Source organism: Suncus etruscus, chromosome 8 (assembly GCF_024139225.1).
Source record: "Suncus etruscus isolate mSunEtr1 chromosome 8, mSunEtr1.pri.cur, whole genome shotgun sequence".
Lineage (NCBI taxonomy): Eukaryota > Metazoa > Chordata > Mammalia > Eulipotyphla > Soricidae > Suncus > Suncus etruscus.
In genome coordinates this window covers 95781-167869 of record NC_064855.1, presented here as the reverse complement: position 1 = coordinate 167869, position 72089 = coordinate 95781, and the positions used below count along the sequence as shown (strand labels likewise).

At 40.3% G+C, this 72089-nt stretch overlaps 1 protein-coding gene across 1 annotated transcript; it reads right to left on the bottom strand.

Moving 5' to 3' along the window:
• Nucleotides 1-17244: 17244 nt before the first annotated feature.
• On the bottom strand, nucleotides 17245-48860 carry LOC126016393 (uncharacterized). Its single transcript, XM_049778967.1, is given in 14 exon segments — nucleotides 17245-17282; nucleotides 18094-18199; nucleotides 30729-30831; nucleotides 32182-32261; nucleotides 32344-32445; nucleotides 32534-32711; nucleotides 42619-42818; nucleotides 46957-46992; nucleotides 47430-47493; nucleotides 47495-48164; nucleotides 48167-48282; nucleotides 48284-48370; nucleotides 48372-48478; nucleotides 48588-48860. Coding segments are annotated over 14 exon segments (2160 nt in total).
• Between the last annotated feature and the right edge of the window lie 23229 nt (nucleotides 48861-72089).

Sequence of the window (72089 nt, the reverse complement as noted above, 5' to 3'; positions counted from 1 at the left end):
TAGGGTGGGGAGGGCGATAAGGGAGGGAAGGAGGTAGGTAGTGGGTGGGTTTGAGCACTGCTGTGTGAGAAGCCAAAAAAGACATAGTCTGATACCAAGATCTCTGGATACAGATGTCTGACTTTATCACCCATGACAGAGCTGAAGCCTTCCATACACAGGCACTGAGGGAAGAGTAAAAGAACATGCAAGGAGTCTACAGTTATTCCCATGAGAGTATACTTCAAAAGTGGAGAAACCCTGTAGCTTTTAGGCCAAGGGAATTCCCTCTCTAATGTTCCCAATATTTACTGTGCCTATGCAGAAAAAAAGCACAAAATAATCTTTATTTATTTATCTATTTATATTTTATTTCTGTTTTGGTTTGGATATTGAAGTTTTGATCTCTAAATTTTTAATTATTTCTTCTCTCTTTTCCTTTTTGTGCTGTTATGTTTTTATTTCAGGACCATGGTTATCATGTGGTGCTTGTCTTTATTGCTGTAGTGCTCACTGGATTTTTATTTTCCCTTCCCTCTCTCAAACTGAGGTTGAGGGCCTCTAGAAGGACTCCACCCATTTTTGGCTTATTTGATTTTTACCCAATTTAATTGCTTTTCTTTTCTTCAAACAATACCACATAATTTGTACATTTATGATGGGAACTCAATCATGAGCAATATTATGACCATAGTTTATATATATATTTATATTATATTATATAATGATACTTATAAATATTTATATTATATATTATTATTTTGCTTTTAGTGCTAACTTTTTAAAATAATATCATTATTTAACCACCATGACTACAATCATGTTTGTACTTGGGTTTCCATCATAAAAAAACCCTCCCTCACCAGTACAACCTTCCAGTCATCAAAGCTCCCCTTCTCCCTCCTACTGCACTCCTGCCTTTATTCAGGAAAAGCATTCTACTTCTTTCACTTATTAACATGGTTTTTATAATTTTACATGAAAATATACAATATGTATATGTAATGTGTATTAAATTATATATTTTTAAAATATAAAATATGAAATCAAATAGAAAGTATTTATTTTTATTAATATCTTTATTTAAACACCTTAATTACAAATATGATTGCACTTGGGTTTCAGTCATGTAAAGAATACCTCCTTCACTGGTGCAACATTCCCACCACCAATGCCCTAAATTTCCCTCCTCCCCACCCCACCCCACCTATACTCTAGACAGGCTTTCAACTTCCCTCATTCATTCACATTGTTATGATAGTTCTCAGTGTAGTTATTTCTCAAACTGCACTCACCACTCTGTGTGGTGATCTTCATGTCATGAGCTGTACCTTCCATCCCTCCTCTCTCTGTCTCTGAGGGTTATTGCAAAAATGTCTTTAATTTTTCTTAAAACTCATAAATGATTGAGACTATTCTGTTTCTATGTCTCTCCCTCTAACTTATTTCACTCAGCTTAACAAATTCCATGTACACCCATGTATAGGAAATTTTCATGACTTCATCTCTCTGACGGCTGCATAAGATTCCATTGTGTACCACAGTTACTTCAGCCATTCATCTGTTGAAGGTCATCTTGGTTGTTTCCAGTGTCTGGATATTGTAAATAGTGCAACAATGAATATATGTGTGAGGAAGGGATTTTTGCATTGTATTTTTGTGTCCCTAACGTATACCCCTAGGAGTAGTATAACTGGATCATATGGGAGCTCAATTTCCAGATTTTGGAGGAATCTCCGTATCGCTTTCCATAAAGGTTGGACTAGATGGCATTCCCACTAGCAGTGAATAAGAGTTCCTTTCTCTCCACATTCCTGCCAGCACTGCTTGTTCTTGTTCTTTGTGGTGTGCGCCAATCTCTGTGGTGTGAGATGGTACCTCATTGTTGTTTTGATTTGCATCTCCCTAATGATTAGTGATGTGGAACATTTTTTCATGTGCCTTTTGGCCATTTGTATTTCTTCTTTATCAAAGTATCTGTTCATTTCTTCTCCCCATTTTTTTATGGGCTTAGATGTTTTTATCTTAAAGCGTTCTGTCAGTGACTTGTATATTTTGGATATTTGCCCCTTATCTGATGGGTATTGGGTGAATAGTTTCTCCCACTCACAAGGGTGGCTCTTGTATCCTGGGCACTATTTCCTTTGAGATGCAGAAGTTTCTCATCTTAATACATTCCCATCTATTTATCTCTTCTCTGTTTGGAGAGTGGTCTTTCCTCCTTAAGATGCCTTTAGTCTCAGTGTCATAGAGTGTTTTACCTACATGTTGTTCTATATACCTTACATTTCAGGTCTGTTATCAAGGTCTTTAATCCATCTGGATTTTTCCTTCGTACATGGTGTCAGCTGGGGGTCTGAGTTCGCTTTCTTGCAAGTGGCTAACCAGTTGTGCCAACACCACACGTTGAAGAGGCTTTCCTTGCTCCATTTAGGATTTCTTGCTTCTTTATCAAAATTAGGTGATTGTATATCTGGAAAACATTCTCTGAGTACTCAAGCCTATTCCACTGATCTGAGGGTCTGTCTTTATTCCAATACCATGCTGTCTTGATAACTATTGCTTTTTTAAAAGGCCAAGGGACTTAAACAATAGCACATTGGGTAGGACCTTGTTTTTCATGTGGCCAACTTAGGTTTAATATTTGTCATCCCATAGTATCCCTGATTGCAGCAGTGTGTGGCTCTAAAACAAAGAAAATATTGACCCGGAAAATGGTTCTGCCTAGTTCTGATGAAGAGCAATATCAAAAGCTAAGAAAAATTTTAGAGCTGTCAGAAAGTATGCTAAGTGTGTAATATGCATTTTCTTCACGGGAGAGGGATGGTTGTACTTAAACAAACCTATTGGTAGGCTACTATACCCTGATAGCTAGCCTATCATAGTTATAGGTGAGAGCCTACTATGAGAGATAGAGAGATGAATAGGTAGGTAGGTAACTACATAGCTGAGAGAGATAGATGGATTTGTAGATAGATGATAGATAGATGGATAGATATATGTAGTGATAGATAGATATTAGATAGATTATAGACAATAGATATATATATATGATAGGAAAATAGATGATAGTTAGATGATACTTAGATAAATAGATGCTAGATATACAGATAGATAAGTAGATAGATATATAGATGATAGATATATACACAGATAGATAGAAAGATAAATTATAGATAGATGAGAATATGATTTGTAGATAGATGATAGATAGATGGATAGATATATGTAGTGATAGATAGATATTAGATAGAGTATAGACAATAGATAACATATATGATAGGAAAATAGATGATAGATAGATGATACTTAGATAAATAGATGCTAGATATACAGATAGATAAGTATATAGATATATAGATGACAGATATATAGACAGACAGAGAGAAAGATAAATTATAGATAGATGAGAGTATGTGTTTGGATTTAGAAACTGAGAGATCCTATTAAGACCAGGTTGTTGTTCTATGGTATGTTCGATTGGGCTACTCTTTTTCTGTGTGAGACTCTCTAAAATAGGTCACTCCAGAAATTCCCAGATGGCACTCCCACCACTGTTTCCAATGATTTCAGTAGAGATCACTACTTAAGTAGAGATTGAGTTTCACTGAACCACATTGGATTCAGTGCTCATATTTAGAGTCGTCATTGCAACCTGAGATGGAATGTACAATTGGATCAGCCTTTCATATGGCTCTTATGGGGAAGGAATGATGGTCTACATTTGAGATAGTTTCTGACACTCCTTCTAAACATAAAGGTCCTGTTAACAGAGAGAGAGAGGATGGACACATAGGCAAAAACAAGTGAAAATGACCTCATCCACCAGGAAGGCAGGTTTCTGCACACGTCTTGGTCCCTACATGGCCCGTGGTCCTTCCCAAGACAGAAGCATCCCTACCACTCTCTGGAAGACCTACTCAATCTTTGGGAATTGAGAGGTCTTAAACATTAACTGTTGAGTTTTGGTGGGATAAAATATTACTATTTTGAGTTTTCAGCTTTAGACCCCTCTCTCTTTGGCTCTTACAATGCACTCTATCTGCTTAAATTGGATAGTTTTGTATCTAACCCCCTTCCTGATAATTATGTATATTCTCCATATGCCACATGAAGCAAGGAAGAAGAACTGAATGGGTGGGAATCTGTTTCTGATGGGGTGCAGAATGGTAAACCAATTGTAAGTGTTTTAGTTGAAAGCATCAAGGTTCAGAAAGTTATCACAGCATGTTAATTGCCTTGCCATATGGCTGATCTGGTTTAAATCCTGGCACCACTTGGGATCCTCCAAATAGATCCAGAGTGATTCCTGAGCACAGCCAAAAATAAGCCTAAATCACAGTCAACCGTGGCCCCCAAATAAATAAACAAACCAGATAAAACTAGAGCTTGGAGCTAGCACAGTGTTTATGGTGAATGTCAAGCATGGCAAGTGGTTGGGGCCATTTTTTTATATTTACATAGGCGTTTCCAATCTGCTTCTAGCATTTGACCCTCTGATGCTCATTCCTCTGAATCTCTGGGGAATCTCTGCCTCCTCAATTGGCTCCTCTAGGTTCAAAAAATTTGCTGCCAGATATTTCAGTTGGTAACTGCTTCTTTTATTCCAACTACCACTTCTTCCAACTTCTGCCCCACAGATAAAATGAATTTATTTGCTATTGAGTTCTTTCATATTTTGTAGTGTTATGCCTATTTGTAAACTGCAGAACAGCTTTCAATTGCTTTTTAAATATGCACAGTAAGGATATTGTTATTGATCTATGTGTGATAGACACTATATTTGTCAATATTGTGATACAAACCAAGAGTAACAATATAAAAAGAAAAAATCAGAGGTTTATTGCACTCCAGCCGCATGTAGATGGGGTAAGGGAGTATCTACTCCCCTTGCCCCGTGCATGTCCCTGAGGTTCCCCGTGCTTCAGCTGCATGTAGACAGGGTAAGGGAGCATCTACTCTACACCCCCCTACGCACATCCCTGGCTCCAGCCGCTGGAAGACTGGGACAGTGTGCAGCTACCCCCCCGCCCCACCCCCGCATGCGTGCTCGAGGTCTCCTGTGTCGCTGGGACTGGGTAGGACTATAAACTGGAGGGGTTTCCGGCTGAAGCCTGCAGGGGGCGGAGCTCACTGACTTCCAAGTAGGGGAGGGAGGTGAGGGAGCCAGGCTCAGCAGAGTCTTTCACCATTGTGGCCAGGAGTGGAACTGCACTAGCTGGCAGGAAGAAGGGATAGCAACTAACCAGGCTCCACAGAGGGCGCGCCAGGGGGGCCAAATCTCAGCGAGATCACCCAACAGCCCTACCCAGAGCTGCAATCCAGAGAAGGGACCTAGCCCCATACCACAGGGGGAAAAAGCAGGCTGAAATCGGACGGCACTGCACTCCAAGTCACACCAATAAATTCAAAGAAATATGGGTAAACTAAAGAAGACCCTAAAATCTGGAGATACAGAGAGAAAGCCTAGCAAGTTTCCAAGTCCACCAAAACGCACAGATCCAATAGAAGAAGATCTAAAACAGAGGTCTCAAACTAAATTTACCTGGGGGCCGCAGGAGGCAAAGTTGGGGTGATCCTTGAGTGCAAAGTCAGTAGTAAGCTTTGAACATGGGGGGGCGTGTGACTCAAACAACTAAAACAAAACAAAAAAAGATTCCTCTAAGACAGGGCCACAAAATGTTGTACGGAGGGCCGCAGATGACCCAGGGCCTGCGAGTTTGAGACCCTGATCTAAAAGCAGCCATGAGAAAGGAAATGCAAGCCATGGTAAAAGATATGAAAAAAATCGCTAACCACCGAGTACAAGAAATCCAGGGGTGAACAAATCAGCCAAGTTAAAGAAGACCTACTATAGAACATGAGATTCCATACAAATGGAATTAAAGGGAACGAATGACACCATAAAAGCCATATGAGCCGAATCACACAATTGGAGAAGCACATAGAAGAACTTGAAGAAAAACTGCAAACAAAAATGACCAAGAAACCAACAAGGAAATAAAAGGCAAATCACTGGAAGAAAAAGTCTTATTTAGTGAACAAAGACAAAAGAAATAATCTAAGAATTGTAGGTATACCAGAAGGGGAAGAAATAGGAAAAGGGGATAAACAAGTAGTCAGGGAAATAATAGCAAAAAACTTCCCCACCCTTTGGGAAGAGGCTTCGGTGCAAACCCAGGAAGTGAAAAGAGTCCCTAATAAAATAGACCCTAATATACCAACACTAAGGCGTATAGTAATACAAATGGCAAAAAAAAAAAAAAGAATAGAAAAAGATGAACTCTTTAAAGCAATAAGGGAGAAAAAAACCTCAAGTACAAAGGAAAGAACATGAGAATCAAACCAGATCTCCCATTTGAAACAAGCAAGAAGACAATGGAATGACATATTTAAATGATTGACTGAAATAAATTTACAACCGAGGGTTAAATACCCAGCAAAACTCTTGTTCATATGGGAGGGTAGACTAAAAACATTCTTAAACAAAAGCGAACTTGCATTATGTGTGCAAACAAAATCGATTCTAAATGACCTACTCAAAGATGAATTACACAATCCGAACCCCCTATTGCAACAACAACCACCCTATACAACACAACTTCACAACAGCCCTCTCTGTCAATAATCTCCCTAAATGTTAAACTTTCCCATTAAAAGACACATAATAGAGAACTGGATTAGAAAACATAAACCAGACTTCTGCTGCCTCCAAGAAACTCACCTATAAGTACAGGACAGGCACGTGCTTAGAATAAAAGGATGGAAATAAATTATTCAGGCCAATGGAAAACAAAAAAGAGCAGGGACTGCCATTCTTATATCAGACCAAGTTGCATTCAACCTCAAGAAAGTGATCAGATACAAAGAGGGTCACTACTTACTGATAAGGAGGACACTAGATAAAGAAGTACTAACCCTGGTCAATATTTATGCACCTAATGTAGAGTCAACAAAATATGTGAGACAATTGTTCACAAACCTGGAGAAACACATGAAGGGAAATGTGATAATAGTAGAAGATATCAATACTCCACTATCACCACTGGACAGATCCAGCAGAAGAAAAATACTAAAGAAATACAAGCCCTAAATGAAAATTAGAAGATCTAGGGCTAATAAACTTATATAGGGCCCTCCACCCCAGAAAACAGAATACACATTCTTTTCAAGCCCTCATGGAACCTTCTCCAGAATAGAACATGTCTTGGGATATAAATCTAACTTGTATAAAACCACAAATGTAAGGATCATTAGAAGCACCCTATTAGATCACTATGCAACAGAGGTCAAAATTGACTGTAAGAAGAAGTAATGGAGAAAATGCAAACCTCGAGATTAACAATATACTGCTCAACAATAGCTGGATCAAAGAGAAACTCAAGGAAGAAATAAAGATTCCTTCAGACAAACGATAATGAAGAGACAACATGTCAAAATTTGTGGGACACAGCAAAAGCAGTAATTAGGGGTAAACTCAGAGCAATACAGTCCTATGTCAGTAAAGAGAAAAATGACAAAATCAACAATTTAAAGGATCACCTTAAGGATCTTGAACAACAGCAACAAAGAAATCTAACCACAATCAGAAGGCAAGAAATAATAAAAACCAGAGCAGAAATAAACAACACAGAAACTAAGAAAACAATACAAAAATCAATGAGACCAGTTGTTTTTCTTTTTTCTTTCTTTCTTTCTTTCTTTCTTTCTTTCTTTCTTTTTTCTTTCTTTCTTTCTTTCTTTCTTTCTTTCTTTCTTTCTTTCTTTCTTTCTTTCTTTCTTTCTTTCTTTCTTTCCTTCCTTCCTTCCTTCCTTCCTTCCTTCCTTTTCCTTCCTTCCTTCCTTCTTTCTTTCTTTCTTTCTTTCTTTCTTTCTTTCTTTCTTTCTTTCTTTCTTTCTTTCTTTCTTTCTTTCTTTCTTTCTTTCTTTCTTTCTTTCTTTTTCTTCCTTCTTTCTTTCTTTCTTTCTTTCTTTCTTTCTTTCTTTCTTTCTTTCTTTCTTTCTTTCTTTCTTTCTTTCTTTTCTTTTCTTTTTTTTTTTTTGGCCACACCTGTTTGATGCTCAGGGGTTACTCCTGGCTAAGTGCTCAGAAATTGCCCCTGGCTTGGGGGGACCATATGAGACACCGGAGGATCAAACCGTGGTCCTTCCTTGGCTAGCACTTGCAAGGCAAGCACCTTACCTCTAGCGCCACCCCAGGAGTTGTTTTTCAAAAAAATAAACAAGATAGACAAACCTACATGGGCAAGACTCACCAAAAAAGAGGGGAAAACACCCAATTAGTAGGATCACAAAGAAAGGGGAGAAATTACGAACAGAACCCCAAGAGTTACAGCATATCATGAGGTCATATTATGAACAACTATAGTCAGGCTAGAGAACCTAGTAGAAATCAACAGATTCCTCAAAAAATACCATCTTCCGAGACTGGAAAGGGAAGATCTAGAAAGCCTAAACAGGCTAATCACTTTGGAGGAAACTGAAGCTGTAATTAAGAAATTCCCTAAGAACAAAAGTCCAGGTCCAGATGGCTGTACAGGTGAATTCTATCAAACATTCCGAGAAATACTTACTACCACTGATCCACAGGTTCTTCCAAAGCATTGAAAAGACAGGAATCCTCCCCAACTCTTTATGAGGCTAATTATCACACTCATTCCCAAAGAGGGCATAGACACCACCAGAAAGAAAAACTACAGACCACTCTCACTAATGAACATAGTTGCAAAAAATTCCTCAACAAAATCTTAGCAAACTGAATCCAGCACTACACAAAAAAGATTATACACCGATGACCAAGTGGGTTTCATCCCTGCATGCAAGGATGGTTCAACATATGCAAATCAATCAACATTATACACCACATCAACAAAGCAAAAAAGACAAAAACCACGTGATCTTATCATTCGATGCAGAGAAGGCATTTGACAAAATCCAACAACCATCATGTTCAAACAACACTCAGCAAAATAGGGCTGGAATGAACTTTCCTTAAGATAGTTACAGCTATCTATGAAAAACTCACAACCAACATTTATCCTTAATGGTGAAAAAACTGAAAGCATTTTCATTAAGTCAGGAACTAGGCGAAGGCTGTCCACTCTCTCCACATTCAATATAATCTTAGAAGTCCTAGTAAATGCAATATGACCAGAGAAGGGAATCAAAGGATTCTAAATTAGGAAAGAGGAAGTCAAACTATCTCTTTTTGCAGATGATATAATGATATACATCGAAAATCCTAAGAAGTCACAGTAAAACTCCTAGAAACAATTAAACCAAGTACAGAAAGAGTGGCTGGCTACCAAGTCATTACACAAATGACAGTAGTGTTTCTCTATACAAATAATGAAATTAGAGGGTGAGATTAAGAATACAATTCCATTTAAAATAGTATCAAAAATATTAAGTACCTAGGAATCAACCTTACAAGGTAAGTGAAAGACCTACCCATATTTTCAGGCGTATAAGACAATTGGCATGTAAGACGACCCCTTAATTTTGCAGTTGAAACATAGGTTTAGGCCTATATTCGTCTGTATCAGACAGAACGTTCCTGTGCTGCAACTGTAAGTACCACAGTGAGCCAATCACAACAAGCAAAGTGTTCAAAGGTTATACTGTAATAGACTTTCTCTCTGACTCAGGCCAATCTGAGCAGCTTTTTTACAGTGTAGATTCGGGGTACAGAACATTGTATAATTGCATGCATAAAAAGCCTGCTTGGATTGGCTGAGTTAGACAGGCGGTCCGAGCAGCCTGGCAGTGAGTGGTGCAGGATCAAGTTGGAAAATTTGTTTTGTGGCAATATTCAGACAATTTTTGTTTAGCGGCATATTGAAAACATTTTTCGGGATATACTCAGCATATAAGATGACCCCGATTTTTGGTTGACATTTTTTGGTTCAAAGGTCGTCTAATATGCCAGAAAATACGGTATACCAGGGAAACTTCAAAACACTTCAGAAAGAAATTGAAGAGGATCTAAGGAAATGGAAAAACATTCCATGCTCATGGGTAGGTAGAATTAATATAGTAAAAATGACTATCCTACCCAATTTCTATACAGATTTAATGCAATCCCTATCCAAATTCAGACATCATTCTTTAAAGACTTAGAACAATCAATCATAAAATTAATCTGGAATCACAAAAGACCCAGGATAGCCAAACACATACTGAAAAACAAGAAGCTGGGTGGCATCTCTTTACCTAACCTGAAGCTATACTATAAAGCCATAGTGATCAAAACAGCATGGTACTGGAACAAAGACAGAGCCCAGACCAGTGGGTTAGAACAGATTTCCAGACATAAATCCCCAGCCTTTTAGTACAAAGGCCCACAATAATTTCTTAGGGGTCTTTTACAGGGTTTTAGGTAAATATTACAATAAAAAATTACTGACTCCAACAGAAGCATCTCAAAACAATATGTTTTAATGCCTTAACCTTATTACTATATTCAAAATAACCTCTTAGTTTTTCTGTACATACAGATTCTTGGATAGAAAAGGTGGACAATCTAAGGTGGCACCTCGGTGCTCAGTCACACGAGATATCATACTCAGCTTATAAAATTATGAAAATGTCTTGATAAAACTTTTTAACATACCCTTTATCTCTTGGTTATGCTCTCTTTTAGGACCTGAAGCACGTGACCAGCCAGACCACCAAACCAGCAACTGTGACCTACAGACTTATACTACAGGGCCTACTCATTGAACATGTTCAAGCAACCTAACTTTCCCTTGCTATTTTATCCTCTCTTCTCACTACTTCTTTTCTTTCTTTTCCTTTTTCTCTCTTTTTTTCTCCCTCGTCTTCTACTTTTTTTCTCATTATCATCAATTCAATCCATGTCAAATAAAAACCACATGGTTACCTCCTCTATAGGAAAGGGAAGCTGATATATAAGGTACTGCAGAAAATAGTCAAAGGGTAAACACCTATATAAATAGACCTCACTAACACAATGTTTAGTGCTGGAGATGCGAAACCTATAAGTATCCAAAAGTTGATTTATTAGTTTCTTTACCTTACATGTACTATATTTACCTATCTTTCTGTACTCAGCTTATCTCTTGCTCTCATTACCTCTTTTCATTAATATATACCTAATCTAACTTCTATATGTTTATATGTGGTCAGGAGCACACAGAGATAGGAATCCCCCTTGAGAGCCAAACTATATTATAAACAACCCATACCTATAGCCCATATAGCCCCTTGCATATACGATTCCCTCTCCCCCCTTCAAAAATTCAACTATCCCTTCACCCCCCAATTCCATCCCTGATTTCCCACCTTATTAAAACTCTTCACCCTTAGTTATTAATCCATTAGGCATCAAAACTGACCTCCTACCCCAACGAACCAGTACCCAGCACCCAAGCGAAGAGACACCCACTCAAACCAACACTCCTACTGACTAATGCTGTGTGGCCCTCCATATCACCTCTCTCTAACGTAGACTGTAGCTTGATACTGGACTTAGTTCCAAAAGGATCCCCACTGCAAGAACTCTACCCAAGACCTCCCTGCCGCAAATCTTTTCTTAATCTCAAGAAGGCCAGAGTGTGGGATGAAAAGGCACCCTGGAGCCCACACCCCACAAGAAAATCTAAAAAGACAATGGTCAAGCCTATACTTTCATCACAAGTATAAGACCTATATAACACCACCTCTTAACCTGTTTTACCCAAATGTAAGGTAATCTCCTGCATCACTTTGTTCCTTTAATTGCTTTTTATTTAATTTTAAAAAATATTTTTCTTTATATATATATGTGAGCATATATATTTTTATTTTCTGTCTTGTTTCTGTTTTCCTCTCTTTATACTCCCAAATGCACCAGCAATACAATGTAGCACCATTTCTTCCTGCAAAGACATACTAAAAATGGGGAAATCTTATCTACTAGGGATAAGAACTCATACTTTTTTTTTTTTTTTTTTTGTGGTTTTTTTTGGGTCACACCCGGCAGCGCTCAGGGGTTACTCCTGGCTTCATGCTCAGAAATCGCTCCTGGCAGGCACGGGGGACCACATGGGACGCCGGGATTTGAACCGATGACCTTCTGCATGAAAGGCAAACGCCTTACCTCCATGCTATCACTCCGGCCCCTTGAACTCATACTTTTTTACAACACAGGGGCATCTACCACCTTGACATATGTCATGTGGATCCAACTTAGACCCCAGATGATTAGACACTGACCGTCCAGCCTTGAACTCCTGGATCCCAGACATAGAAATGACACAGTTCTCCACAACAGCTCCAGGAACCAAACCCCCTCTGGGGCATCTTTAATACTGCTCTGACACCAACTTGTGCCAGTTCTAAAATGATATCCTGACAACAAGGAAGTTGGAACAACTTGATCTAAGAGCAGATTGCCCCACCTCACTAGCCAACGATAAGACAAAATCAGAAGACTTATCACCCTTTGATTTGTGCAAAACCAAGATCGCTATCTACAGATGACTGGTCATTACAACAAGGACTGGACAGTACACATCCTGGAACCAAAATAAAAGCTCTAGCCTGGGTTTTGGTCTACTATTTATCTGTATGACAAATAAGATCTCTAATTCCAAAGGTCTGGCTGAGACAATCGCAACTAAACGAATCTTCTGGAATCATAATGAAAGACTTTATCCCAGCCTCCATCCTAGGAGCAGTGCAATGACCAAGACCACCAACTACAGAAGATGGAGTAAAACGACACTAAAGGAACAGAACTGCTAGAACCACAAAGAAAGACTTCATCATAAGCTCCATTCCTTGACCTGTGCAGACATCAAGATCTCTAGATACAGCGATCTGGTTTTACCACCCATGACAAAGCAGAAGTCTTCCATACACCACAAAAGCAACGAGGAGCATTCGGAAGCTACCCAGCGAGCGGGTGAGTGAGTAAGAGGTGGCTGACCTCGGGGACTGCCAGGTGAAGTGCTGATTGACTCACTTGAGGAGTCCCTTCCTGGCTGTGCTTCTTCTGAGGAAACTGAGGACCTGAAGGTAGCCCTGTCTGTCCTTCTCTGTCTTTTCTGACTCCTGAAACTCTCCTCAGAGCCCTGGGGAGCGAGCCCCCAAAAATTGCATTCGGAAGCTACCCAGCGAGCGGGTGAGTGAGTAAAAAATGGCTGACCGTGGGGACTGCCAGGTGAAGTGCTGATTGACTCACTTGCGGAGTCCCTGCCTGGCTGTGCTTCTTCTGAGGAAACTGAGGACCTGAAGGGAGCCCTGCCCTGTGCTTCTCTGTCCTTTCTGAATCCTTGGAGCTCTCCTTAGAGCCCTGGGAAGCGAACCCCAAAAAATCTACATTCAGAAGCTACCCAGCGAGTGGGTGAGTGAGTAAGAGGTGGCTGACCTCGGGGACTGCCAGGTGAAGTGCTGATTGACTCACTTGCGGAGTCACTGCCTGGCTGTGCTTCTTCTGAGGAAACTGAGGACCTGAAGGTAGCCCTGTCTGTCCTTCTCTGTCTTTTCTGACTCCTGAAACTCTCCTCAGAGAGTTTTGATTTGAATCTCCCTGATGATTAGTGATGAGAAGCATTTTTTCATGTGCCTTTTGGCCATTTCTATTTCTTTTTTATCAAAGTGTCTGTTCATTTCTTCTCCCCATTTTTTGATGGGATTAGATGTTTTTTTCTTGTAAAGTTCTGTCAATGCCCTGTATATTTTGGATATTAGCCCCTTATCTGAAGATTATTGGGTGAATAGTTTCTCCCACTTGGTGGGTGACTCTTGTATTCTGGGCACTATTTCTTTTGAGGTACAGAAGCTTCTCAGTTTAATGTATTCCCATCTGTTGATCTCTGCTTCCACTTGTTTGGAAAGTGCAGTTTCCTCCTTGAAGATGCCTTTAGTCTCAATGTCATGGAGTGTTTTACCGAGGTGTTGTTCTATATACATTATGGTATCCGGGTTGATATCAAGGCCTTTAATCCATTTGGATTTTACCTTCGTACATGATGTTAACTGAGGGTCTATGTTCGCTTTTTTGCAAGTGGCTAACCAGTTCTGCCAGCACCACTTGTTGAAGAGATTTTCCCTGCTCCACTTAGGATTTCTTGCTCCTTTGTCAAAAATTAGGTAATTGTATGTCTGGGGAATGTTCTCTGAGAAATCAAGCCTATTCCACTGATCTGAGGGTCTGTCTTTATTCCAATACCATGCTGTTTTGATAACTATTGCTTTGTAGTACAGTTTAAAGTTGGGGAAAGTAATGCCTCCAATTTCACTTTTTCCTAGGAGTGCTTTAGCTATTTGAGGGTGTTTATTGTTCCAGATAAACTTCATAAGTGTTTGATCCACTTCTTTGAAGAATGTCATGGGTATTTTTAAGGGGATCGCATTAATTTGTATAATGCTTTGAGGAGTATTGCCATTTTAGTGATGTTAATTCTGCCAATCCATAAGCAGGATATGTGTTTCCATTTCCATGTGTCCTCTCTTATTCTTGGAGCAGGGCTTTATAGTTTTCTTTGTATAGGTCCTTCACGTCTTTAGTCAAGTTGACTCCAAGATATTTGAGTTTGTGTGGCACTATTGTGAATGGGATTGCCTTCATGACTTCCATCTCTTCCCTATCATTATTGGTGTATAAAAAGGCAATTGATTTCTGTAGGTTGATTTTGTAGCCTGCCGCCTTGCTATATGAATCTATTGTGTCTAGAAGCTTTTTGGTAGAGTCTTTAGGGTTTTCTAAGTAGAGTATCATGTCATCTGCAAATAATGAGTGCTTGACTTCTTCCTTTCCTATCTGGAATCCCTTGATATCTTTTTCTTGCCTGATCACTATAGCAGGAACTTCCAGTACTATGTTGAAGAGGAGTGGTGAGAGAGGACAGCCTTGTCTTGTACCAGAATTTAGAGGACAGGCTTTTAGTTTTTCTCCATTGAGGATAATATTTGCCATTGGCTTGTGATAGATGGCTTCAACTAGATTGAGAAAGGTTCCTTCCATTCCCATCTTGCTGAGAGTTTTGATAAAGAATGGGTGTTGGACTTTATCAAATGCTTTCTCTGCATCTATTGATATGATCATGTGATTTTTATTTTTCTTGTTGATGTTGTGTATGATGTTAATAGATTTATGGATGTTAAACCATCCTTGCATTCCTGGGATGAAACCTACTTGGTCATAGTATATGATCTTCTTGATTTTGCATTGGATTCTATTTGCCAGGATTTTGTTGAAGATCTTTGCATCAGCATTCATCAGGGATATTGGTCTGTAATTTTCTTTTTTGGCAGCATCTCTGTCTGGTTTTGGTATCAAGGTGATGTTGGCTTTATAAAAGCTGTTTGGGAGTGTTCCCATTTTTTCAATTTCATGGAAGAGCTTGGCTAGGATTGGTAGTAGCTCCTCTTGAAAAATTTGAAAGAATTCATTAGGAAATCCATCTGGGCCTGAGCTTTTATTTTTCAGCAGATGTTTGATTACAGTTTCAATTTTCTCAGTAGTCATGGGGGTGTTTAGATATGCTACATCCTCCTTACTTAAATGTGGAAGGTTATAAGTGTCCAAGGATTTTTCCATTTCTTCTAGGTTCTCATGTTTTGTAGCATAAAGTTTTTCAAATTAGTCTCTGATTACCCTTTGGATCTCTGCAATTTCTGTCGTGATCTCCCCCTTTTCATTTCTAATACGGGTTATCAGATTTTTCTCTCTCTCTCTTTCTTTGTGAGTTTTGCCAATGGTCTATCAATCTTGTTTATTTTTTCAAAGAACCAACTTCTGCTTTCGTTGATCTTTCAGATTGCTTTTTGGTTTTCCACTTCATTGAGTTCTGCTTTCAGCTTTGTTATTTTCTTCTGTCTCCCTATTTTTGGTTCCTTTTGTTGGTCATTTTCTAATTTTTTTGAGCTGCGTCATTAAGTTATTCAGGTATACTCCTTCCTTCCTGATGTGTGCTTGTAGAGCTATAAATTTTTCTCTCAGGACCGCTTTTGCTGTGTCCCATAGATTCTGGCAGTTTGTGTCTTCATTATCATTTGTTTCCAGGAAAGTTTTGATTTCCTTTTTTATTTCATCTTGGACCCACTGGTTGTTCAGTAGCAGGGTGTTTAATTTCCAATTGTTAAAGTTTTTCTTCTGTGTGGCTTTGTAGTTCACATCTAATTTCAGAGCCTTGTGGTCAGCAAAGGTAGCCTGCAAGATTTCTATCCTCTTGATTTTATGGAGGTATGTTTTATGTGTCAGCATGTAGTCTATTCTGGAGAATGACCCATGTACATTGGAAAAAAATGTGTATCCATGTTTTTTGGGATGGAGTGTCCTGTATATATCTACTAGTCCTCTTCCATAACTCTTTTCAGGGCTAGTATGTTTTTGTTGGGTTTCAGTCTGGTTGACCTATCAAGTGTTGTTAGGGCCGTGTTGAGGTCTCCCACAATGATTGTGTTATTATTCTTCTTTCAGATTTGTCAGTAATTGTATTAGATAATTTCTGGTCTTTCATTGGGTGCATATATGTTTAATAGTCTGATTTCTTCCTGTTCCACCATCTTCTCTGCGGATGGTGTTTGCCTGCGAGGTTTCCCCATTGTCACGCTTGTAGTGTGGTTTTTCCCTGCTTGTTGTGGTGGGGTTCATTGATTAGAAAGAGTGTGTAGCCATGAAGCAAAGCGACCGCGCTCTTCTGCTGCCTCTAGTTGACAGTTCTCAGAGTGAACAAAGGCGCAGCAGGGCAGAGCCTCCACAGGTCAGAGACCTCAGCTTATTGGACAGCGACCCCCACAGCCAGAATATACTCACTCAGCCACTTCAAAATGCAGTTTTTTGGGGGGTGCAATCCCTAGGCCTCTGAGGAAACCTTCAGGGATTCAGAAGCACAGGCACAGGCAGACAGACGTAGAAGTTTCCCCTGAAGTCCTCAGAGTGAAAAAAGGCACAGCAGGGCAGAGCCTCCACAGGCCAGAGACCTCAGCTTATTGGACAGCAACCCCCACAGCCAGAATGCACTCACTCAGCCGCATCAAAATGCAGTTTTTCGGGGGTGTGCTCCCTAAAGAAACCTTCAGGGATTCAGAAGCACAGGCACAGGCAGACAGACGTAGAAGTTTCCCCTGAAGTCCTCAGAGTGAACAAAGGCACAGCAGGGCAGAGCCTCCACAGGCCAGAGACCTCAGCTTATTGGACAGCAACCCCCACAGCCAGAATGCACTCACTCAGCCGCATCAAAATGCAGTTTTTTGGGGGTGCGCTCCCTAGGCCTCTGAGGAAACCTTCGGGGATTCAGAAGCACAGGCACCATGTCATTCACTCTTGATGTCATTGAGCTGAGCTTGGACCTCTGGTTTGGAGGAAACCATAAAAATGAGGGAAGAAGGTCATGAGGGCACAGGAAAGAAAGCCAGCTCCAGGTCTTCCTGCCCAACAGCCCAGAGAAGTCTCTCACTTGGGTCTTGCTGAGCAGTTCTTCCAGATGATGGACATTTTCTTTGTCCTTTTCTTTTTCTTTTTGAAATTGTTCTAGAAGTTGGTTCTGCAGGAGCACCTGTTGTTTCAGTTCCTCATCCTGTGCTGTCAGCTCCCTATAAGTCGGCCAGGTGCTCTGGGAATTTGACCATGCACTGCTGCAGGTGGTGGACATTACATTTTTGAACTGCTGCTGGCGCAAGGTCAGAGCCTACTGGTCCTGATCTTTAATCATACCTGAAGTGAGGATGGGCAGCAGTGATAGCATGGTCCTCTGTTTGGACACGCAATGCTACTCCCATGTTCAATGCAGACAGGCATGGGACAATCTATTATTTCACTGTGCAAGCCCTGATGAAGTTTATCTTAAGACCTAAGACATTGGACTATGCTCTCTCTCAAGGCCAATGGCTCCAATTGTCATCTTTCCACTCCTAGGAACCTCCACCCTAGTTTAAGGGTCCTGAGTCTCAGTGCTGCTATGTGAACTGTGTGGTAAAGTGCATGTTAGTGCATTTCTGATATCATACAGTATCTTGCCTGCTTCCTCATCCTTGACTATTACCTGCAGGCCTTTATAACCTCGAGTCCCTGGCATCCTCACTCTCCATTTCCTGATCAAACTGCCAAGTTCTCTCTCTTGCATTTGGCCCCAGGGGCATGTCCTTCCAGCCCCTCAGTGGTACCTCTCACCTCTCGCCATGCTGCAGTAGGAATTACCTTCTTCTTAAGGTACACTATTTCTTCCTGCAGCAGGGCAACTTTGGCTGCCATCAGGTCTTGGTCTTCACACTGGAAGATACAGGTGAACCATTCAGCACCTCAAGAGACCCTCCTTTGTGTAATCATGTTCTATTGTGCAAATAGGGCTCTTTGATCTCTCTTTCCACTTGAAACAGGGTAAAGGAAGGTCAAACACTAAAGCTGAATAATCTCTCTGATGACACTATGTAATCTAACATGGCATATGGCAGATGAGTAGAGATACAAGAGCCTGGTTTTATTAGGTTTCCCAACAAGCGGATGAAAAGGGCTGCTGTTTTCCTTCTGATCCTGACTCAGTGCCAAAGGCCAAATTCACCCAAGAAACAGGAAGCATACTGAGGCAAATTCCTTCATATCAGACTGAGCATAACACTGGCATGAGGGGAACCAGTGATTTCTCTGGGTGTGATTCACCCACCCTTACTTCAAAGCCATACAGGGTAGGTCTTACTCCCTTGGACTTCTGGCAGTCCTGGACAGAAGCGATGTCCTGGCCATTGCCTGCTGTTCTTTTTTTAAAGCTTCTTGCCAGGGATAGGTCATGTTCTTTCTCATACTTTCTCAGCTACAGAAAAGCAAGGCAGTATATTTCTGACCTCATTTGACAATATAATGACAAAGTTCTTTATGAATTTTCACTAGAAAAGGACAGTGACATGACAGGATGTAGAATCCTCAATGACTATCAACTAAATTTGGCTCAAATTTGGGTGGGTAGTGGGGAGACATTTATATAATTTTACTTGCTTTCTCTAACTACAAACTCTGGGGGGCAAACCCATGGATTATGTAATGGAGAAGTGATCATCTGAGTCTTTGGATGGGGGTTGGTGCTTGTGGTGAGTCATATCTTGCTTAGATCTTGGTTATAGCCATTGTCACAGCTGGCCTCAGTCTTACCTCGGAAACCTGTGCTAAGCAGAATGCAAGTCAGGCCACTAAACCTCACCTCCCCAAGTTTTGTTGGCATCAAATGTTTTTTTCTCAGGAGAAGCTAGAAAATCTGGATAAATCAAGAGCCTATCGTCTATAACATCACCTGGAAGCAATCCTCTACCACGGAAGACCCTACCACTGCTCAGACATCGTCCTGCTGAAAAGAGACTTCCCTTAACAATGAGAAGACTTAACAACGACCTGCTTACAGGACAGGGCTTCCTGCATTGCCCTTTCATGGTGAGGTGAAACGAGAAGACACTCCACATCATGACTTCAATTTAGGATATGCAGATTCCAGAATCTTTAATACAGAAACATGATACCAACAACAGAGACTGTGTGAAAAGTGTGTTGGCACTACAGACAATGTCTTGGATCTCTTGGATCAGACGATAACTTGCCTGAAGCCTAGAGTTGGTCTTATGCCAGGAAACTTCAGGGGTAGGATCTCTTTGTATTTAGGCCAAAGTTATTCCTTTCCATGCCTCTCATATTTTGGTGGGCCTATGCAAACAACAATTGCCACTCTAACACCGTTTTTACTGTGCTCCTTTGACTCTAATCCTTAAAATGCACCCACTTAAAATTTGAGGTTAAATGCACCCACTTAAAATTTGAGGTTAACTTAAGCTAATATGCATGTACATGGAAATGTAAAAAATACTATGCCTCTAATGTTTAAGGAGTTACATAAGTTTTATGGCTTTATATTGCCTTGTGTGCTGTTAAGAAATATTATAATGTGCTACAATCTGGGGACTTGAGGGACAAAGTAATTGTACATGGATTCTGTTTTATTTATCTTAACGTTCTTTGGCTGAAAGTTCAAAGTTAAGATATCAGCAAGGGGACTTCTTCTGAGAATTATGTTATGGCTGAGTGTCCTTCCACTGTAACTTTACCTTGTCCTCTTTCTTTGCATCTTTTGTTCTCATAATTCAAAATTAAAAAATTTAAAAAAAGAGCCTATAGTCTATGGCACTCTCAATTACTCGAACTTCACTTCAGAGGGTCAGTCCTAAATTCACTCCAGAAAGCCTACCTAATAGTATAAAATGAGAGTGGGAGGGCAAGACATTTAGAATAAAATGCCCAAATTCATCGAGTAATAAAGATAGGAATAAACTGAATGAAAATTGTATTCATTGGAGGAGTGATATAGTGTTAGGGAGGTTTGAGGGACCTGCCTCAAATCCTGTGCACCAACATAGTGCACCAATATCTTATCTAGTGATATCTCTGAGCCCATTTTATTGTGGGCACCAAACAAAACTGTCAGATTAATTCTTTATGCTTTGGGCCCAATGAAGTCCAAACACAAAACATATAAGGTAGTAAGTTTCTATAGCCTCCCATTTGACACTGTAACACCTGAGAAAAATAAAGATGAAACTCTAGGTAGGTCCTTGTGGAAATGGGTAAATGGTCCAAGGACAGGCTCTAGTCCAGGGGGACATTCCTGATTCCTCCTTCTCTGAGTTCACAGAGGATACTTTATGAATATTAACCACAGTTTTGGAGCACTGAGCTAAATGAAGTCTGGCTTTGGGGAAGGATTGAGGGAATGGGTCCAGTAGAGGGGATCCTTGAGGGGTCACCGGCCTATTGCAAAGGCAACAGGACCATGACAGCACCTTAGGCTTGTCCAGCCATCTCACCCAGATCTTGATTTCTTACTATTTTTTGGGTCTAGCCAATTGCATTTGCCACTTCTCTTTGAGGAGCTTATTGTGGGATCAGGTTTGAAAAGAGGATTGGGAGAGGATTTGGGGATCTATATTGTCCAATAAATGGGTCTCCACCAGGAATCCTCCACAACAAACGACGTTTCCACAGAGATGGAAAGATGCAATATGTATGTCAGCTCGTGGGCGTAGCTCAAGATCTCGAACCTCATTGGCCAGCGAGAAATCCAGAACTCTGCATGTGCCTGAACCTCACCTCCTGTCAGTGGGGATGATGACAGCATAATAGGGACTGACCTGCGCCTGCCTCTCATGAGCCTGGACAGGTATGAGAGATGCTCTTCAGCCACCCTGCTCTCTCTCCCCAGCATAGGGGATTTGGAATGCCAATGCCCAGCATGGAAGACAGGAGTGTCCCCAGAGGGAAAACAACTATTTTCTTGAACAGACCAGTCCTGCCTCTCCCTAGCTCAGCCCAAGATCGAGTCCTTTTCAGGAATCAATTCTTGGGATTCTCACCCTTGACTCCTTCCCTGTAGGTCTTTTCCATCCAGATTTTTTTTCATCATTTTATTCTGAACATTCAATAAAATTTTATAAATAACATTTACTATTAGGAGGGAAGGAGAAGAAAACAGGAAAGGAAGGAAGAAAGATGAGCGGAGAGAAGGTGAGAGGGAGAAAGGAAGGAAGGATGATTTTGAGCACTCTTTTGTGAGAACCCAAAAAGCATTGGGCTGTCCAGTGCTTCTAAGACCTCTATAGTAGTGTAAGTTGTGTGGTGACAAAGAATATTTTAGGTGCTGGAGTGAAACTCTAATGGGTAGGGTATTTGCATTCCATGAAGCCTATCAGGGCTTTATCTCCAGCATCCCATAAGTTCTCTGAGCATTGCTTGAAGTAATTCTTGAGCCAGGCATAACTTCTGAGCATTATCATTGGGTGTTGTTCAAGCTATCCTCAAATTTTTCTTTTAATTTTAACTTTATTATCCTTCTCTTGTTGTTAGGGCTTGGCATCACATACTCTTCTTGGCTTTGATTCATATTTTCTTTCTTTTTTTTTTTTATAAATCTTTAAGTACCATGATTACAAGCATGTTTTGTAGTTGGGTTTCAGTTATAAACAGAATACCCCCCTTCACCAGTGCAACATTCCAATGTCCCCCTTCCTCCCCCTCCCCTGCCTGTATTTGCGACAGGCATTCTACTTCTCTCACTTGTTGTCACACCCGGCAGCGCTCAGGGGTTCCTCCTGGCTCTATGCTCATAAATCAGTCCCAGCAGGCTCAGGGGACAATATGGAATACCAGGATTCAAACCACTGTCCTTCTGAATGCAAGACAAATGCTCTACCTCCATGCTATCTCTCTGGCCCCATACTTCTCTCATTTTTAACATTGTCATGCTAGTTGTTAATGTAGTTATTTCCCTAATAGCATTCACTACACTTTGTGGTGAGGTTCAAAGTGTGAGCTGGTCCTTCTGGACCTTCCAACCCTTAAATCTATTATCTCTGGGCCTTGTTACAGTAATGTCTTTAATTTTTCTTAAAACCCTTAGATGAGTGAGACTATTCTGTGTCTATTTCTCTCCCTCTGACTTATTTCACTTGACATAATAGATTCCATGTACATCCATGTATAGGAAAATATCATGATTTCATCTCTCCTGATGGCTGCATAAGATTCCATTGTGTATATGTACCACAGTTTCTTTAGCCATTTATCTGTTGAAGGGCATCTTGGTTGTTTCCAGAATCTGGCTATTGTAAATAGTGCTGCAATGAATATAGGTGTGAGGAAGGGATTTTTGTATTGTATTTTTATGTTCTTAGTGTATATCCCTAGGAGTGGAATAGCTGTATTATATGGGAGTTCAATTTCCAGGTTGTTGAGGTATCTCCATATTGTTTTTCATAAAGGCTGGACTAGATGGCATTCCCACCAACAGTGAGTAAGAGTTTCTTTCCACATCCCTGTCAGCACTGATTGTTCTTTGTGATGTGTGCCAGTCTCTGTGATGTGAGATGGTACCTCGTTGTTTTGATTTGCATCTCCCTGATGATTAGTGATGTGGAGCATGTTTTCATGTGTCTTTTGGCCATTTATATTTCTTCTTTGAGGAAGCGTCTTTCATTTCTTCTCATTTTTTGATGGGGTTATATATTTTTTCTTATTAAATTCTGTCAGCACCTTGTGTATTTTGAGATTAGCACCTTATCTGATGGGTACTGGGTGAATAGTTTCTCCCATTCTATGGGTGGCTTTTGTATCTTAGGCACTATTTCCTTTGAAGTGCAAAAGCTTCTCAGTTTAATATATTCCCATCTGTTTATCTCTTCATCCATTTGTTTGGAGAGTGCTGTTTTCTCCTTGAAGATGCCTGTAGTATCAATGTCATATAGTGTTTTACCTTCATGTTGCTCTATACACCTTATGGTTTCAGGGATAATATCAAGGTCTTTAATACAGTTGGATTTGATCTTCATGCATGGTGTTAGATGCGAGTATGAATTCACTTTTTTTGCAAGTGGCTAACCAGTTGTGCCAACACCACTTGTTGAAGAGGCTATCCTTGCTCCATTTTATATTTCTTGTCCCTTTATCAATTATTAGTTTACTGTATGTCTGGAATAGTCTGTGAATACTCAAGTCTTTCCACTGATCTGAGTATCTGTCTTTATTCCAATACCATGCTGTTTTGATCATTGCTGTGTAATACAGTTTAAAATTGGGGAAAGTAATGTCTCCCATATTCCTTTTCCCAAGGATTGCTTTAGATATTCGTGAGAGTTTATTGTTACAAATTAATTTCAGGAGTGTTTGATCCACTTCTTTGAAAAATGTCATGGGTATCTTTAGAGGGATTGCATTAAATCTATACAACTCTTTTGGGGAATATTTCCATTTTAATTATATTAATCCTGCCAATCCAAGAGCATGATATGTGTCTTCATTTTCTTGTGTCCTCTCTTATTTCTGGAAGCAAGGTTTTGTAGTTTTCTTTGTATAGGTCCTTCACCTCTTTGGCTAAGTTGACCCCAAGATATTTGAGTTTGTGGGGCACTAATGTGAATGGGATTTTTTTGGGGGGGGAGGGTGTCACACCCGGCAGCACTCAGGGGTTACTCCTGGCTCTATGCTCAGAAATTGCTCCTGGCAGCCTCGGGAGACCATATGGGATGCCAGGATTCGAACCACCGTCCTTCTGCATCTAAGGCAAACACCTTACCACTGTGCTATCTGTCCGTCCCAATGGGATTGCTTTTTAATGTTCATTTCTTCTCTATCATTATTAGTGTATAGGAAGGCCATTGACTTTTGTGTGTTAATTTTGTAGCCTGCCACTTTGCTATATGAATCTATTGTTTCTAGAAGGTTTTTGGAGAATCTTTAGGGTTTTCTAAATATGTTATTATATCATCTGCAAACAGTGAAAGCTTGACTTCTTCCTTACCTATCTGGATGCCCTGATATCTTTTTCTTCCCTAATTGCTATTGTAATTACTTCCGGTACTATGTTGAATAGGAGTGGTGAGAGAGGGCAGCCTTGTCTTGTACCAGATTTGGGGGGAAAGTTTATCTTCATTACTAATATTTGCCATTGGTTTCTGGTACATGGCCTTGACTATATTTAGAAAAGTTCCTTTCATTCCCATCTTGCTGAGAGTGGGTGTTGGACCTTATTGAATGCTTTCTCTGCATCTATTGATATGACAATATGATTTTTGTTTTTCTTTTTGTTGATATGGTGTATTATGTTGATTGATTTACAGATGTTGAACCATCCTTGCATTCCTGGCATGAAACTTACTTGGTCGTAGTGAATGACCTTCTTGATGATGCCCTGAATTCTATTTGCCGAAATTTTATTGAGGGTCTTTGCATCTATGTTCATCAGGTATATTGTTCTGTAATTTTCTTTTTGGCAGCATCTCTGTCTGCTTTTATTCTTTTTTGAACAGCATGCCTTATTTATAAGCCTGCTTGGTAGAAAAAATAACTTCAACCCACAAATACTCAAGCCATAAAAAGTTAGCCATAGAAACCACACTTTCTTAAAGCATAAGAGAAAAGAGAGTGTGAGGAAGGGAAGGAGAGGGAAGAAAAAGCCTTTCCACAGTTCTAAGAGGAGGGCCGAGGAAGTGAAGAAGGAATGTGAGATGGTAACTAGGACATTGGTAGCAGGAAATGGGCATTGGTGAAAGGTTTTGAACATTGTATGATGTGATCTTAATCATGAATAAATTTATGACCATAGTTTATCTATCTACATAGATTATATATAATCATACTTATAATATATAAGATATATTTTTATTTTTAGTGCTGCAATTTTAATAATATCTTTATTTAAGCACTATGATTACAAACATGTCTTACTTGGGTTTCAATCATAAAAAGAATCCCCCCTTCACCAGTGCAACCTTCCAGTCATCAAAGACCCTCATCTTCCTCCTACTCCATCCTTGCCTATATTTGAGACAAGCATTCTACTTCTTTCACTTATTAACATTGTTTTTAAATTTTTATGTGAATCTAAAATATTTATATATAATACATTACATTTATATATAATACATTAAAATACATAAAATAGAAAATATAAAAATATTTATATTTTCAAAAGGCCAAGGTTCTGGAGTGATAGTACAATTAGTAAGGCCTTGTTTTCCATGCCAACGTAGGTTTAATACTTGGCATCCCATAGTGTCCCCTAATCTCATCAGGAGTGATTTCTCAGTGCACAAATAGGAGTAACCTTGAGTGCAGCAGTGTGTGACTCAGAAACAAACAAAAAAAAAACTATTGGCCACAAAAATGATTCTGCTTAGTTCTGATGAAAAGAGTGATAGCAAAAGCTAAGAAAAGTTTTAAAAATGTCAGGAATTGTGCTAAGTGTGTAATAGGCATTTTCTTCACTGGAGAGGGGTGTTTGTACTTAGACAAACCTAGTGGTAGCCTACTATACCCTGATGAGCTAGCCTACTAGAGCTATAGATGAGAGCATACTATACCTATGAGAGAGGGAGAGATCAATAGGTATGTAGGTAAGTAGATAGATGAGAGATAGATTGTAGATAGATAAAATAATAGATATAGATAGCTGATACATAGCTAGCTGATAAGTAGATAAAGGATGATAATAGAGATAATAAATATAAAGATAGAGAGAGAGATAATGTGTTTGGACTCTAGAAACTGAGAGAATACCATTGGGACCAGGTTAGTGTTCAAAAGTATGTTGGGTTGGGCTGGTCTTTTTCTGTGTGAGACTCTCTAGAATGAGGTCATCTCAGAAATTCCAGATGGCACTCCCACCAATGTTTCTAATGATTTCTGTAGAGATCGTGGGATTGAGTTTCACTGAATCTCATTGAACTCAATGTTCATTTTAGACTCGTTATTGCAGTCTGAGATTGAGATAACTATTGTATCAGCCTTTTATATGGGTTGTATGGGGAAGGAATAATAGTTTTCATCTGAGATAGTTCTTGACACTCCTAAATACAAAGGATCCTGTTAACAGAGAAAGAGAGGATGAGCACAAAGCAAAGACAAATGATGATGACAACTTCTGCAAGGAAAGGGGGTTTCTTCATACATGTCAGTAATGATGGGGCCTGTGAACCCTCCCAAGACACAAGAAGCATCCGACTACTCTCTGGACTACTTTCTCAACGTTTTGGAAATGAGAGCGCTTGAAGTTGAATTGTTCATTTTGGTGTGAAAAAACATTACTGACAATTTTGGGTTTTTATTTTTAGATATATAAACCATTTAGATATATAAAACCATTCTCTTTGGTTCTAAAATGCACTTTATATGTTTAATTTGGATAGTTTTGTATGTAACCTCATGCTTGATAACTATATATGTTCTCTATATGCCACATGAAGTAAGGAAAAAGAAATGAGTAGGTGCGATTGTGTTCCTGATGGTGTGCAGAATGCTAAACCAATTTTAAGTGTTTCATTTTAAAGCATCAAGTTCAGAAAGTTACCACAGCATGTTAATTGTCTTGCCATGTGGCTGATCTTGGTTCAATTCTTGGCACAATGTATGATCCTCTAAACACTTCCAGAGTCATTCCTGAACACAGCCAGAAGCAGTCAAATGAGGCCCCCAAATAGCAAATAAAACAGATAAAATCAGAGCTGGGAGTGGTTATGGTGAATATCTAGCATGGCAAGTGTTTGGAGTCATTTTGTATATTTACATAGGAGTTGTCCCATCTGCTAGCATTTGACTCTGATACTCATTCCTCTGAACCTCCTAGGGAATCTCTGCCTCCTCAATTGACTCGCCTGAGTGCAAAAAATTTGCTGCCAGATATTTCAGGAGGTAACTGCTTCTTTTATACCAACTACCACTTCTTCTGTCTTCTGTTCCACAGAAATGATGGACTCATTTGCTCTTGAATTCTTTCATATCTTGGCGTTTTATACCTATTTATAAATTGCACAATAGCATTTAGTTGCTTGTCAAGTATGCCACTGCAAGGATATTGTTAACATATGTGTGATAGATACTACATTTGTCAATATTGTGATATAAACAAAAAGTAATAATATAAAAAGAAGAAAATACCTGTTTTTGTCATTTAGATTTTCATCTCAGTGTAGATGATGGTAGTTTCAAAACAAATATGGCTGTGTTTGTATTGCACAAATGTAAATAGGTTTAGTTACTGGCAACCCAAATAGTCATCTAGGCTTTTACATGAGCATTTATGAGCACAATAAGTTGTGGCCCAAGAGTGGAAAGAAAAATTATGACAGGCAACGGAAGAAACATATAATTCTTCCTCCATGATTGTGGAATACCCCATAAATACAGGTGTTTCAAATACTTGTATTAATGTATAGTTTAATTTTGGGGCTGGTGAGGTGGTGCTAGAGGTAAGCCTTGCAAGCACTAGACAAGGAAGGACCGCAGTTTGATCCCCTGGAGTCCTATATGGTCCCCCCAAGCCAGGGGCAATTTCTGAGCGCTTAGCCAGGAGTAATCCCTGAGCATCAAACGGGTGTGGCCAAAAAACCCCCCAAAAATGTATAGTTTAATTTTTTTTGAATTTTTATTTTTAATTATGAGAACAAGGGTGCAAAGAAAGAGGACAAGGTAAAGTTACAGTGGAAGGACAATAACCCATAACATAATTCTCAGAAGTCCCCTTGCTGATATCTTAACTTTGAAATTTCAGCCAAAGAACATTAAGATAAATAAGACAGAATCCATGTACAATTACTTTGTCCCTCAAGTCCCCAGATTGTAACACATTATAATATTTCTTAACAGTACACAAGACAATCTAAAGCCATAAAACTTATGTAACTTCTTAAACATTACAGGCATAGTATTTTCTTACATTTCCATATACATGCATATTAGCTTAAGTTAACCTCAAATTTTAAGTTAGTTCTTTTTAAGGATTAGAGTCAAAGGAGCACAGTAAAAATGGTGTTAGAGTGGCAATTGTTGTTTGCATAGGCCCACCAAAATATGAGGGACATGGAAAGAAATAACCTTGGCCTAAGTACAATGAGACCAGACCCCTGAAGTTTCCTGGCACAAGACCAAGTCTAGGCTCCAGGCAAGCTAGATCGTCCAATCCAATACATTGTCTGTAGTGCCAACACACTTTTATTTTTCACACAGTCTCTGTTGTTGGTATCATGTTTCTGTATTAAAGATCCTGGAATCTGCATATCTTACATTGAAGTCAGGATGTGGAGCATCCTCTCCTTTCACCTCACAATCAAAGGGCAATGCAGGGAGCCCTGTCCTGTAAAGCAGGTCGTTGTTGTTGTTAAGTCTTCTCAGTGTTAAGGGAAGTCTCTTTTGAGCAGGTCGAAGTCTGAGCAGTGTAGGTCTTCCGTGGTAAAGGAATGCTTCCAGGTGATGTTATAGACCAGCCTGGATGTTTTGTGGATGGCTTCCCTGGTTCAGGGGAGAATGGATTATGCCCTTTCTTCTGAGGTCTATGCCAGGTCGTTATGTCAATGTTCGGGGTGTAAGGTCCCTTTGCACTACAAGATTTGTGTGTTCCAATCTCTATTAGATAGGATCTTATTTGTATGTATAGTATTTTCCCATTTTAATGTGCCTATGCAAATAAGAAGCAATGCCACGTGGTGTTATTGGCGCATATGGGGGCCATAAGAACAATTCCAATGATTCCCATGACATGGTTCAATCATAAGCATTAAACTGGGGGACTCTTCCACCAAAATTCCTTGTTAAATAGCTCAAAAAGAGAAGATAAAAAGTGGTTAGAATCATCACTGTATAAGACAACATTTAGTAAGAATTATAGCTGTCAGAGAAAAAACACAAAATATTCTAAAGAAATATGTGTCCATTTTATGTATCTTGAAACAGTTTGGGGTTGTCACACACAATGCACAGCTTTGGACTGTGATTAGGATTGTACACTACTGAAGTTAAAAAGAGTAATGTAGGTTAGTGATGTTTGAGAGGGGGTTAGAGAGTTAAGGAGTAAAAAAGAGCTTTGTAGGGGTGTGGGAAAGGGCAGAATACAAAGTGAACATTCTGTATACGCAAAACATAACATAAGAATAAGGAATATTCTGAATACATGAAGTACGCGTGGGGGCGTGAGCCCCCGCAGCGGTTCTGTAGTTTTTGGATGCCTAGGGAGAAATTTCTCACCCCCTCCCCCCAGGGCCCGATTAACCAGGCGTGGCCCTGAAGACCTGCCTGGTGTGGGGGAAATCTTGTTCACCTGGACTAAGTGGTCAGCCCAGGGGTCCTATGGCTAGCTGTCCTGCCCAGAGCCCCCATCATACCAGTCAAAGGCACACGAAATCCTGGCATGTGGAGTGTTCTGAGCCCAGCCGAGCCTCTGTAGTTTTTGGATGCCTAGGGAGGAATTTCTCACCCCCTCCCCCCAGTATAGTTTAATTTTAATATCACCCACTTGGTTATATAATTTGCCAACTTTTGATAACTTGTTGAAATATGTAAACATTAACAAAATTCAATATTATAATATTTCAGTCATCCTATAAAGAGTCTTTATGCCAATTTTAATCACCTACCCATTCTTCCTCAGTTCTATGAACCCAACAATTCTTTGTGTCTATAGTATGTTGCCATGGACTTCTCAAAGAGATGCTAACAGCTACTATATAGAAGATTTTGTTTTACACAATTAACAGGAGTTTGCTTGGGTTAGTCCAATTATGTAACATATATTAGCAGATTCTCTTAAATTATCATAGGAACACACAACGTTTTAGTTCTCCTTTTCCAGGAAGTAGTCACTTGGTTCTTATCTATAAGTCACAAAGTTCTGCATATCTGAATACAAGGCATGAGTGTCTGTGTTGGATATATATCTAGGAGTTGAGCTTTTGGGGAGCTTTTAATATAAATTTATACTTCACAACTTTAAGTACCATGATGTTTGTATGCCATTTGAAGATATTGGGTTGCCTAAATCCTCACCAGACTTTTTTCTTTTCTAGTGTGTTCTTTTTTAAGTAATTGAATGAGTATCAGGCATTATCTTACTGTGGATCAATTTCTTATACCCCACTGTTGAATAGAGTATTTTTTATTTTTTCATTTAATGATCATTTATTTATCTTGTTTGGTAAAACCTCTATTCTACTACTAACTACTTTAATTTTATTGGGACATATAGGTGGGAAGTGGGAGCTATTCCCAACATCATACTTGGGGAATACTCCTGCCAGTGCTCAGGGGAAAATGAGATTGTGGAAATGGACAGGATTTATAGACATGCAAAAATTGTGTCATAAACCCTGTGCTCCCCCTGGTAACCCAACTTAAATAATTACTTTTTTTGGTTTTGGGGACACCCCCAATAGCTCCTAGCTTCAGGGACCATATGGAACAAACCATGGTCCAACCTAGGCTAGCGCATGAAAGGTAGAACGCTTACTGCTTGTGCCACCACTCTGGCCACTTCAAAATTATTCCGAACTATAAATACCAGTTGTGGAATGCACCCTAATTCTGGGGCCTCTAAACACTGTGTATGACCACTGAACACAAGAAATTCAATTTGGGGCACAAATACAAAGCGTGACTTCCATCTTTTTTTATCTATTTTTTCCTAGCCCAAGTCTATCTTTATAAACTCTAAAATACCAAATTATATTTTTACAAGGGCTGGAGAGAGTACAGTGGTAGTGCATTTGTCTCACATGCAGCTGACCCAAGACATACCTGGGTTCAATTATCAGCATCCCTTATGGTCCCTTGAGCTTGCAGGAGCCTATTTCTGAGCACAGAGCTAGGAAGAATCCTTGAGTACCACTGGTTATGACCCCCAAACAAATACATATATATTTACAAAACTGAGTTAGAAATTATTCTTCCCAACAATATTAACTATCATTTATATGCATATCTAAAACATTGAGATATTTCTACTGGTTTAAAGCCCAAGTGCTTCATTCTTTGACACTGTAAGTTAACATGCATGTTTTGATATGTTTATTTTTCAGAGTGTTTTCTTTTTTTATAGGTTGGTACTGTTGGATGTTTGATTATTAGCTATTACAAGTACATAAAAACTGAGAGTAGTGTAATAAAGTTATGTTGACCAAAACATAGCATCAGATGCCTCCAGTTATGCAGCATAGAAAACTAAAAGTAATGGAACTTGATAAGCTAAACCATCTTGTAAGATTCAAATGCTGCTAAAAATAACATCAGCATTAGGTTAGCTACCTTCAATTTATTAATAAACTTGGAATAATCAGGGTGGGAAGTAGACTGGTAGTAAGGATGTGGGCAGGAAAGGAAGCATAACAAGGAGGAGACAAGGAGGAGGGTCCATGGGGAAATGTGGGATAGAGGAAGATGGGAAGGAGAGGGTCGTGATTATATGTGGAATATTTTTGTTTTGTTGTTGCTGTTGGAACCATTGAAAATGGCACATTAGATAAGTAAGAGTCTCAACCCTGGCATACTTGTTTTTCCTGAGCTAGGTTGCTTTCACGATATCATTCTGGTAGTCTGTGTCAGGGTCTAGAGCCACTATATTCATGATGAGTAGTGACTTTGCCCAAGTCAGTTCCTCACACATCACATGTGATTCTTCCTGGTCATTCAGATTATATCCACAAAGTCTGCTAATTCCATCTGGGAAAAGAGGCAGAATGGATTTTGTTGGTGAAGTGTTCTTAGGAAAGACAGTCCCTCCCAGGCATCACACAATGTATGTGGGATTTTGAGGTAAAGGATGTATAGGTGGGCCTGTGTGTTCCAGCAGAAATATCGGTTGATAGGAAATGGAAGGAGGGAAATCAAGAGTTTAGATTAGTTTACTTAGGAACACAGAGTAGGGATGTCAAAGTGATATCAGCCTCTGTGTCACTGGTCTTTGCCACATCCACTTCTTCATCACTGTAAGCAAGTCCAGCATTTTGGCCCACTCCTCATTTTCTTTGCCGTTTTCCACCATTGCCTGTGGAGAAAATCCAGAGTGCCAGAAATCCAAGAAGCCTGAAAAGAATGGGGCCCCTGCCTAGCCTAAGTTTCTCATTTACAAAGGTGGTCTCACACTCCCTGGGAGCCTGATATTCACTCTTGATGTCATTGAGCTGAACTTGGAGCTTCTGATTTAGCTCCTGAGTGGTTTGGAGGAAACCCTGAAGTTGAGGGAATAAGGTCATGAGGGCTCAATGGTAGAAACCAGCTCCACACCTTCCTGCCCAACAGCCCAACCTGGTCTCTCACTTTGGTATTGCTGAGCTGCTCTTCCAAATGATGGATCTTTTCTTTTTCCATTTGTTTTTCTTTCTGCATTTGTTCTAGAAGTTGTTTCTGCAGGACAACCTTTTGCTTCAGCTCCTCATTCTGGGCTGTCAGCTCCCTATAAGCTGGCCATGTGCTCCTGTAATTAGGCCATGCACTGCTGCAGGTGATAGACATTTTTGAACTGCTGCTGGTGCAGGGTCAGAGCCTGCTGGTCCTGATCTTTTATCTGTAGGCAGAATGCCTGAAGTCAGGGTGGGCAGCACTGATGACATGTTCCGCAGTTTGGACACACAAGACCACTCCCAAGTTCAAGGCAGACAGGCATCGGACAATCCATCATTTCCCAGTGCAAGTCCTGATAAAATTTCTCTCAAGACCTAAGGGCAATGCTCTCTGTCTCAAGGCCACTGGCTACATCTGTCATACCCCCCACTCCTAGGAACCTCCACCCTGGTTTAAGGGTCCTGAGTCTCAGTGCTGCTGTGTGAACTGTGTGATACAGTTGATATTAGTACATGTCTGATACCATCCAGTATCTCACCTGCTGCCTCATTCTTGATTATTACCTGCAGGTCTTTATGTCCTCAAGACCCTAGGATCCAACCCTCCATTTCCTGATAAAACTGCCAAGTTCTGGAGTTACCATTTCTCTGCTTCAGCCTAGGAAGCCTTGGGACACTGTGAGAAAGGGGTCCAGGGACTAGAGGGTCACCACACTTGCCCAGGAAAGAAGGGAGGAAGCACACAGGAGTTGTTGCCTTGGCCCAGGTGGCTCTGGGGACACTGAGTGTGGAAAACAAGGAAAAGACAGGAACCACACTTCCAGGTCTGGGAATGCCCCACCTTTCCCCACTAAACCCATAAAATGTTAAGACTCGCCTAACTTATATTATATAGGTCTAGTCAGCCCAGACCCAACACCCAATTTTCTCAGATAATCCACAGCCCATAAAACAAGATATTAAAACACAGAAGCATACTATCATACTTAGGCAAGCCACCTGGAAGTAAAAATAAACTCTAAATCAAATATATCCTCAAGCACCTCAATAAAATCAGTACAGCAGATCACTTTATTATACAACCCGAAAACTCAACATTTAAAACCACCAAATGCAAAGAAATATGGACAAACTAAGGAAGATGCTAGTAGCTGGGTAAATGGAGAGAAACCCAATCAAGTTTCCAAGCCCACCAAAATGCATGTGCCCAATAGATGAGAACCTAGAAGCGACAATGAATGTCTTAGCAATGAAAATCAAGAAATCATTAGCCTCCCAAATTAATAAATCTATAGATAGGGGGCTGGAGAGATAGCATGGAGGTAAGGCATTTGCCCTTCATGCAGAAGGACGGTGGTTTGAATCCCAGCATTCCATATGGTCCCCTGTGCCTGCCAGGAACAATTTCTGAGCATAGAGCCAGGAATAACCCCTGAGCACTGTCGGGTGTGACCCCAAAACAAAAAAAAAATTAAAAACTACAGATAAACAATGCAACCAACTCAAAGAAGAACTTTTACAGAAAAATGAAAGAACCCATACAACTGGAACTAAGGGAAATAAAAGAACATATCAGCAAACCATTATAGCAGAATCACACAGATAGAATGCATAGAGGAACTTGAAGGAAAACTACAAAATAACAATGACAAAGAAGTAAAAAAGAAAGGAGATAAAACATTGGAGGAAAAAGTTAGGTACCTAATGAACAAAGATAAAAGAAATAACCTATTAGTTATAGGAATACCAGAAGGGGAGGAAAAAGGAAAAGGAGAAGAACAAGTAGTGAGGAAATTAATAGCAGAGAATTTTTCCACCCTCTGGAAAGAAAAAACCATCCAAATCCAGGAGGCAAAAATAGTCCCTAATAAAATAGACCCTAACAGACCAACACCAAGGCATATGGTAATTCATCTGGCAAAAAATAAAAATAAAAAAATGAATTATTTAAAGCAACAAGGGAAGAAAAAACTCAAGTGTCATAGGAATCAAACCCGTCCTCCCATTTGAAACAATTCAAGCAAGAAGACAGTGATATATTTAAACTACTGAATGAAAGAAACTTCCAACCTAATGTCCACTCACAGGCAAAACTCTCATTCATATGTGAGGAAGAATTAAAAACATTCTCAGACAAGAAAAACACACTATTTGCACTAACCAAACCAACTCTAAATGAACTACTCAAACATGTATTAAACAATCAAACAAACCCCCCATTGTAACAACAACCATTCTACTCAATACAACAGCTCAAAAACCCACTCTGTCAATAATCCCTTAAATCCCTTAAATGGCAACGGGCTAAATCTCCCCATTAAAATACACAGAGTAGAGGGTTGGATCAGAAAACAAACACTAAATATCTGCTGCCTGCAAGAAACACATCTAAAAGAACAGGATATATACAGGCTTAGAATAAAAGGATGAAAATCCATTATTCAAGCCAATGTAAAACAAAAGAAATCTGGGACAGCCATTCTTATATCAGACCAAATTAAACTCAACCTCAAGAAAGTGCTCAGAGACCAAGAGAGTCACTACTTACTGATCAGGGGAGCATTAAACCAGGAAGTACTGACTCTGATCAATATTCATGCACTGACAGTAGAGCCAGCAAAATATGTAAGGCATTTGCTCACAAACCTAGAAAAACATATGGAAGGATAAGTGATAGTAGTAGAAGATTTCAATACTCCACTATCACCTCTAGACAGATCCACCAGGCAGAAAACTGGCAAAGACATAAGAGCCCTAAACAAGAAATTAGAGGAAATAGGTCTAATGGTTGTATACAGGGCTCTCTACCCCAAGAAAGCAGAATACACATTCTTCTCAAGTGCACATGAAACCTTCTCTAGAATATACCATGCCTTAGGATATAAATCTAATTTACACAAAGTCACAAATATAAGGATTATTAGAAGCACCCTATCAGATCATGCAACAGATCAAGATTGACTGTAAAAAGAAACTGTGGAGAAAATCCAACACCTGGTGATCAAACAACATTCTACTCAACAACATTTGGATCAAAGAGGAAATCAAAGAATAAATAAAAATATTTCTTGATATGAATGACAATGAAGAAACAAATTGTCAAAATCTGTGGGACGCAGCAAAAGCAGCAAATAGAGGGAAACTCATAGCAATACAGGCCTGCATCAAAAGAAGAAAATGACAAATCAACAGTCTACAAGGGCACCTAAAGGATCTGGAAAAACAGCAGCAAAAGAACCCAAACACAGTCAGAAGAGAAATAATAAAAAACAGAGCAGAAATAAACAACATAGAAACAAAGAAAAGGATACAAAAATTAATGAGACCAGGAGTTGGTTTTTCAAAAGAATAAACAAGATAGACAAACCACTGGCAAGACTCACCAAAAATGGAAAAACACCCAAGTAAATATGTTGTGAGCCAAAATTTTGTTTGCAGTCTTCAGCACCTGCAAACAGGTCCTTCGTGGAGTTCGGGAAAAATTCCATGGGGGAGAAGGTGGGCACGCGGAATGGCGAATAACGGAAATATATTGTAGAAATGAAATGAAACCACGCAGATTGCATGGGGACTTCATTCAAGGAACGAAGACAAATTTATTTTTTAAGCTGGCAGCTTTTAAAAGGTAGAGGCAGGAAGGCAGATGCAAATTTTAGGCATCAAAGAGGCTGGGGAAAGAAAGGGAAGACCCTGGCTAGATTAGCATATGAAGAGGTGATGCTGAAGGTGAAAAGGGAGCTTGTAATTAACAGGGAAGTTGGAAGAGTGAGGAATGTTTCAGAGTTTCAGGGGAAAAGTGAAAATTACTTTGTTTTGAGCTAAGTATATGGAAAAACCTTGGTTTAGGCACCAAGGTAGCAAAAATTTACAGGGAGCTATTAAGTGGGAGATTTTTGGCGGGATTAGTACTGTCCTAGAAAGAATTTACTAAGGCCTGATTTCTAATAAAGGTTTAAAATAAAGAGAGAGATAGTTTTAGCCACTATTTAGAATTATTGCCAAACCCTCCACGCAAAGGGTCAAGTGATTTTGACTGCTCTCAGCAGGCCTTTTTGGCAAATAATTCCTTTTCAGGAGAGCACTACACTTTGGTGTGTGCTTCTCCTGAGTGGGAATGTGGCATAAATAGGATCACAAATGAAAGGGGAGAGATTACAATGGAGCTCCAAGAAATACAAGCCATCATTAGGGAGTATTATGAACAACTGTACTCAGTTAGGCTAGAAAATCCAACAGTTTTCTGGAAAAATATCATCTTCCAAGACTTGATAAGGAGGGTGTAGAATGCCTAAGCAGTTCAATCACATCTAAGGAAATTGAGACAGTAATTAAGAAAATCCCCAAGAACAAAAAGCTAGGTCCAGATGGTTTTACAGATGAATTTTATCAAACATCCTGAGAATTACAACCATTGATTCTCAGACTCTTCCAAAAACATTGAAAAGACAGGAATTTTTCCTAACTCCTTCTACAAAGCAAATATCCACTCATTTCCAAAGACAGCAAAGACCCCACCAAAAAAGAAAACTACAGACCAATCTCACTAATGAATATAGTTGCAAAAATCCTCAACAAAATCTTAGCAAACTGAATCCAACAATACATCAAAAATATTATATACTATGATCAAGTGGATTTCATCCCAGGGATGCAAGGATGGTTCAACATATGCAAATCAATCAACATCATACATCAAATCAACAATAAGAAAGACAAAAACCACATGATCCTATCAATTGATACAGAGAAGGCATTTGACAAAATCCAACACCCATTCATGATGAAAACACTCAACAAAATAGGGCTGGAATGAACCTTCCTCAAGATAGTGACAGCTATCTATAAAAAACTCACAGCCAACATTATTCTTAATGATGAAAAACTGAAAGCATTTCCATTAAGGTCAGGAACTAGGCAAGGCTGCCCACTTTCTCCACTCTTATTCAACACATAGATTTAGAAGTCCTAGCAAAAGCAATCAGACAAGAGAAGGGAATCCAGATAGGAGAAGAGGAAGTCAAACTATCTCTTTTTGCAAATGATAGGATGATATACATAGAAAACCCTATAGAATCCACAGGAAAACTAGAAATAAGCCATTATAGTAAAGTGGCTGGCTACAAAATCAATATACAAAAGACAATAGCATTTCTCTATACAAATAACGAAGTAGAGGAGAAAGACATTAGGAAGTCGATCCCATTTAAAATAGTATCTAAAAATATCAAGTGTCTAGGAATCAATGTACAAGAGAAATGAAAGACCTATACCATGAAAGCTTCAAAAACACTTCAGAAAGAAATTGAAGAGGACCTAAGGCAGTGCTTCTCAATTATTTTCTGTCATGCTCCCCTAGGAAGAAGAAAACATTTTTCACACACCCTGCACAACTGTAAATAGTATCTTTATTAAGAAAAAACTTTGGGCCCGGAGAGATAGCACAGCGGCGAGATGCGGCGTTTGCCTTGCAAGCAAATGATCTAGGACCAAAGGTGGTTGGTTTGAATCCCAGTGTCCCATATGGTCCCCCGTGCCTGCCAGGAGCTATTTCTGAGCAGACAGCCAGGAGTAACCCCTGAGCAACGCCGGGTGTGGCCCAAAAACCAAAAGAAAAAAAGAAAAATAAGAAAAAACTTTAACCTGCAAAACAAAAATATATAAAATAATTTGAGCTGATTTTTAAATCAGAGATGATGTCTGGATTAATGGCTACAATGAGCCGTTTTGCAATGCATAGCTTTTCAAAAAGGGTTTGAAGCAGGACACAGCAACTCTCAGCTCCAGAGACATACAGAAACATAAACACAGGGCTTAGCTTGTTATGACAGTGCTTGCCGAGGTCAAATGTGCCCCCCCTTTACAGAGCCTCGCGCCCTTCCTGGGAGGCGCACCCACTATTTGAGAAGCACTGACCTAAGGAAATGGAAGAACATCTCCTGCTCATGGGTAGGAAGAATCAAGAATCAAAATGACTATCTTACCTAAATTGCTATATAGATTCAACTCAATCCCCATCCAAATTCAGACAACATTTTTTAAGGAATTAGAAAAATCAATTATAAAGTTCATCTGGAACCAAAAAAGACCTAGGTTAGCCAAATTTATAATGAAAAACAAGAAACTGGGTTTCTTATTTACCTAACCTGAGATTTTATTATAAAGCTGTAGTCATCAAAACAGCATGGTACTGGAACAAAGACAGAATATCAGACCAGTGAGTTAGAACAGAATGTCTAGAGATATACCCCCAAATATACGGTCAACTAATATTTGACAAATGATCTAAGAACCTGAAATGGAACAAAGACAGTCTTTTCAACAAATTGTGTTGGAACAACTGGATAACCAGTAAGAAACTAAAGAATGATTTATACCTCACACCCTACACAAAAATCAACTCAAAATGGATTAAAGACCTTGAAATCAGACCCAAATCTATAAAGTTCACTGAGGAAAAAATAGGAAGAACACTTTAAGACTTAGACCTCAAAAAAGTCTTTGATGATGGATTGCCAATGGCAAGGGTAATAGCTTCAAACCTAAATAAATGGGATTACATCAAACTAAAAAGTTTCTGCATGACAAAAGAAACACTAGCTAAAACTAGAAGACAGTTAACAGAATGGGAAAAAATTTCACACTCAGCACATCAGATAAAAGGCGTTGATATCTAGGATATACAAAGCACTCAAAAAAATGAGCTCCACAAAACCTAATAAAGCCCTAGAAAAATGGGGAAGAAGAAATGAATAGACATTTTTCCAAGGAATACTGACAGGTGGCCAAGAGGCACATGAAAACACGTTCTCCATCACTCATCATTAGGGAAATCCAAATTAAGACAGCAATAAGATACCACCTTACACCAGTGAGGATGGCACACATCAAAAACAATGGGTCCAATCTTTGTTGGCGGGGATGTGGTAAGAAAGGAACTCTTGCTGGTGGACAAGCTTCCTGGTACAACCCCTATGAAAAACAGCATGGGTGGTGCTTACTAAACTCAGAATTGAGATTCCATATGACCCACCAATCACACTCCTGGATATCTATCCCAAAATTGGAAGGATATTCATCCCAAAGTATGTATGCACTCCAATATTTATCGCAGCAATCAGCACAATAGCCAAGATTTGGAACCAACTTCAATGCCCAACAACATATAAATGGATCATGAAGATGTGGTGTTTATATATGATGGAGTACTACATAGCAGTTAGAAATTATACAGTTGTGGATTTTGCAGCAACATGGATGGACCTAGAAAATATTATATTAAAAAAAGTAAGCCAGAAGAAGGATAAATACAAAATGATAGCACTTAGATAGTACTTAGAATATACACCATATATCCATTGCCACAATTTATTAGTATGTAACTCTTGGTGGTTCACTACAGCCACATGTGTTCTTTTATTCAAGGATGCATGGAGGGTACATGTATGAAGGGTACATGTTTTAACTACTTTTCTGACTGGCCTTCATAAAATATAATTGACATGAAGCCGATGGTCAATTATATGTAATGCTGCATGTTCTTCTGCAGGTGTTGTGTTAAATAATTAACGATGGGGCTGGATGGTGAAGGATGCCATCCAGCCCACGTGGCTCTGCAACCTCCATGCAGCCGGCGAGTTCCAGGCCCAGGTGAAATCACTCACACGCAGGCTTCAGGAAGAATCATCTTTATTTATGCCCTAGCCACCACAGGTGTGTGGCCTATGTCAACCTTTTAAGCATTCAGCTATATTTTGCTAGCCCTGCATCTTATCTCCTGTTAGCCATCTTCCCTTTGGGCTCCATGCGGCCCAAAGATCCAAAAGCCAGGAAGCCAAGCCGGGCCAAGAGAGAAACGGCAAAAGGGCCGAATCCCCTGGCTCAGAGGTTTATCTATCCTTTTCCAGACCCCTCCCAGACATGGGAGGTCTTGCAGGTAGTTACACCTATTATCCGGTTCCCAAAACTCCTCCCAGATATGGGTGGGTCTTGGGGTACACCACATTTCCCCCTTTTTTAAATATTTTCATGCGCCAACGTAATAAAGTGAAAATTAATATACCAGCCCTTTTCAAAAACATATTATTTGCAAAATATACTTTACACCTGTAACCTAAAATTCTATTAATGCTTTTTTACCAAGCACTATTTCGGAACTTTTATGTTTCTATATTTTTAAACTATATTGGGGGAACTTTACTGTTCCTATATTTTTTCTATACACAAGTACTTCAGCATACATGCATAACATACATTTTAAAAACAGGCTAAGTACATTAAAATACACAGTAAAACATTTTGCAATAACAAATATTAACTTTGAAAGACAACAAAACACATTTAAATTATAAAGAAAATGACTAAGACAAAGATGCAGGTGGTTAGAAATAAGATGTTTAAATGAGCTAAACTGAATTACTTCCCTTTTATTTTTATTTTTTAACCACTAACTAATTAAAACTTATTCCATCACCAACTATGAGTAAAATATTACTACCCACTAATTTTCTACACCTAAAACCATAGTTTAGATTAATTTGTCCCACGCTGATCTCACCACGTGGCTTTTGTAAACTTTTAAAGTTCAGATGTTGGTTTGTCCCACGCTGATCTTACCACGTGGCTTTCTTCCGTAGTTCCAGGCTCCGCTGCCGGTTTGTGATCTGGAGCGTGGATTCCAGGTTTTTCGCTTTTCCGGGCAAAGCTGAGCCCAGCCAAGCCGATCCCAGCCGAGATCCCAGCCGAGCCGAGCCCAGCCGCTTGGAGCTTTTCGCAGCTTTTTTTTTTCTTTGGGCGCACTTTGCAAGCAAGTTTTCGGCCACTTTTCTGATGCTGGAGGGGCTTCACCGCTGCCTTATTTTTCCCTCCGGGCGCACTTTGGAAGCAGCTTATGGATGTTCAGAGTTTCAAGTGATTTAAACTAAAAGTTCAGTTCGAAATTTCCAAAGTTGAAATCCAAATTCAAGCCAAAGGTCATTTTTAGAAAATCAGTCCACTTTAAATACAGTCTTTTTTCTCCTCCGTTTCCAATTTAGACTTTTAATAAGTTTTTGAAGAGGCCGAGGTTTTTGGTTTTTGTAACAAAGTTTTAGTTCTGGGCCTTGGCCAGAGGTGGTGCAAGCTTTCACCTCTCTTGTTTTAATGGCCTTTGAACCCCCAGATGGGTGTCGGCCATTTTTAAAAATGGTTGCACGTGGCCCAGGGTTTTGGGCTCAGTGCACCCGACAAGAGCCAAAATTAAACTGAAAAGCAGAAATGTTACCATTGTTGCTGGTTTCTTGGGTCCAGGATTCAGGTCAAAGTTCGGAGCGCCAGATGTTGTGTTAAATAATTAACGATGGGGCTGGATGGTGAAGGATGCCATCCAGCCCACGTGGCTCTGCAACCTCCATGCAGCCGGCGAGTTCCAGGCCCAGGTGAAATCACTCACACACAGGCTTCAGGAAGAATCATCTTTATTTATGCCCTAGCCACCACAGGTGTGTGGCCTATGTCAACCTTTTAAGCATTCAGCTATATTTTGCTAGCCCTGCATCTTATCTCCTGTTAGCCATCTTCCCTTTGGGCTCCATGCGGCCCAAAGATCCAAAAGCCAGGAAGCCAAGCCGGGCCAAGAGAGAAACGGCAAAAGGGCCGAATCCCCTGGCTCAGAGGTTTATCTATCCTTTTCCAGACCCCTCCCAGACATGGGAGGTCTTGCAGGTAGTTACACCTATTATCCGGTTCCCAAAACTCCTCCCAGATATGGGTGGGTCTTGGGGTACACCACATGCAGGAGATATAAATATTGGCATAGTCAGGAAAACAGCAGTTTCATTTCCTTTAGTCATTGGTCCTGGAAGGCCAGAATGGGCTCTAATGAGAGTAATAAGTATAGGCTCATAACGTCTTTGTAAAAGTGCTTGTAATTTCTGTAGCAAATCTTGGAACAATCTGATAATAAACATTTAAAGAAGCTGTTACTATGCCTGGAAATAGACCTACCATGATAGCTGAATCACTTATTATGTTACGTGGCTCTGAAACACATGATAATAAGTGATTTAAAGAGCAAGCTCCACTTACTAAACATACTTATAGTTAGTATGAACTACTGTGGTCAGTGAAGGACCAGTTATGCCTCCTTTTCCTGATGCTGACCCATCAATGTAAAACACGGGGGCATCAGTTATAGGAGAGGAGTGAATAATTGATGATATCACAAAGTTAATCCTTTTTTTAAAAGTACCAAACTTTTCCAGCAGGATAATGGGAAGAAATATTCTCTGAAAAATCAGATAAGGCATACCATTAAAGGGGTTCACTAAAACGTAGTATATTTTCTATTTCCTTTTTAGGAATAGGCAACACTATTATATCTGGATCAAAATCTAAAAGGGAAACTGTTCTAGTCTAGCCTTGATTATAAGAGAAGCTACCAACTCCAAATAAGGCACACATGTGCGAGGCTGCTTTTTTATGCAAATAAACCCATTCTAAAGGCCCTGATATTTGAGCAATAGCACCCAGAGGAGAAAGAGGGGTAGCAAAAATTAAAAACCATACTTTTTCTCCAGGTGTAAACCTGGTAAGATAGGACTCCTTAAGCTGGACTATAAAATTTTTTAATTCCTGTTCTGCTTTTTGAGTTAAACACTTGGGACTATTTAAATCAGGATCACCTTACAAAATACCAAACAAGTTACTAAATTCTGAGTTTGAAATCCCCAGAAATGAACGGACCCAATTTATATCACCTAAAAGTTTTTAAAAGCCATGAAGTGCCCTTAGATTTTTTTCTAATAGAGAGCTTTCTGGGCATAATGAAGTATGCTCCAGTACAAATCCCAAGTGTTGAAAGGGAGGCAGAGTCTGGATTTTTTTTGTAGCTATAGTTAACCCAGCACTCTGGAAGCAGTTATTAACAAATTCATATATACCTTGCAATTCTTTATGAGTCTCAGCTGAGATTAAAATGTCATCTATGTAATGGATCAAATATACCTGGAGAAAACTTTTGCGAACTGGATGTAAAACCGCATCAACAAAATATTGACACATGGTGGGTGAATTTGACATGCTTTGAGGCAAAATCGTCCAATAAAATTGCTGCATCGGGACCTTGTTATTAAGAGAAGGAACAGAAAGGCAAATCTTTTTCTGTCTTTAGGGTGTACAGAATTATTATAAAAACAATCTTTTTTTTAAATTTTTTATTTTGAATTATGGGAACAAAAGATGCAAAGAAAGAGGACAAGGTAAAGTTACAGTGGAAGGACAATCAGCCATAGCATAATTCTCAGAAGAAGTCTCCTTGCTGATATCTTAACTTTGAACTTTCAGCCAAAGAACGTTAAGATAAATAAAACAGAATCCATGTACAATTACTTTGTCCCTCAAGTCCCCAGATTGTAGCACATTATAATATTTCTTAACAGCACACAAGGCAATATAAAGTCATAAAACTTATGTAACTCCTTAAACATTAGAGGCATAGTATTTTTTACATTTCCATGTACATGCATATTAGCTTAAGTTAACCTCAAATTTTAAGTGGGTGCATTTAACCTCAAATTTTAAGTGGGTGCATTTTAAGGATTAGAGTCAAAGGAGCACAGTAAAAACGGTGTTAGAGTGGCAATTGTTGTTTGCATAGGCCCACCAAAATATGAGAGACATGGAAAGGAATAACCTTGGCCTAAATACAAAGAGATCCTACCCCTGAAGTTTCCTGGCATAAGACCAACTCTAGGCTTCAGGCAAGTTATCGTCCAATCCAAGACATTGTCTGTAGTTCCAACACACTTTTCACACAGTCTCTGTTGTTGGTATCATGTTTCTGTATTAAATATCCTGGAATCTGCATATCCTACATTGAAGTCATGATGTGGAGCATCTTCTCGTTTCACCTCACCATGAAAGGGCAATGCAGGAAGCCCTGTCCTGTAAGCAGGTCGTTGCTGTTAAGTCTTCTCAGTGTTAAAGGAAGTCTCTTTTGAGCAGGTCAATGTCAGAGCAGTGGTAGGGTCTTCCGTGGTAGAGGATTGCTTCCAGGTGATGTTATAGACAAACCTCACCATTAAGGGACAATACAGCAAGCCCTGTCCAGTAAGCAGGTCATTGTTCTTGTTACATCTTCTCAGTGTTAAGAGAAGTCTCTTTTGAGTAGATCGATGTCAGAGCAGCTGTAGGGTCTTCTCTGGTAGAGGAATGCCTCCAGGTGATGTTATATACAACCTTTGATGTTTTGTAGATGTCTTCTCTAGATCAGGGGTGAATGGAGAATGCCCATTCTTCTGAGGCCTGTACCAGGTCTTTATGTCAATGTTCAGGGTGTAAGGTCTCATTGCACTACCAGATTTGTGTGTTCCCATCTCTATTAGATAAGAACTTATTGGTATGTATAGTATTTTCCCATTTTAGTGTGCCTAAGCAAACAAGAAATAAAGCCACGTGGTGCTATCAGATATATGTGGGCATAAGAACATTTCCAACAATACCCATGACTTGGTTCAAACATAAGCATTAAACTGAGGGATTCTTTCACACCAAATTTCATATTGAGCAGTTCACAAAGAGAAGACAAAAAACATGGGGGGGGGAATCATCACTGTATGAGAAAATATTCAGCAAAAGTTATAGCCGTCAAAGGAAACACCCATAAAATGATGAAGAGACATAAGTGTCCTTTTTATGCCTTTTAAAATAGTTGGGTGGGTGTTAACTCCAGGGCACCACTTTAATCTGTGACTTAGGACTCTACAGTACTTAAGTTAAAAGGGTAAATGAGGAGTAATGATGATAGGAGTTAAGGAAGTTAAAGAGAAATATGATCTTATAAAGGAGTATGCAAAAGGGCAGAGTACAAACTGGACATTCTGCATATATAAAAACATAATTCAATGATAGTGAGTACTATTAATGGTACTATTAATCACCCCCGTGTGATTTTGAAAATATAGACTGGACAGAGATTACCACTGACTTTAAGAAGCTGGGAGGCCAGAAGTTCAGGGTCCCACCCAAACCCTCCCTAAGGAGCTGAATGGATAATGGGGGAAAGCCTAGGGTACGTTCGAGCTCCACCAAGGGGCCCAACTCACCAGCTTGCCCAATCATGTGGCCCGGGGAAGCCCTGGAGATCTGGAGCAAGGTGGTAGAGGGGTGCTGGGGTTACCCAAGTCCCGCACCCCCACTAGGCCTGGTTAGGAAGGCCTCCGGCATGGCGGGAGCCTGCCAAACCCCCTCCTGCTAGACTCCCGGCTCCCAAGAAGGAGAGATCCTTCAAGAAGCTGGGAGGCCAGAAGTTCAGGGCCCCACCCAAACCCTCCCTAAGGAGCTGGGCTGGGTCTGAGCTCTTCAGAAATAATTAAGTTAAGAAAAGATAAGTAGGCCAGCGAGGTGGCCTAGAGGTAAGGCTCTGCCTTACAAGTGCTAGCCAAGGAAAGATCGAGACTGTGGCTCGATACCCTGGCATCTCATATGATCCCCCCAAGCCAGGGGCAATTTCTGAGCGCTTAGCCAGGAGTAACCCCTGAGCATCAAATGGGTGTGGCCCGAAAACCAAAACCAAAGGAAAAAAGAAAAGATAAGTAATTGGCAGATATAAGTATTAGGATAGAAAGGAGGGGAAAACAAAAGATAAGAGAAAAGAGAATAAGTAAATACTGTAAAAATAAGTTTAAAAAGATTAGGCTGGTGTGTCAGTGTTGGAGGGTTTTCCACTTTCTTTTTTCCCCCAAGAGTATTATTATCTTTATTAGGAATAGAAACATTGCTCAGAATAAACATTGGTAGGAACTCTTAAATCTCTCTAGAATACATTAACCTGGGTCAGAAATATCTGATCAGAAACAAATTTAATGTGAATAAACCCTCCTCATCACTTGAGACTTTTATCTTAAAGTCCATTATCCTTATTCTGACACTCAAAGGCTTCAAGTCATATGCAAAGAAAGGCATCAGAACTTTCAGAATTAAGTGTATGTATGTATATATATGTATATATATAACTGAACAATGATAAAAGATAATATTAGTACAAGACTTGAAATCACATTGATGCCAATCTATACAATTGCTTAGCTTAGTACAGGTTACATTGCTGGCTGCATTGTCTTTCTTTAAATGTCACATCAATGTCTTTAGATAGTCAAACTCAAGCCAATTAATTGGAATAATCAGCACTCAATATCTAGGTTTTAGTTTTTAGGCTGAAACAAAAGATGCCTCATTTCTGAAAAACTTTGACACATTTTTACCCAATAGGATCCAGAAAGCTTAACAGCTACATATTTATATTTGTTGCCACTATAATAAGGTTTAGTTTGCTAATTATGCTAGCTATCCCTACTTCTCAGCTTAGTCTTGGTTGCACAGAATAAACTATTTAAACTAGTCAGGTTTAAATTTTCAACAAAATACTGGCTTCCATGTAAATTCCTTCAGTAAATATAAAATGTTGTTGTGTATGTAAATATTTTAGGGGATTATTATGTTACTGACCCTAACCTGATCGGTGATTGTGCCCTACCCTAGGGTGTGACCTGGCATTCTGCTCCCACACTAGGGTGGTACCTGATTCTGCTTCCACCATTGGGTGGTATCTGATCCCACCATTGGGTGGTACCTGATTCTGGGGGATAAAAACAAGGGTCTGTGGAAGGCGAGAGACTTTTGGCTGGAATTTATGCTGAGTCTTTGGACTTCAGTCTTGTCCACCAAATAAAGCTAATATTTCCACAAGCCTGACTGTCTGTGAGCTGTTTTCCCACCATTTCACCTCAGAACTGTCGGCTGGACAGGGTGGCAGACATGTGCTCCGAGCTGGAGGGGAAAGACTTCATCCTCCATCCCTCCATCTGTCAACCTCTTCAGGGGCTGACTTGCAACAAAATGTGACACATGATATTCTTTAAATCATGCAGGTGGTTCTATACGATTTGGTAAACAGATATAGACTTTAGAGAAATACAGTAAAGTTATTTCATTTAAAAAGGTTATTATGTGCTGGTTAAAAAAGAGGATTGATAACAGTATCACTGAAATCATTGTGACAATAACAATATTTAGAATATTAAAAAGTTCAGCTTCTTTGTCATTGTCATTCTTCTCAACCAGGGGATAAGGCATCCTCTTTGAAGAAATCTTTATTTCAGGAACGAGCAGTTGCTTGATTTGCTTCATTTCTGTTCTGCTCCAATATTCCTTCAATACCTGGATAGCTCGTGGGTGGATAAGGACAGGCAGGATTTGGGGCAGGGGTTTCTGCTTTAGCATCTGGACCTGCTGGCGAACATTATCCACTTTCTCAAGAAACTCAAGGAGAGTTTCTTCCTGTAGAGATGTTGCCAGGGCGATTAATTCAAGCTGCTGATCTTGCAACTCTTTCATTCTTTCGATTTGAGGCGTACATAGCTGACAGATCCTTTTGCTGACATCACAAAGGGCAGTTAGGAGCAGCTTTTTTTTCTGTTCCAACACATCACTAAGCTCCTTGAAGTACTGAAGAACGACTTCCTTATTCCCTTGGACCATCCTCTCCAAATTCAATTTCTGTTCTTCAAGCTTCTGAATCAGATGGTTGAAGTTTGTCCAGTGAGCATCACTCAAATGCTGAAGCAATTTCTGCAGCCCTTATGCTGGTCCATGGTAAGGCAATGCCCACAGACCAGCTTCTTATCCAGAAAACAGTAAACATTTAATGGTTGCATATAGTGTTCAAGGCAGGTGGCAATTTCAGGGTGTTCTAACCGGTAAAGAGTCTATGCCCAAGGGAGCAACCTTGTTCATGCTTCTGCAGCAAGGGCACTTGAGTAGGATTCGCAAAGGTCTCCATGTAAAAGTTATTTGATGCCTGAAGAATGCTTTCTAAACAAGCATTACAGAATGTGTGAGAGCATGGCAGTACACGAGGGTGTTTAAAAATACTGTAACAGGCATTCCCCTGGGGCCACTCCAAGTGGGTGCATGGAGACCTCCACTCCCGCCAGCCTGCGTGCCTGTCCCCAGAGTGAGTGTAGTGCCCTGAGGCCACTCCACCTGGGCATAGAGACCTCCGCGTCCACAACCCCCACGCCGGTCCCCAGAGTGAGTGCAGTGCCCTGGGGCCACTCCACCTGGGCACACGGAGACCTCCACGCCCTGCGTGCCTGTCCCCAGAGTGAGTGCAGTGCCCTGAGGCTGCTCCACCTGGGCATAGGGACCCCCGCATCCATGACCCCCCCCACCGTGCTAGTGCCCAGGGTGAGTGCATTCCCCTGGGGCCGCTCCACGTGGGAGCATGGAGACCTCTGCAACTTACCAGCCTGCATGCACAGAGACCCCATTACCCGCCACCTCACTCTCCTGTCCCCAGAGATCAACCCACCCGACCTGAGCTTAGACAGAGTAGGGCAGTTCTCTGGCACATAGCCGGCCAGAGTCACCTGCGCCAGACCCACTCTGTGCCACTGGGACAGGCTGGGACCAATAGACTGGGTGAGTTTGGGCCTGCCACCTGGACCTTTGGGTAACCTAGAGCAACCTAGCCCCCTGAGCCCCGGAGTGGACCTGAGACTCCCCAAGGGCTGAGGGCAGCTACCGGGTGGGTATGGCTGGGGGAATTTCTTCTGTGGAAACTCCGAGAGGGCGAAGCTTCATTGACTCCCAGATAGGGGAGGGAACAGAGAGCTAGGCTCAACAGCACCCGCAACCATTGTGGCCAGGAGCAGAACTGCACTGGCTGACAGGAATAAAGAGAAGGAAATTGACCAGACCCACTGAAGGAAGACTGAATTCCAGGTAGTAGAGGGGGGGAGAAAGAGCTAGAGTCAACAGCACCCTCCACCATTGTGGCCAGAAGAGGACCAGCACTAGCTGACAACAAAAGGGCAAAGCAACGAACTGGACCACATAAAGAGCACAGGAGGAGCCAAACCTCAGCGAGCTCACCCAACAGTCCCTCTAGAACCACCCTCAGGGAGGGGACCCATTCCCATGCCACAGAGGATCAAAACAGACTGAATTTAGAAGGCACAATACTCCAAAGCACACCAATAAATGCAAAGAAATATGGGTAAATCAAGGAGAACCCTAACATCTGGAGATACGGAGACAAACCCTAGAAAGTTTCCAAGTCCGCCAAAACACATAGATCCATGGGAAGGTGACCTAAAAGCAGCAATGAGGAAGGAAATGCAAGAATTGATCAAAGAAATGAAAGAAACGCTAGCTACCAAGTATAAGAAATCTATGGATGAATGAATCAGCCAAATTAAAGAAGAAATGTTAAAGAACATGAGAGATTCCATAAAAAAAAGAATTGAAGGAATTAAAAGACAAAGTAACAAGCCTTACAAGCAGAAACACAGAGTTGGAGAAGCACATTGAAGAACTCGAAGGAAAACTGCAAACAAAAAAAATCAAGAAACCAACAAAGAAATAAAAGGCAAAGCACTGGAAGAAAAAGTCCAGTATCTAATGAACAAGGACAAAAGAAAAAAAAGCTAAGAATTGTGGGTATACCAGAAGGGGAGAAAGTAGGGAAAGGGGAAGAACAAGTCAGGGAGATAATAGCAGAGAACTTCTGCACCCTATGGAAAGAAACTTCAATGCTAATCTAGGAAGTGAAAAGAGTCCCTAATAAAATAGACCCTAATAAACCAACACCAAGACATATAGTAATCCAAATGGCAAAAAAAGAGAAAGAGGAACTCCTTAAAGCAATAATGGAGAAAAAACCTCAAGTACTAAGGAAGGGAGGGACATAAGAATCAAACCAGATCTTCCATTCGCAATAATTCAAGCAAGAAGACAGTGGAATGACATATTTAAATGACTGAATGGAAGAAATTTCCAACCTAGGGTCCAATACTCAGCAAAACTATCATTCATATGGGAGGACAGACTAAAAACATTCTCAAACAAGAACGAACTTGAAGAATTTATGCAAACAAAGCCGATCCTAAACGACCTACTCAGAGACAAATTACACAATCCAAACCCCCAATTGTAACAAAAACCACCCTACACAACACAACTGCACAACAGTCCTCTCTCTCAATAATCTCCCTAAATGTTAACGGACTAAACTCTCCAATTAAAAGACACATAGTAGAGAACTGGATTAGGAAAAATAAACCGGACTTCTGCTGTCTGCAAGAAACACACCTACAACTACAGAATAAGCACAGGCTTAGAATAAAAGGATGCAAAGTAATTATTCAGGCCAATGGAAAACAAAAAAGAGCAGGGACAGCCATTCTTATATCAGACCAAATTGCATTCAACCTCAAGAAAGTGATCAGAAACAAAGAGGGTCACTACTTACTGATCAGGGGAACATTAGATCAAGAAACACTAACCCTGGTCAATATCTATGCGCCTAATGTAGAGCCAGCAAAATATGTGAGGCAACTTCTCGCAAACCTGGAGAAACAAATGAAGGGAAATGTGATAATAGTAGGGAACCTCAATACTCCACTATCACCACTGGACAGATCCACCAAACAGAAAAATAGCAAAGAAATAAGAGCTCTAAATAAAAGATTAGAAGATCTAGGGCTAATAGACTTATATAGAGCCCTCCACCCCTAGAAAGCAGAATACACATTCTTCTCAAGCCCACATGGAACCTTCTCCAGAATAGACCATGTCTTAGGATACAAAGCCAACCTATAGAAGACCACAAATGTAAGGATCATTAGAAGTACCCTTTCAGATCACTATGCAACAGAGGTCAAAATTGACTTCAAGAAAAAGTAATGGAGAAAAACTAATACCAGGAGATTAAACAACATGCTGCTCAACAGCAGCTGGATCAAAGAACAACTCAAGGAAGAAATAAAAAAAATCCTTGAGACAAATGATAATAAAAAGACAACATGTCAAAATTTGTGGGACACAGCAAAAGCAGTAATTAGGGGAAATCTCATAGCAATCCAGGCCTATGTCAAGAAACAGGAAAATAACAAAACCAACAGTTTAAAAGATCACCTCAAAGAATTGGAACAACAGCAACAGAGAAATCCAACCACAACCAGAAGGCAAGAAATAATAAAAACCAGAGCAGAAATAAACAACATAGAAACTAAGAAAACAATACAAAAAATGAGACCAGAAGTTGGTTTTTCGAAAAAATAAACAAGATAGACAAACCGCTGGCAAAACTCACCAAAAAAGAGGGAAAACACCCAAATCAGTAGGATCACAAATGAAAGGGGAGAGATTACAACAGAACCCCAAGAAATACAACATATCATGAGATCATATTATGAACAACTATACTCAGCTAGGCTAGAGAACCCAGTAGAAATCAACAGATTCTTGGAAAAACACCCTATTCCAAGATTGGAAAAGGAAGAACTAGAAAGCCTAAACTGACCAATCACCTCAGAGGAAATTGAAGTTGTAATTAAAAAACTCCCTAAGAACAAAAGCCAGGCCCAGATGGATTTACAGGTGAATTCTATCAAACATTCCAAGAAGACTTATTACCACTTTTCCATAGGCTCTTCCAAACCATAGAAAAAACAGGAATCCTCCCCAACTCCTTTTATGAGACCAATATCACACTCATTCCCAAAGATGGCAAAGACACCACCAAGAAAGAAAACTACAGACCAATCTCACTAATGAACATAGATGCAAAGATACTCAACAAAATCTTAGCAAACCGAATCCAGCACTTCATCAAAAAGATCATACATCATGACCAAGTGGGTTTTATACCAGGAATGCAAGGTTGGTTCAACATACGCAAATCAATCAACATTATACATCACATCAACAACAAGAAAGACAAAAACCGCATGATCATATCAATCGATGCAGAGAAGGCGTTTGACAAAATCCAACACCCTTTCATGTTAAAGACACTCAGCAAAATAGGGTTAGAAGGAACCTTCCTCAAGATAGTTACAGCTACCTATGAAAAGCCTACAGCCAACATTGTACTTAATGGCAAGAAACTAGAAGCATTCCCACTAAGGTCAGGAACTAGGCAAGGCTGTCCACTCTCTCCACTCTTACTCAATATAACCTTAGAAGTCCTAGCAATAGCAATCCGACAAGAGAAGGGAATCAAAGGAATCCAAATTGGGAAAGAGGAACTCAAACTATCTCTATTTGCAGACGATATGATGATATACATCAAAAAACCCTAAAGAGTCCACAGTAAAACTTCTAGAAACAATTAACCAATACAGCAAAGTGGCTGGATACAAAGTCAATACACAAAAGACAGTATGGTTTCTATACACAAACAACAAAGTCGAGGAGAGAAAGATTAAAAATACAATTCCATTTAAAATAGTATCAAAAAATATCAGGTACCTAGGAATCAGCCTTACAAGGGAAGTGAAAGACCTATCCCAGGGAAACTTCAAAACACTTCAGAAAGAAATTGAAGATGATCTAAAGAAATGGAAGAACATCCCATGCTCATGGGTAGGTAGAATTAACATAGTCAAAATGACTATCCTACCCAAACTACTATATAGATTTAATGCAATCCCTATCCAAATTCAGACATCATTCTTTAATGAATTAGAACAATCAATCACAAAATTCATCTGGAACCACAAAAGACCCAGGATAGCCAAACACATACTGAAAAACAAGAAGCTGGGTGGCATCTCCTTACCTAACTTGAAACTATATTATAAAGGTATAGTAATCAAAACAGCATGGTACTGGAACAGAGACAGGACCTCAGACCAGTGGGTCAGAACAGAATTCCGACATAAACCCCCAGATATACAGCCAACTAATATTTGATAAAAGAGGCAAGAACTTGAAATGGAACAAAGAAAGCCTATTCAACAAATGGTGTTGGTACAACTGGAAAACCACATGTAGGAAAGTGAAAATTGAACCATACCTCACTCCTTATACAAAAGTCAACTCAAAATGGATCAAAGACCTTGAAATCAGACCCGATTCTATAAAGTTTATCGAGAATAAAATAGGCAGAACACTCGAAGACCTATATATCAAAAAGGTCTTTGAGAATGGAGCACCAATGGCAAGAACTTTAGCATCAAACATAAACAAATGGGACTACATCAAACTAAAAAGCTTCTTTATGGCGAAAAAAACCTTACTTAATGCAAGAAGACAGTTAACAGAATGGGAAAAAAATCTTTTCACTCGACATATCAGATAAAGGGCTGATATCTAGAACATACAAAGCACTCAGAAAGCTGAGCCCCCCAAAACCAAATAAAGCCATAAAAATGGGGAGATGAAACGAATAGACACTTCTCTGAGGAAGACAGAAGGATGGCCAACAAACACATGAAAACATGCTCACCTTCACTCATCATCAGAGAGATCCAAATCAAGACAACAATGAGATACCACCTTACACCAGTGAGGATGGCTCACATCAAAAATAATGGAAACAGGGGCCGGGCGGTGGCGCTGGAGGTAAGGTGCCTGCCTTACCTGCGCTAGCCTTGGACGGACCGCGGTTCGATCCCCCGGCGTCCCATATGGTCCCCCAAGCCAGGAGCGACTTCTGAGCGCATAGCCAGGAGTAACCTCTGAGCGTCACCGGGTGTGGCCCAAAAAACAAACAAAAAAAAATAATGGAAACAATCTCTGTTGGCAGGGATGCGGTATGAAAGGAACTCTCATCCACTGCTGGTGGGAATGCCCCCTAATCCAACACCTATGGAGAACAGTCTGGAGAGTGCTCAAAGAACTCAGAATTGAGCTGCCATTTGACCCAGCAATTGCTCTCCTAGGTATATAGCCCCAAGTTGGAAGGACATTCAATACAAAATACGCGTGCACCCCACTATTTATCGCAGCACTCAGTATAATAGCCAAGTCTTGGAACCAACCTCGATGTCCAACAACAGATGAATGGATCATTAAGATGTGGTATCTATACACAATGGAATATTACATGGCAGTCAGAAATGATACAATCACAGACTTTGCAGCAACGTGGATGGACCTAGAACATGTTATGTTAAATGAAGTAAGTCAGAGACAAAAGATAAACACAGAATGGTAGCACTATTCTGAAGCACCTAGAACATACATCTTATACACAACTAATACTCAACAATCAAATAACAGTGTTTAACAGGGTAGAAACTCCAAACACTGTAATAGTCAACATATACTCGGGAGCAGTGCCCAAAATACATGAAAAAGGAACAACACAAACTCTTGACTACACATTATACCACAAAGAAAACAGCAAAACCAGAAACAGCAGCATAGAGAGAACAGGTATGTAATTAGCCTTCTACAACAAAGGCCCACAATAATCCCTTAGAGATCGTATACAGGATCACAGGTAAAGAATACCACGGGAAATCACTGACTCCAATGGAAACATCCCATAACACTATGTTTTAATGCCTTTATCTTACTATATTTAAAATAACCTCTTAGCTTTTCTGTCCACAGGCGTTCTTGAATACAAAGGGTGGACAAACTAAGATGGCAGCTCGGGGCTCAGTCACACGAGATACCATACCTAGCTTACACTACGAAATGGTCCCTAGAAAACTCTTTAACATACACTTTATCTCTAGGTTATACCTTCTTTTAGGAATTGAAGCACGTGACCATTCAGACCACCGAAGCAGTAACTGCGACATACAGACTTAAACTACAGGCTCTACTCATCGAACATATTCAAGCAAACTAGCATTCCCTTGCTATTTTCTCCTCTCTTCTCACTACTTTCTTTTTTATTTTTTTCTTTTCTATTCTTGTCTTTACTTTTTTCTTTTCTCTTCTCCCTTTCTTTCTAATGTATTTTCTCTTTTCTCCCTTCCTACCCTTTCCATATACCTTCCCATTTTTCCCCTTCGGAAATCCAACTTTCCCTTCACCCCTCAATCCCATCCAGACCTCCCACCATATTAAAACTCTTCAATTTCAGTCCTTAATCTATTAGGCATCAAGATTGACCTCCTACCCCAACGAACCAGTACCCAGCACCCAAGCGAAGAGACACCAGTTAAACCCACACCTCGTCTCCTGCAGGAAAAGGCAGCCAACTCCCCTGCGGACTCATGCTGCGTGGCCCTCCCTACCAACTTCCCCTAACGTGGACTGTTACTTGAAACTGGACTTAGTTCCAAAAGTATCCCCAATGCAAAAACTCTTCCAAGATCTCCCTGCCGCATATCTTTTGCCAATCTGAAGAAGGTTAGGAGGTGTGATGGAAAGGTGCCTAGGAACCCACACACCACAAGAAAAACCCAAAAGACAATGGAAAAACCTGTACTTCCAACATAAGCATAAGACCTGTATTACAACACCTCTTTACCTGCTTTTCCCCAAATGTAAGGTAGTCTTTCGCATCACTTTGATCCTTTAAATATTTTGTTAATTCATTTTTTAATGTCTGTTCTACATATACATATGTGAGCACATACATTTTTATTCCTATATTTTATCTTTTTTGGGTATGTGACCTGTTTCTGTTTTCCTCTCTGTCCACCCCCAAATGCACCGACAATATAATGTAGCACCATTTCTCCCTGCAAAGGCACACTAAAAAAGGGAAAATCTTACATATAAAAAAGAGCTCTTATCTACTAGAGATAGGAACTCATAGTTGTTTACAATACAGCGATATCTCCTACCCTGAAAATATGTCATGTGGACTCAACTTAGACCTCAGGTGATTAGATACCATCCAGCCAGCCTTGAACCCTGGATCCCAGACATAAAAACGACACAGTTCTTCACAACAGCTGCAGGAAACAAATCCCATCCGGGACAGCCTTAATACTGCTGGGTCACCAACAAGTGCCAGCTCTAATATGATATCCTGACAATGAGGAAAATGGGAACAACTTGACCTAAGAGCAGGTTATCCTACCTTACCAGCTAATGATAAGACAAAATCAGAAGACTTGTCACCCTTTGGTAGGTCCAAAAGCCAAGATTGCGATTTACAGATGACTGGCTGCTGGAACCATGACCAATAAAAAATGCCCTAGTCTAGGGTTTGAACTACGACCTGCACAATAACCATGATTCCCAGTTCCAAAGGTCTGGCAGAGACTATTGTAACGGAATGGGGCTTCTGGAAACACAAAGAAAGATGCTATCCTAGGTTCAGTGCAAAGACCAAGACAACCAACCACAGAAGATGGAGTAAAATGACACTGAGGGAACAGAACTTCTAGTGTTGTGTATGTAAATATTTTAGGGGATTACTATGTTACTCACCCTAAACTGATTGGTGATTGTGCCCTACCCTAGGGTGTGACCTGGCATTCTGCCCCCACCCTAGGGTAGTACCTGATTCTGCTTCCACCATTTGTTGGTATCTGATCCCACCATTGGGTGGTAGCTGACTCTGGGGGATAAAAACAAGGGTCTGTGGAAGGCCGAGGCTTTTTTGCTGGAACTGAGGCTGAGTCTTTTTAGTTAACGATGCACATATGTTGCAGTTTTCTACAATTTCTCTAGCTTGCCTCCATGGAATTTGGTAATTCACATGTAAACGGCGAGCATTTGTGTGTAGGGCTGAATGTTCCTCTACAGGTGATTTAAATATAGGCATTGCTAGCAAGTCAGCAGTTTTATTTCCTTGAGCCATCGGTCCTAGAAGACCTGAGTGGGCTCTAATATGCGTGATGAAGATGGGCTCAGTTTGTTTTTGAAGAAGCTGCTGTAATCGTTTAAGTAAGTTCTGTATGATCGGGTTATTAGCATTAAGGGAAGCAGTGGCTATCACAAGACATAAATTTACCACATACAAAGAATCAGAAACTATATTCATGGCTTCAGATACATTTTCTAATAGGTAAATTAACGTTGCTAATTCAACTTTCTGTGCAGATTTATATTTGGTATCTATGGTCATATTAATGTTGTCTCCGATTATTCCTCCTTTTCCATTTTGGGATCCATCAATGTAAAAAACCTTGGCATTGGGAATAGGGGAATCCCGAACAATTGAAGAAATAACAAACTGAGTTTTCTTTAAAAAGTCCCAAATTTTTCCTGCTGGATAATGGGAGGATATTTCTCCTGTGAAATCTGAGAGGGCCCTTTGTAGAGATTCATTAATTGGCAATATTGACTCAATTTCCTTTTTTGGTACTGGCAAAACTATTATATCTGGGTCAAAACCTAGTAAAGATATAGATCTGAGTCTTGCCTTGATAACAATCTCTGAAATCAGTTGCAAGTAGGAGACAACTGAGCGAGGTTGTTTGTTATGTAAATACACCAATTCCAAAGGTCCTGACTGTTGCATCAAGACCCCTGTGGGGGTTTCTATAGTAGGAAGATTAACAATAATACCTTTTCTCCTGGGATGAATCTTGAGAGAAACGATTTTTGTAATCTGCTCAAGAAGATGTCCAATTCATTTTTGGCAGCTGTTGTTAAATTTCTCAGGCTATCTAAAGCAGGGTCACCCTCCAACGTTTTAAACAGATTAGATAACTCTGAATTTGGGATTCCTAGTGCAGGGCGGAGCCAATTTACGTCACCTAAAAGTCTCTGAAAATCATTAAGCATTCTGAGATTTTCTTTTTTGATAGAAATTTTTTGTGGATATATAGACGTCCGGTCCAAAATAAAACCCAAGTATTGATACGGTGGCATTATCTGTATTTATTTTTTCTAAACTATTTTCAGTTCTGATGTTTGTAAACAGTCAGTAACATAAGAGTATAAGTCCTGTAAATCTGTTTCATTGTTCATTGTAAGCAAGATATCATCTGTATAATGAAATATGATGGCTTGAGGAAATTTTTCACGAGCAGGGCTCAAAACCTTATCTACAAAAAACTGGCACATGGTTGGGGAGTTCAGCATGCCTTGGGGGAGAACAGTCCATTGGAAACGTCTGCAGGGATGAGTATTATTGAGAGAAGGAACTGAGAATGCAAAACGTTTTTTATCATCTGGGTGGATAGGAATATGGTAGAAGCAGTCTTTCAGATCAATTATAATTAGTGGCCATTCCTTTGGAATAACTACAGGTAATGGTAAACTAGTCTGCTATTTGCCCAATGGTATCATGGATAAATTTACAGCTCTAAGATCCATCAAAAGTCTCCATTTACCGGATTTCTTTTTTTTTTTATAATTTTTTTATTTTGAATTATGAGAACAAAAGATGCAAAGAAAGAGGATAAGGTAAAGTTACAGTGGAAGGACAATCACCCATAACATAATTATCAGAAGAAGTCCCCTTGCTGATATCTTAACTTTGAACTTTCACCAAAGAAAGTAAAGATAAATAAAACAGAATCCATGTGCAATTACTTTGTCCCTCAAGTCCACAGATTGTAGCACATTATAATACTTCTTAACAGCACACAAGGCAATCTAAAGCCATCCAACTTACTTAACTCCTTAAACATTAGAGGCATAGTATTTTTTATATTTCCATGTACATGCATATTAGCTTAAGTTAACCTCAAATTTTAAGTGGGTGCGTTTTAAGGGTTAGAGTCAAAGGAGCACAGTAAAAACGGTGTTAGAGTGGCAATTGTTGTTTGCATAGGCCCACCAAAATATGAGAGGCATGGAAAGGAATAACCTTGGCCTAAATACAAAGAGATCCTACCCCTGAAGTTTCCTGGCATAAGACCAGCTCTAGGCCTCAGGCAAGTTATCGTTCGCTCCAAGACATTGTCCGTAGCGCCAACACACTTATCACACAGTCTCTGTTGTTGGTCTCATGTTTCTGTATTAAAGATTCTGGAATCTGCATGTCCTACATTGAAGTCATGATGTGGAGTGCCTTCTCGTTTCACCTCACCATGAAAGGGCAATGCAGGAAGCCCTTTCCTGTAAGCAGGTTGTTGTTGTTAAGTCTTCTCAGTGTTAAGGGAAGTCTCTTTTGAGCAGGACGATGTCTGAGCAGTGGTAGGGTCTGCGTGGTAGAGGATTGCTTCCAGGTGATGTTATAGACAAACCTCACAATTAAGGGGCAATACAGCAAGCCCTGTCCAGTAAGCAGGTCTTTGTTCTTGTTGTCTTCTCAGTGTTAAGGGTGTTTCTTTTGAGTAGATGTCAGAGCAGCTGTAGGGTCTTTCCTGGTACAGGAATGCCACCAGGTGATGTTATATACAACCTTGGATGTTTTGTAAATGTCTTCTGTAGATCAAGGGGTGAATGGAGAATGCCCATTTTTCTGAGGCCTGTGCCAGGTCTTTATGTCAATGTTCAGGGTGTAAGGTCTCATTGCACTACAAGATTTGTGTGTTCCCATTTTTATTAGATAAGAACTTATTGGTATGTATAGTATTTTCCCATGTTAGTGTGCCTACGCAAACAAGATATAAAGCCACGTGGTGCTATCAGATATATGGGGGCATAAGAACATTTCCAACAAGACCCATGACTTGGTTCAAACATAAATATTAAACTGAGGGATTCTTTCACACCAAATTCCATATTGAGCAGTTCACAAAGAGAAGATAAAAAACATGGGGGGGATCATCACTGTATAAGAAAGTATTTAGCAAAAGTTATAGACGTCAAAGAAAACACCCATAAAATGTTGAAAAGATATGTGTCCTTTTTATGCCTTTTAAAATAGTTGGGTGGGTGTTAACTCTAGGGCACCACTTTGGTCTGTGACTTAGGACTCAATAGTACTTAAGTTAGAAAGGGTAAAAAAGGAGTAATGATGATAGGAGTTAAAGAAGTTAAAGAGAAATATGAACTTATGAAGGGGTATGCAAAAGAGCAGAGTACAAAATGGACATTCTGCATACATAAAAACATAATTCAATGATAGTGAGTACTATTAAAGTTTCTTGTGAGAGTACTATTAAAGTTTCTTGTGAGAGTACTAATAAAGTTTCTTGTGAGAGTACTATTAATGTTTCTTGTGAGAGTACTATTAATGTTTCTTGTGAGAGTACTATTAATGTTTCTTATGCGCGCGGGGGCTATCACCCCCACACGATTTGAAAATGTAGACTGGACAGAGATTACCAGTTCCAGCCAAACCTATTCCTGCTAGACTCCCGGCTCCCAGGAAGGAGAGATCCTTCAAGAAGCTGGGAGACCAGAAGTTCAGAGCCCCACCCAGACCCTCCCTAAGGAGCCGCATGGATAGTGGGGGAAGGCCTAGGGTACCTTCAAGCTCCACCAAGGGACCCAACTCACTGGCTTGCCCAGGCGTGTGGCCCAGGGAAGCCCTGGAGATCTGGAGCAAGGCGGCAGAGGGGTGCTGGGGTTACCCAAGTCCCGCACCCCCCTAGGCCTGGCCAAGCAGGCCTCTGGCATGGCGGGGGCCTGCCAAACCTCCTCCTGCTAGACTCCTGGCTCCCAGGAAGGAGAGATCCTTCAAGAAGCTGGGAGACCAGGAGTTCAGAGCCCCACCCAGACCCTCCCTAAGGAGCCGCATGGATAGTGGGGGAAGGCCTAGGGTACCTTCAAGCTCCACCAAGGGACCCAACTCACAGGCTTGCCCAGGCGTGTGGCCCGGGGAAACCCTGGAGATCTGGAGCAAGGCGGCAGAGGGGTGCTGGGGTTACCCAAGTCCCGCACCCCCCCTAGGCCTGGCCAAGCAGGCCTCTGGCATGGCGGGGGCCTGCCAAACCTCCTCCTGCTAGACTCCCGGCTCCCAGGAAGGAGAGATCCTTCAAGAAGCTGGGAGACCAGAAGTTCAGAGCCCCACCCAGACCCTCTCTAAGGAGCCGCATGGATAGTGGGGGGAAGGCCTAGGGTACCTTCAAGCTCCACCAAGGGACCCAACTCACCGGCTTGCCCAGGCGTGTGGCCCGGGGAAGCCCCTGGAGATCTGGAGCAAGGCGGCAAGAGGGATGCTGGGGTTACCCAAGTCCCGCACCCCCCCTAGGCCTGTCCAAGCAGGCCTCCGGCATGGCGGGGGGCCTGCCAAACCTCCTCCTGCTAAACTCCCGGCTCCCAGGAAGGAGAGGCGGATTTCTTTTTTATAGTGAATATAGGTGAATTCCATTGAGAAAAAGATGGTTCAATATGTCCTAAACTTAGCTGTTCCTCCACTAATTCTGTCAGCACCTTTAATTTATCCGTTTTAAGGGGCCACTGACCTGTCCAAATTGGTTCATCAATTTTCATTTTATTTTTATTGGTGCTGGTGTTTTTATGGTAGTGGCCCCTACTAAAAATTTTGGGTTTTTAAATCAAAAGAAGGTTCAGGCTCTTCTGGAGCTAATGGGATGTGGAATTCTGCTTTCCACTGTTTGTGTAGGTCATGGCCCCACAGGGATGGTGAAAATGGGCCCACGTGAGGTTTGATTATTGCTTTTTTATTTTCTGGACCGTAAAATAGCATAGTCCTCGTACTCAACAGACAGGAGCTCAGGCCTCCTATTCCTTTTAGGGAATATGGGATTTCCTGAAGAGGCCAATTTTCTGGCCATTCTTTATCAGAAATTACGGTAACCTGAGCACCTGTATCTATCATTCCATCAAAGGGTTGCCCTTCCAAGTGAAGTTAGATCATTGGGTGTTCATCTTTACATTTAGTAACCAGAACCACGATTGGGTTTTGAGCAGCACCCGGATCTGTGCTTCCAAAACCTCCAATTCTAGTCTTATCTGAAGTCCCAAATTGACATAAGCACTATTACTATCTGGGCAATCACTTCTCCTTTTTTAAAGGTCCATGTAACTGGTACAGTAATAACTACAATGATTTCTCCCATAGAATCTTGTGGTCTTCCAAGGACCCCGACCAGTGGGTAAAGCTGGGGACCACGTCAGTAATTCGCAATTCTCGAAGAAGAATCTGGCCTGAAATAGAAGAGGGACTGGGAAATAATGAGACTCGAGACGAGGGTTTCCGATCAAGAGTCCGTTTAATAAAGGAAAAAATAGACCTTTTATAGACAATGCAAAACAGAGAGAGTTAGGGGCGAGGCACAGTAAGAATTGCTGTAACTTCCACGGAACATCTTGATTTTCCGAGCTTAATAAGATTATCATCAGTCAAGAGATTACATTATCTTTGAGCAACAAAATACAAAATCTAATCTCATCTTGGGCCTTTTGACCCCTGACTTTACAAGGACATTTGGAGCCTAGTGACTCTCTAGCTCTAGGCTATTTCTATTTCTTTGGGTCCAAGGGCAAAGAAGGCCACATGCAGCTTGTAAGCACTTTGGTTTAAGACTTTCAGAAACTCCATTTTGATTAGTGAGAGGGTTTTTTTAATTATTCTAAACAGTCCCCAACATATTCCCCCTTTTTTATTAATTCAAACATGGTGGTTGGAAACCCTGTCTTAGGCTGTCTGGTGGGCACCCCGGTGTCAGCACCCCAAAAGTAGTGGCTCGGGGAGCATCGCAAGAAGGTTCATGCATCAGTGCATGTAGGCTGGAGTGCCCTACCCCTAAGAGCTGCACAAAGTTAAAGAATGGGGTGTGCTCCGGACTACTGGCACCAGCTAATCCCATCAAAGGCATTTCCACAGCCGTGTGAGGAAGGATTTCTTTCGCTTAGCGATGCCGTTCCAGTCCTCAAATCCAGTTCTTCAGGGGCGCTCTCTTCGCCCTCAGCAGTATCAGCAACGGGGGGCTCGTGAGGCGTGGAGCTGTTGGTAGTAAATGCCCACAGATTTTTTGTAGCCTCATTAATCTGGGTTTTTATAAAGCCAGTTAGGCGGTGAAATGCCCATGGACCAAAAGAAATGAGCAGCATGAACCAATGAATGTGGCCAAGCAGCGTGGATAGAAGGGTGGATAACCAGGGAGATGTGGAAAACCAATTTTTATACCAGCTTTTCTCCCTGTCCAAGGTTTTCTTGGTTTCAGCTAGACTTTCTTCAACCTTTTTAATGCTATCCTTAACAAGGCCTAACTTATCTTTAAAAAAGCAACATTCTTCTTTTAAGGCAACACACATTCCTCCCTCCTTTAAAAAGGCAAGGTCAAGGGCTCGGCAATTTTGCAATACCATTTCAGCCAAGGAGCCAACAGTTTGTTGTAAATAATCGAGACCCTTTTTAAGCTCCTCTATATCCTTGACAACAGTGTTTGTTAGAAAGCCTATAGACCCCTCAGTGCGGTATGAGGGAGTAGATACCTGTACCCTGCACCAGCGGCGCCAAGGCCAACAAGGACGGCCAGGGTGATGGCTGTTACAGGTTCATGTTTAGCACGAGAGAGACCAGGGGAGGTACAGAGTGATGCAATAAGTCCGATCGGGTCGAACAGTGAGTTTTGGGCATAAGAATTTGCCAAAAACACAATAATCACGGTGAGCAAGAAAAACATTAACGATAATATGAGGGGTTAATCCGGTGGAGCAAACAAAAAAGGTTGAAATTTGGGGGCAATAAGAAAAAGAGCTTGTTCATTGAACATGAAATGTTTTGAGATGCAGGTTTCTAAGGCAAGGGGAACGGGAGGAATCATTAGGGGGCCAAGGAGACAGAGTTCATACCCTATGACTTGTCCCACTGTGAGTCCGTGTTTTTGAGTCTGTGCACCCCAAGCGAAGGAGACCAGAGTTATTGGTGTAGAGGGGGAGTTCCTGAAGGGCTGCAATGCCTTCATAGAATGGTGGGACTGGCGAGTAGCAAATCCAGCAGCGTTAGTAGGGCGGTTATGGAGAGAGCTTGGGCAGATGCATTAACCATTTGCAGGATGAAGTCGACCTATGGAGGACAGGTCCCGCAGGGATAGTAGAGGCTGGAACTCAGTAATAGCAGCAGCAGCAGCAGCAGCATCTGGCTTGGCTGTGAAGGAGCGGGGCGGAGGAGGGGGCAACGCCTTGGGCGGTGCCTGGGGTAAGAAGGGGCCACCACCAGAGGGGTGCAAAAGAGGATTGGGGCCAACAGCTCTGGGGCGAGAAAAGGGGAATTTTTTAAGAAGTTTTATGTAAAAGGTAAAGCCCTTGTTATAGCCAGTATAGTAAAGGCATAGGCCCCAAGTGAGAGTTTTGTTCCAAGAGTATTTTTTGCTGGCTGTGGTAAATTGGATATGCAACGGGTGTGCTACAAAAAAAATGGGTGGGATCTCATAAGTATAAGTCTTTGAATTTTTGCAAAGGCAGGCTGGGCATTAGAAGTGGGTTTAATAAAAGGCACAGTTTCGATTAGTGGAATAGAGGTTGCAATGTAGAAACTATTAGTATAGAGATTGAAGGGTTCAAAACTGTTTCAAATACCCTTTGCACTGCAGCCAGTTTTACAAGCTGAGCAGATTTGTGCTCTGTAGTGAATTTCATGACCTTGCCCTGAACGCTCATGGCCGCTGTGCCATTAGAGCTACCATCAGTAAACACAAGAGTAGCCCCAGGGATGGGCTGTAGTTTTGTAAGCTTGGGAAAGACAACAGGGTGAATTTGCAAAAATTGAAGCAGCTTGTTAGGGGTAAAATGATTACTTGGGGGCCCTTTTTTACAATAAAATATTCCATAAATTTATTTATTTATATAAAAAATAGGAATTTACTTAGTCTGGCCTGGGTTTACAGGCAAAAGACACTAGCAATCTACATTACACAAATTATTTTCGAATACCACAGAAATGTTATTTGACCTCTGTCAGACTTCAGCATGAAAAAAATTTATAATTAACAATTGCCAATTTAAAAAAAAAACTTTTAAAGTGAACCTAAATGATTTTTTTAACTAGATGTTATTTTCTAGCCACAAATCCATATTCTTTAGGCCTTAACTTACACATAGCAGGAAAGCTGGGTGATTGCAAAGTCCAGAAATTCTCCAGGGAAAAGATATCCCCGATGGCCATTGAGAAATCTGGGGTTTACCATCCCCTACACTTTCTGCCATGCTGTGAGGACAAAGCTAGCTTAACACATGATTTTTAGCAGGATGTTACAGTCTGTTAGATGACCAGACTGAACCAAGTTAAAAAAAATTAATTGAAATTTTAAAAATGAATAAGGCTTTAAAAATTGTATTTGTCATGAAATGTAGAAATAACAAATAAACAGACAAAACAAAACAACACTAAACACAACATTGTGGCCACTTTCACTCATCACAACACACACATGAACAGACAAAAGGATTGAATCAAAACTCGCATTAGAAAAATTGACAAGCACTTTTAAATATTTAGCCAGCATGTTTGTAAGAAAAAAATTTTTTTGTAGAAAAACTTTTAGTTTTTTGAAGTACTTAATGTAACTAGAGTGGAACTTTGCTGAAAATAAATTTTAAGGTTTAGATTTAACACAAAACATTTTTAAAACAATTTTAATTTGAAGTTTAAAACATGAAGTAAAATGTAAGCAGTTAAAAAATTTTGTTAAGTAAAAATGGTTAATGAGCACTGTAGAAGGAGTCTCCACTTTGAAGTATGATATCATTTGCTGTAAATGAACAGGTTTTCTTTAAAATTAGTTTAACAGGAAAACAGTAAGGCAGCTGCAATAAAGTATTAAAAATTTTAACAAACAACTGTTTTTACTTTGAAGACTTTAAGTGAATAATTTGTAAAAATTATATACCAAATTAACAAGATGTTTAGACATTATAAAATATAGTTAGACATTTGATTCATTTTTACACCTAGAACTTAAGACCAAAATTATATTTGATACTAGTTAATTTGCTTTTAAAATTTAGTTACTTTTATAATATTACTCATAAAATTAAATATATATATATATTTTCATCAATACTAGATTTCTTTACTATGACACAAATGTACAGATTTGTATAATGTGCTGACCTTCTGAATACACTTAAAAGGATAGTTGTTGTAATGCAAAGGTAAAGAACAATTTCTTTAGCACAAAATTAAAACTAAGGGTATTATGAAGCACACCTGGGTGTTAACTGCAATAAAATTAACTATATTATTTAAAAAGGTTAACCACATTATTTTTCACATTTTTTAAATACTTTAAGAATCAAAATAAATTTTCTAATAGAAATATAAAAGACTCAGATTTTAATACCTGTGTGTACGTTTAAATTTTTAAAACACCAAAAGGTTTTTCTTTTACCAATAATCTGTTATTACAAGTGACAGAATTAGGACCTTGCTTTAAAATTTCTGAGAGGCATGAAAAAAGGGAGTTTATTGCTGTTATCTTCCTGTTGCCTTTTCTCCCTATAGAATTTTTTAACCCTTACAGACCTGAATTTAGAAGGTTTTCTAATTTCCAATGTTTTAATAATTACTTTACAACACCCAATGCACAAAACTTAATTACACAAATGCTTTTAGAAAAGGCACACTTATGCCACATAATTTAATTTACCAACTTTACAATTATTTGAGGCATCTTATGAGACGCAACAAAATTCTGACAATAATTCTTACTATATATTTCACATGAACAGTTCCTGAATATTTTTAATTCTACCCCCGCCACTCTCTGCCACAAAGACTACCTCTGCATAGATTAAAGGGCTTATTATAACATTTTTGAACACTTTTAAAACCTTATAATTTTACCAACTGTGGTTTTTATCTTAGAAAAACATTTTAGGGCTGCATTACTACCCTAAGGAATGGGGGGGTGTGGGTTAGCTTATTAGGATCTGAAAGAAAAATAGACCTTGAGTGAGTTGGGGGTATATGGCTTCTTCCTAGAGTGGGGCCAGGACTTTATCTTTCTGTTTGTGCTGATCTGAGGTTTTGATATTCAAAACGAGAATTTTTAAGACCAGGAGGTAGGGGGTACCTTGTTGTTACTGGCTTGCGACTTTTTTTTTCTCTTCACATGCATCTTTTGAAAAACTGTATAAACTTATTTGCTGGATAATGAATATTAATTTTTTCCTTAAAAGAGGCACATGCCAAAGGCCAATTATTTGTATTTTACATCAACCAATTAATATGCTGTTTTATTTTAAGGTTGAATAGGATAATTAGGTTTATTTTCAAAATATTTTTTACAAAATTTATTACCTGTGCTACACATATTTGACAAAGTGTAGGGCTGACAGGGTGAAGCAGAAACTTCCACTGATAATGCGGGGAGGGGCCAGCACAGTTAATAGCAGGGAGGCTAGAGGTAAATTTTTTTACAGTCAGCAGGGTGTAATGGTATAGAGAAAAAAAGCAATCTTTTAAGATCAATTACTAATTTACTGGAATTAGAGGGAATGTCAACCGAGGAGGGGAGTCTGGGTTGCAAAAGCACCCATGGGAATCATGGTTTATTTAATTGCTTTGAGAATATGCAAGAGATGCCACTTTCCAGATTTCTTTTGAATAACAAAGATTGGGGTATTTCAAGGTGAATTGGAAGGCTTAAAGTGGGAGTGGCAGGGCCTGAGCGGCTGTTCCCTGAGGCCGGCAGGAAAGAGACTGAAAGTTGGGCTCAGGGCTGGCCCAAGCAAAATGTACTGAGTAAAGGGCGCATTAGACCCAGAAGTTTTAACAGCAAAGTGCAGATATCACAAGGTTTTATGGCTTAGCAGCTGACCTGGCTCAGTCTGGTCAGAAATAGCTTTTGGCAGGCACGGGGGACCATATGGGACACCGGGATTTGAACCAACCACCTTTGGTCTGGATCGGCTGCTTGCACGGCAAACGCCACTGTGCTATCTCTCCGGGCCCCAAAGGTTTTTCTTTGGAGGTTGCCTCTTAAAATATTTTTGCAGGTTTCATTAGCATTTTCGTAAGCAAGCTGCTTGAAAGGGGATTATTATAATCTGCAGAGCCCATACTCCTTTGTACCGTTTCTAGGAGTTTGCTAATGAATTTATTGTAGGGCTTCTAAGGGCCTTGCACTGTTTGAGCCAGCGGAATGGTGGCCTGTGCACTTTTAGGCATGGCTCTCCAAGCCTGGAGGGCAGCAGCATTGGTCTGAGCCAAAACGAGCAGGGGAAAAGGCCTCTGTTGCTGTTCTCTAAGGGAGCAAAAGGTTTCCGTGCCTGGTAAGCTTGTTCATAGATATTTATGGCTTGAAAAAAAGGGTTTCTATAGGTTTGTGTGGAGACGTTGGTATCTCCTATCTCTGCATGTGGTTACCCATTGAAGGTGCAGGGTTCAGGTTTATCAGGGACTTGTTGCGGCTCTTCCTGAATGTCCTCAAGGGACCTAGCTGAAGCTCTTGAGCCCTCTGGGCAGCCTGGGCTCTATCTAGGCTGTGGCTGCAAGTCACAGCACCCGTGCCCCCTTTGTTGGGACTGGCCCCGATCCTCCGGCAAGCGAGGTATGGGAGTGGGGGCAGGGAGGGGGGTAGGCAAGGTAACTCGCTTGGGCATGTTGAATTAAAAAATACAGGGAACTGATATAAGTCATCAGAGGCTTGAAGCCGGGAAATTTGTTCCTCCAGACTTTTTATCTCCTTAAGTTCTCTTAATTGTGCCTCTAGGTCAGCCTTACATTTTTTGAAGTTAGAGGGGACAGTCTGCTGTGCTAGAACCTGGGGTGGATTAGGCAGATGGTCTGCGCTATACGGAGGGGGGGAGGTGCAGGGAGGAAACCGGCCATGATCATAATGGGTGGCATCGTCCTGCAGGGACAGATTGTCTTCAGTATCTAAAATCTCCTCCTTAGTGGGTGCGCTGGCAATTATGAGGTAAAAGCCCTTGGAGGGTTCCAAGTCTAAATCTATAAGGCTTTCTGTTTTGGGAGGGGTGCTGCTGGCCCGAGATTGACTGCGGGAAGCCATTTCTACAACGGCTTCAGCCTTTTCAACAATGTCCTTGTTAACGGGGCTTTCCCCAAAAGAGTCTAATTCTGCACCCGTAATAATTTTTCCAAGAATAGTCCAATAGAACTGCATAACCTTTCTATCTTTCTCTTTACCATATTTGGTATAGTATTGCAAAATCTCATCACCAATTTGTTTCCAAGTACTGGTAACTATTCGGGGTTTAGTGACTACAAACTATGGACAAATATCATGGACACATATAAAAAATTTAATCAAGTCTTTTTTCTTCACTTTAACGTTTCTTTCACCCAGCTCTTTCTTAAGATCTTTAATAAAAACCTCTTCTTTAGATAAAGTAGCCCCCATTTTTCCAGGGCGATAGTCCCCAATTTTTGGGACGATTGAACGGCGGTGTTAGTGATCACTTAGTCTAGCCTTCCTGTGCCCTGCCCTTAATAGGGACTTACCGGCGACTTGTGGATAGGCTCCCGGGACTTGCGCCTTTGCCGTTCGGCCGGGTGTTCTGTTCTTCGAGCCTTGCACTGGGCGCCACTTGTGGTCTTCCAAGGACCCTGACCAGCGGGTAAAGCTGGGGACCACGTCAGTAATTCGCAATTCTCGAAGAAGAATCCGGCCTGAAATAGAAGAGGGACTGGGAAATAATGAGACTCGAGACGAGGGTTTCCGATCAAGAGTCCGTTTAATAAAGGAAAAAATAGACCTTTTATAGACAATGCAAAACAGAGAGAGTAGGGGCGAGGCACAGTAAGAATTGCTGTAACTTTCCACGGGAACATCTTGATTTTCCAAGGTTAATAAGATTATCATCAGTCAAGAGATTTACATTATCTTTGAGCAACAAAATACAAAATCTAATCTCAGCTTGGGCCTTTTGACCCCTGTCTTTACAAGGACATCTTGGAGCCTAGTGACTCTCTAGCTCTAGGCTATTTCTATTTCTTTGGGTCCAAGGGCAAAGAAGGCCACATGCAGCTTGTAAGCACTTTGGCTAAGACTTTCAGAAACTCCATTTTGATTAGTGAGAGGGCTTTTTAATTATTCCAAACAGTCCCCAACAGAATCTGAGTCAGTGACACCAGTGATTACTGATATACCCTTTATGTTGAGGGAACTTCTGCCAAGAATCAAACCCATAGTATCTGGGGGTGGCGGGCCCACAATGCATGCTCCTGGGTAAATTGTAATGTCCTCTGGGCATAATATGTCTAATCCGGCACTCCCTGATGTGGAGTGGATTAATTCCCTTATCGTGATAAATTTTCTTGGGCTGGGCTTGGAAGGATTATTGTCTGTGAGCTTTGCCCCTGATTTGGAAGGGCCTGGGGGGAGGCACTGTGGGCGTTTCCCTGCACCTTGTATGTGTGTTCTTGAGGAGCTGAATTTATAAGGAGACGGCAATTTCTTTTGATATGTCCCTGTTTTCCACAATGGTAACAGGCGATTTGCCTCCTGGGGACTGTGTTGAAACCTCTACTTAGGTTATTATTAATGAGGATTCTGGATCTGCAATCTTTAGCCCAGTAGCGACCCCTTTTGCATTTTTGGCAAATACCTGGTTTACGGAAAGTGTTCTGTCCCCGAGGGGAGTAAAGCATTGTTCCCTTGGTAACTGGGAAGGTTTGTACTGAGTCTAAGTGGGGTGGGGGTTGGGGTTCCCCATAGACATTCCAGCAGACATAAAGGTAATCATTCACATCTGCCTTTTCATTTAATGTATTCAATACTAATCTACAGGCTGAATTTGCATTATGATAAGCCAAAGATTTTACTAGGAAGTTTCTCATTTCCTCATCTTCGACGTGTAACTTTAGAGCATCTTTAATCTTACCTACAAACTCTGCAAATGACTCATAAGGGCCTTGGGTAACTTTTAAAAAGTTTCCTCTACCAATGCTATTAGAATCAATTTTTTCCCATGATGACAATGCAATATCCCTAATTAAATTTAAGATTTCCTTAGGTAAAGCTGCTTGTGTCTGAATATTTGCAAATTGATTTTCTGCCATCAATAATTCATATGATAGAGTAACACCTACCACTTGCCTTTTCATACCATCCGGGCTATATAATTTAGCTTTTACGCCTTCTGAATAGTACATTTCCCATTCGGTTCGCTGTTTAGATGACAGGCATATTTCAGCAATTCTTTTAAAATCATACAAAGTCCAAGATGAGTTATGACTCCAAAGTCTTAATAACTCCACACTGTATGGCGATTTTGGCCCATGCTCTTAACATGCTCTTTTAAACCGATCTAATTCTTCCATCTGATAGGGTACATAGTTAGAAACATTTACCCCGTCTATAGGGGATGAAGCCGGATTAGCAAATTTACTCTGAATAGAGCTCTGAGACCGAGCGTGTGGTTCATTGTCTGAATCTGCACTGCTGTGCGATTCAATTTTGTGAATAGAACGAGGCCTCCCTTGTGGAGTTAGCACTGGAGGTTGATTATTGTCTGAGTCACTACTGTCAAGCGATTCACTAGAATCAGGCTTAACATTCCGAGTTGTTTTTCTTCCAGCAAAAATTTCTATATTATGATGGTGGGGCTGGATTTGTCAGCCCGCACCTTTGTCTGAGTTTTCATCAGATATATTTCCTTATTATCCATACTGGTTTTAGCCTCATCATTACTATCTATCTACTATTTTCCTATAATACCACTCCACTAACTATGCTCACAGTAGTAACGTGAGCCCAACACAGAAATTCCACAAACTATGATGGCTGGAGACAATTGCAATTTTCATTTGAAATATAGACCACAACCATCCAATTTGCAGTGATTGTCATTGTGGGAACTGACTTGTTTGAGGACATTTTGCTGTTCTTTCTGCCATAGCCCAGCTTTTCACCTAAAAGCAATATGCAGTCTTGCTGTAAATTTTTGAGCTAAGAGAAAAGAATGTGCAGCTGCAGGACATAATTTAGCTCTAAGCCCGGAGGAGAGTAAAAACTGCCTGGTACAGTTATCAGAAACTAGGCCCCATTCCTTAAGACCACATTCCGGAGTGAATTAGGCTG